The sequence below is a fragment of the Apodemus sylvaticus genome, chromosome 8 (assembly GCF_947179515.1).
Source record: "Apodemus sylvaticus chromosome 8, mApoSyl1.1, whole genome shotgun sequence".
NCBI lineage: Eukaryota > Metazoa > Chordata > Mammalia > Rodentia > Muridae > Apodemus > Apodemus sylvaticus.
The window spans coordinates 76,332,903-76,404,991 of record NC_067479.1 but is presented as its reverse complement, the minus strand read 5'-3'; the positions used below and the strand labels follow the sequence as shown (position 1 = coordinate 76,404,991).

Sequence of the window (72,089 nt, the reverse complement as noted above, 5' to 3'; positions counted from 1 at the left end):
ACCAATTAGCTCCAGAGAACAAGATGGCAAAGGGCAAACGCAGGAACGCTACTAACAGAAATCTAGGCAATATGGCAGCATCTGAACCAAACTCTCCAACATCAGCAAGTCCTGGTTATGCCAACACACCAGAGAAACAAGATTTGGATTTAAAATCACTGTTCATGATGCTGCTAGAAGAACACAAAAAGGACATGAATGAATCTCTTAAAGAAATGCAGAGGAACATGAATAAGCTAGAAACCCGTATAATGGAAACACAAAAAAACACTTAAAGAAATGCAGGAGAATAAGGCCCAAGAGATAGAAGCCAATAAAGAAGAAAGGCAAAAAAAAACTTAAAGAAATGCAGGAGAACTTGAGTCAACAGGCAGAAGTCATGAAAGAGGAAACACAAAAATCTCTTAAAGAATTACAGGAAAACACAGACAAAAAAATGATGGAAATGAGCAAAACCATCCTGGACCTAAAAACAGAAGTAGAAACAACTAAGAAATCACAAAGGGAGACAACTTTGGAGATAGAAAACCTTGAGAAGAAATCAGGGGCCATAGATGCAAATATAAACAACAGAATACAAGAGATGGAAGAAAGAATCTCAGATGCCGAAGATACCATAGAAACCATTGACTCAACTGTCAAAGAAAATACAAAATGCAAAAAGCTTGTTTCCCAGAACATCCAGGAAATCCAGGATACAATGAGAAGACCAAACCTAAGGATTATAGGTATAGATGAGAGTGAAGATTTACAACTGAAAGGGCCAGCAAATATCTTCAACAAAATTATGGAAGAAAACTTCCCCAACTTAAAGAGAGAGATGCCTATGAATATACAAGAAGCCTACAGAACTCCAAACAGACTGAACCTGAGCAGAAATACCTCCCGTCACATAATAATCAAAACCCCAAATGCACTAAACAAAGAAAGAATATTAAAGGCAGTAAGAGAGAAAGGCCAAGTAACATATAAAGGAAGACCTATCAGAATCACACCAGACTTCTCACCAGAGACCATGAAAGCTAGAAGATCCTGGGCAGATCTCATGCAGACTCTAAGAGAACACAAATGTCAGCCAAGAATACTATACCCAGCAAAACTCTCATTCACCATAGATGGAGAAACCAAGATATTCCATGACAAAACCAAATTTATACAATATCTTTCCACAAACCCAGCTCTACAAAGAATAATAGGAGGAAAACTCCAATACAAGGAGGGAAACTACACCCTGGAAAAAGCAAGATAGTTACCTTCCTTCATCAAACCCAAAAGAAGATAACCACTCAAATATAAAAAGAACATCAAAAATGACAGGAAGTAATAATCACTATTCCCTAATATCTCTTAACATCAATGGTCTCAATTCCCCAATAAAAAGACATAGACTAACAGACTGGATAAGGAAACAGGACCCTACAATTTGCTGTATACAGGAGACACACCTCAGTGTCAAAGATAAAAGCTACCTTAGAGTAAAAGGCTGGAAGACAATCTTACAAGCCAATGGTCACAGGAAACGAGCAGGAGTAGCCATTCTAATATCAGATAAAATTGACTTTCAACCTAAAGTCATCAAAAGAGACACAGAAAGACACTTCTTGCTAGTCAAAGGAAAAATCCACCAAGAAGAACCTTCAATTCTGAACATCTATGCGCCAAATGCAAAGGCACCCTCATTCGTAAAAGAAACTTTACTAAAGCTCAAAGCACACATTGCACCTAACACAATAATTGTGGGGGACTTCAACACTCCACTTTCCTCAATGGACCAATCGGGAAAACAGAAACTAAACAGAGACACAGTAAAACTAATTGAAGCTTTGGACCAATTGGATTTGACTGATATTTATAGAACATTTCACCCTAAAGCAAAAGAATATACCTTTTTCTCAGCACCTCATGGTACCTTCTCCAAAATCGACCATATAATTGGACACAAGACAGACCTCAACAAATATAAGATGATCGAACTAATCCCATGCCTCCTATCAGATCACTATGGTGTAAGAGTGATTTTCAATAGCAACAAAAACAACAGAAAGCCCACATACACATGGAGGCTGAATAATACTCTACTCAATGACACCTTGACCAAAGAAGAAATAAAGAAAGAAATCAGAGACTTTTTAGAATTTAATGAAAATCAAGGCACAACATAACCAAATCTTTGGGACACAATGAAAGCAGTGCTAAGAGGAAAACTCATAGCCCTGAGTGCCTCCAAAAAGAAAATGGAGAGAGCATACACTAGCAGCTTAATGACACACCTGAAAGTCCTGGAACAAAAAGAAGCCAATTCACCCAGGAGGAGTAGAAGGCAGGAAATCATCAAACTCAGGGCTGAAATCAATCAATTGGAAACAAAGCGAACCATACAAAGAATTAACGAATCCAGGAGCTGGTTCTTTGAGAAAATCAACAAGATAGATAAACCCTTAGCCAGACTGACCAAAGGGCACAGAGAAAGTATCCAAATTAACAAACTTAGAAATGAAAAGGGAGATATAACAACGGAAACTGAGGAAATCCAAAAAATCATCAGATCCTACTACAAGAGCCTGTACTCAACACAACTGGAGAATCTGGAGGAAATGGACAATTTCCTTGACAGATACCAAATACCAAAATTAAATCAGGACCAAATAGATCACCTAAACAGTCCCATAACGCCTAAAGAAATAGAAGGAGTCATAGAAAGTCTTCCAACCAAAAAAAGCACAGTACCAGATGGTTTCAATGCAGAATTCTATCAGACCTTCAAAGAAGAGTTAACACCAATACTCTTCAAACTATTCCACAAAATAGAAACAGAAGGAACACTACCCAATTCCTTCTATGAAGCCACAATTACGCTGATACCAAAGCCACACAAAGATCCAACAAAGAAAGAGAACTTCAGACCAATTTCCCTTATGAACATCGATGCAAAAATACTCAATAAAATTCTTGCCAACCGAATCCAAGAACACATCAAAACGATCATCCACCATGATCAAGTAGGCTTTATCCTGGGAATGCAGGGTTGGTTTAATATACGGAAATCCATCAATGCAATCCACTACATAAACAAACTCAAAGAACAAAAACACATGGTCATTTCATTGGATGCTGAAAAAGCATTTGACAAAATTCAGCATCCTTTCATGCTTAAAGTCTTGGAAAGAACAGGAATTCAAGGCCCATACCTAAACATAGTAAAAGCAATATACAGCAAACCGGTAGCCAGCATCAAACTAAATGGAGAGAAACTTGAAGCAATCCCACTAAAATCAGGGACTAGACAGGGCTGCCCCCTCTCTCCTTATCTTTTCAATATTGTACTTGAGGTACTACCTCGGGCAATTCGACAACATAAGGAGGTCAAAGGGATACAAATTGGAAAGGAAGAAGTCAAACTATCATTATTTGCAGATGACATGATCGTCTACCTAAGTGACCCAAAAAACTCCACTAGAGAACTCCTACAGCTGATAAACAACTTCAGCAAAGTGGCAGGTTATAAAATCAACACAAGCAAATCAGTGGCCTTCCTATACTCAAAGGATAAGCAGGCTGAGAAATAAATTAGGGAAATGACCCCCTTCACAACAGCCACAAACAGTATAAAGTATCTTGGGGTGACTCTTACCAAACATGTGAAAGATCTGTATGACAAGAACTTCAAGACTCTGAAGAAGGAAATGGAAGAAGACCTCAAAAAATGGGAAAACCTCCCATGCTCATGGATCGCCAGAATCAATATAGTTAAAATGGCCATTTTGCCAAAAGCAATATACAGATTCAATGCAATACCCATCAAAATCCCAACTCAATTCTTCACAGAGTTAGAAAAAGCAATTAAAAAATTCATCTGGAACAACAAAAAACCCAGGATAGCTAAAACTATTCTCAGCAACAAAAGAAATTCTGGGGGAATCAGTATCCCTGACCTCAAGCAATACTACAGAGCAATAGTGTTAAAAACTGCATGGTATTGGTACAGTGACAGGCAGGCAGATCAATGGAACAGGATTGAAGATCCAGAAATGAACCCACACACCTATGGCCACTTGATCCTCGACAAAGGGGCTGAAAACATCCAATGGAAAAAAGATAGCCTTTTCAACAAATGGTGCTGGTTCAACTGGAGGTCAGCATGCAGAAGAATGCGAATTGATCCATCTTTATCGCCTTGTTCTAAGCTCAAATCCAAATGGATCAAGGACCTCCACATAAAGCCAGACACTCTGAAGCTAATAGAAAAGAAACTGGGGAAGACCCTTGAGGACATTGGTACAGGGAGAAAATTTCTGAACAGAACACAAATAGGACATCAAAAGGACAAATCGGCAACTAACAAATTGGGAAAAGATCTTCACCAATCCTACATCAGATAGAGGGCTAATATCCAATATGTATAAAGAACTTAAGAAGTTAGACTCCAGAAAACCAAACAACCCTATTAAAAAATGGGGTACAGAGTTAAACAGGGAATTCTCACCTGAAGAACTTCGGATGGCGGAGAAGCATCTTAAAAAATGCTCAACTTCATTAGTCATTAGGGAAATGCAAATCAAAACAACCCTGAGATTTCACCTTACACCAGTCAGAATGGCTAAGAATAAAAATTCAGGAGACAGCAGGTGTTGGAGAGGGTGTGGAGAAAGAGGAACACTCCTCCACTGCTGGTGGGGTTGCAAATTGGTACAACCACTCTGGAAAGCAGTCTGGCGGTTCCTCCAAAAACTGGGCACCTCACTTCCAGAAGATCCTGCTATACCACTCCTGGGCATATACCCAGAAGACTCCCCACCAGGTAATAAGGATACATGTTCTACTATGTTCATAGCAGCCCTATTTATAATTGCCAGATGCTGGAAAGAACCCAGGTATCCCTCAACAGAAGAGTGGATGCAAAAAATGTGGTATATCTACACAATGGAGTACTATTCAGCCATTAGAAACAATGAATTCATGAAATTCTTAGGCAAATTGATGGAGCTAGAGAATATCATACTAAGTGAGGTAACCCAGACTCAAAAGGTGAATCATGGTATGCACTCACTAATAAGTGGATATTAACCTAGAAAACTGGAATACCCAAAACATAATCCACACATCAAATGAGGTACAAGAAGAAAGGAGGAGTGGCCCCTGGTTCTGGAAAGACTCAGTGAAACAGTATTCGGCAAAACCAGAACGGGGAAGTGGGAAGGGGTGGGAGGGAGGACAGGGGAAGAGAAGGGGGCTTACGGGACTTTCGGGGAGTGGTGGGGCTAGAAAAGGGAAATCATTTGAAATGTAAATAAATTATATCGAATAAAAAAAAATTCAGGAGACAGCAGGTGTTGGAGAGGATGTGGAGAAAGAGGAACACTCCTCCACTGCTGGTGGGGTTGCAAATTGGTACAACCACTCTGGAAATCAGTCTGGTGGTTCCTCCGAAAACTGGGCACCTCACTTCCAGAAGATCCTGCTATACCACTCCTGGGCATATACCCAGAGGATTCCCCACCATGTAATAAGGATACATGCTCTACTATGTTCATAGTAGCCCTATTTATAATTGCCAGATGCTGGAAAGAACCCAGGTATCCCTCAACAGAAGAGTGGATGCAAAAAATGTGGTATCTACACAATGAAGTACTATTCAGCCATTAGAAACAATGAATTCATGAAACTCTTAGGCAAATGGATGGAGCTAGAAAACATCATACTAAGTGAGGTAACCCAGACTCAAAAGGTGACTCATGGTATGCACTCACTAATAAGTGGATATTAACCTAGAAAACTGGAATACCCCAAACATAATCCATACATCAAATGAGGTACAAGAAGAAAGGAGGAGTGGCCCCTTGTTCTAGAAAGACTCAGTGAAGAAGTATAGGGCAAAACCAGAACGGGGAAGTGGGAAGGGGTGGGTGGGAGGACAGGGGAAGAGAAGGGGGCTTATGGGACTTTCGGGGATTGGGGGGCTAGAAAAGGGGAAATCATTTGAAATGTAAATAAAATATATATCGAATAAAAAAAGACAAAAAAAAGAGAATGATTTCACTTTTCTGTATTTATTAGGCCTTTTTATTAGTTACTTTTCCATTGCTAAGAAAACATGCCATGACCATGGAAACATATAAAAGTGTTTAATTTGTCTTAGGCTCCACAGGGTCCATGATGACCATGCTAACACATGGAATAGCTGTCTTACTTAGGGTTTACTTGCTGTGAAGAGATGCCATCATCCATGACTAAGGCAATCTTATAAAGGGAAACAATAATTGGGCTGGTTTACAGTTTCAAAGTTTCAGCCCAGGCCATTGTGGTGGGAAGCATGGCAGTGTGCAGGCAGACATGGTGCTGGAGAAGGAACTAGAAGTTCGACATCTTGATTTGAAGGCACACAGGAGAATGGCTTCCAGAGGCAGCCAGGAAGAGACTCTCCTCTGCAGGCATGGACTCTTCCACACTAGGAGAAGCCTGAGCACACAACCTGAATGCCCAACCTCACATTGATATACTTCCTCTAACAATACCACACCTCCTCCAATAATGCCATACCTCCTATTATTTCCACTTCCAATGGACCAACTATATTCAAACCACTACACAGCTAAGAGTTTACATCTCCACCTATAAACAGGAGACATAAAGCATACTAGAAATGGCATGAGTCTTTCAAAATCTCAAAGCCATAGATACCCTATTAACATAATTTCTCATGCTTTTTCTTTTGACTATTTTTTAGTCTTTTTTTCCTCATTTGCTTTATTAAAAAAGTGAGAAAGAAGTGATAAGAATCAGTGGGGGAGTAAGGATGATCTTGGAGGAGATGGAGGAAGGGAAACCATAATAAAATGTGTTATATAACTGTAAATGAAAATAATAAAAATAGATTAAAATCCAGATGATACTATTAGATCATCATCTGGCTCCCAGCTAACTTTTCCCATGGCCCTTGTGTGTGGCATGATAGCATGCTAAGGGCAAGTTTTCATGCCATTTGCCTCTAAATTAATGTCAAATTACTTTTTAAGGTGTTAATAAGTACACATTTTATTTTAGGAAATGTGTTTTTAAGTTATATCATCTAATTAATTATGATGGAGGAGTACATGCTACTGGACAGAGGTGGAAGAGAAAAGACAACTTGTAGCAATAGGTCTCTCCTCGCCACTGCATGCACCCTGTGGACTGAAGACAGATCATCAGGCTTATAGCAAGCCACTGGGCTACTGAGCCTCTCACCAGATGTGGAAATGGTTCTAGTAGTTCTCTGAAGATAAGTCCATATTATTTCACAAAAGCTTCACTTCTTTCTTCTTTTAGTCTAGATTCTAAATTATGTCCCTTTTTCCAGTTCTAGAAATGGAATTGAACCAAATCATTTTTATTTCTAGAAAATATAATGTCTGTGTTGGGACCAGAAGTGTATTTTTAGTTCTCATCTTGCAAATACTAATATAAATACATCTTTAAACAAAGTTGACGTCAATATCTTATTACAATGATGAATAATATGTATAATGAAAAGCCATGGATACCTGAGTATGAGACAATCTCACACAGGAATCACTTATTATTTAAGCTTTGAAAAATAGCACTGGATATGGAAAACAACTTCAAAGCCTGGCATGGTGGTACACAGCTGTAATCCTAGGACTTGGAATATGGAGGCAGAGAAATCAGATCTCTACAAGGTCATCCTTGGCTAGAGAGTGAGTTTGAGGCTAGCAATGGCTACATGAGACTCTGTCTCAAAAAAAATGAAAAAAAAAGAGTAAAGACAACTGAAAGAATTGATACATCTTGATAAATCTCCAGTTTGTTTTTTATTAGAGCATGTAAGTATGACACAACTTTGACTCATATAGTTTTGACAATTCTCATTTCTATCAGAACTTTCCTCAGAGCAAGTTTCATGTCCTTGTTACGAAGGCTATAAATCAGAGGATTCAAGAGAGGAGTCATTGCAGAGTACACAAGTGTAAGGATCTTATGCATCAAAGTTGAAATGCCATATGTAGGACTCATGTACATTATCATTACTGTCCCATAGAACAGTGACACCACAACTAAATGAGACCCACAGGTAGAGAAGGCCTTTCGCCGGCCAGCTGCAGAAGGAACCTGAAAAACAGCCCTGAGCAACAAAATATAGGACCGAAGAATGTATGCTAGAGTAAAAAACAGGAAAAAGGAATTTTGGACATAAAGTACAAATTTGGTAATAGGAGCTGGGGCACAGGACAAAGCCATCAATGGCTCCATGTCACAGAGGAAGTGATCAATGACATTAGAACCACAGAAGGGAAGTTGGGAGATGGAAAAGACAGGGATTGGGTACCCAAGGAATCCAATGAGCCAGCACGAAGAGACTAGAATGCAACAAAGTCTCCTAGTCATGATGACAGGGTAATGTAAAGGGCGGCAAATGGCCAGGTACCTATCATAAGCCATTACTGACAGGAGGAAACATTCAGTTGTGCCCAGTGAAAAGAAGAAATAGAACTGCAGGAAGCACCCTGAAAATGAGATGGCCTTGGTCTTAGACAGAATGTTGGCTAGTGTGTTAGGAGTAGTGGAGGAAACATACCAGATTTCAAGGAAGGCAAAATTTCCCAGGAGGAAGTACATGGGGGTATGTAGACGTGCGTCACATCTTACTGCACAGATGATGGCTCCATTTCCCAACAAGGTCAAGACATAAAACACCAAAAACAACATGAAGAGGAAAATTTGTATCTTCCAGGAACCAGGGAATCCCAAGAGAACAAATTCATTTACATGTGTTGCTGATCTGTTCATGGCATCTAAATATCTGAGGGTGGAAAAGTCATGAGTTTAAACCCAATTCCCTTACTTTCATCATATCTGGAGGTCTTTATGAGTATCAAACTTAAGTTCTACAAGGAAAGACAAGAATATTCTGAAAGCAGATGGGACAAATCCTATCTCAGTTTGGATTGAGTGTGTTTCTATACCAATCATATAGCCTCTTTCTTTTCTCCTTCTTGGTTCTCCTGAGACAGAAGTCAAAATGGATCTAGGTAATTAGAGATAATTATGGGAGAGAACACTGACCATCTAGACACAAAAACACACAAATAGCCCTACAGTACTACTTCCCAGCACTAACCTCTATGCTATAGCACTGATAGGGTCTATGGCCTTTCAGTAAATGCATCAATCCGTTGCCAATTCTGGAGTCAGGAAGAAGAGAGTCATCTTGTGCCTTTACTTCTTCACCCCACCATTCATCTTTGATGACATAAAAGCCCCTAGGCCCTGGTGCTTGAACAGTTTTTCCACCATCTAACCCCCTCTCATCTGCATGTATTTTTCATCCTTCACTATCTAAGAAATTTGCTGATTGACTGAGTTCGTGAAATGTGCTAACAGTTTTGGCTACTCATTTATGAATTCACAAACCACACCAAAAACTATGTCAACCAGCTCTTTCTCCTTTATCCTCATAAATTGTGGTGGCATTCCTCAAATGCCTCATGGGAACAGATGTCATTTAAAGACAACTAGTGAAGCAGTTGGCCTTAAGACTGATCTTACGGATCTTCATGGCTACCTCTGATCAATTGTGGACATCCTGCACATCATTCTCTTTCCAATTCATCTCCAGTTGGGAGTGATGATCAAGGCCTGACGGATCCTGGCTGATACTGTATCTTGGTGGATACACCAGGACCCAGATTCAAATAGGTTTTCTATAAAGAAGATGTCCTCTCAAAGCACTCTCCTCATTGAGAAAGAAACAAAACAAACTGCAGAGACTCCAAAGGCATCTACTCTCTTGGTGGATTGAATATGGTGGGATGGATGTGAGTGCCTGGAATACTTTCTGTCTGTGGTAAAATTGTGGACTAACATGATAGGGAGCAATTCTTTCCACTTCCCTTCTCCAGCAACACATAAGGAACCTGGGAACTTGATTCTCAAACTGAAAACTCAAGCTGTCCTTGTCTCCTGATAAGATAATAGGAAATGGAGTATATGACAGGCCCTATTCATAGGATCTAGACATCTCACAGTTCTCCTCTCTCCAAGCACTCTGCTCCAATAGAAACTCGACCTCCCTCTTCACACTTCCTCCCTGTGCCTGCCTGTCACTCACAACATTGCTTTACTTAATTCTTGAGCACAAAAAATAAGATAAAGACTATTATCCTCAATGGAACAATTTTTAAAAAATTAAATCTCTTTATTATAATTAACAGAAAAAAATCATAAAGATAATCTAAGGTAGCCACAAAAAGACATTATTGTTCTGTTCCAAACTTTGTATATCTCAGTGAGCTTCATATAGTTAAAATAGTCATTTTGAAGCCATCATGGTTTACATGAGGTTTCAAACTTTCACTATCAATTATATTTTATACACTTATCCACCAGAAAAAAGAATACTGTGACAAATAAAACATAGAAATATAATTAGCTTTATATCCTCTTTCTCAGCTCATGTATCTTTTCTTATTATCTACTATTACCCTATCTTGTTCTCCTTCTAAATGTTGTACTATACCCACAGTTACAGTTGTTTACAGGTATATACATATGTGTGTGTGTATGTGTGTCTTTCTGTGCATGTATGTATGTGTATGTTCTTACATTAGGCTAAGATCCACATATGAGGAAGAACCTGAGGTTATTTTTCTTTATGAGACTGAGTTGCCTTACGCAATATGATACTTTCTTATTTAATAATGTTCTTATTTAATATTATACTTTTGAGGTCTCTCCATTTACTTGAAAATTTCATGATTTCATATTTCTTTATAGCCGGATAATATTCCACTCTGTATATGTGCTACCATGTCATTATTTACATACCTGTGGAGGGCACTAAAGTTGCTTCTGTTTCCTTGATAAAAGAAATAGAGTTCCAACAAAAGAGATGGGAAAACATCTTTGTTGTAAGGTATGGAGCTATCTAGGCATACACCCAGAAGCAGAATAGCCAGTTCACATGGTGGTTGCATTTTGAATTTTTTGAGGAGCATTCAGGCTAAGTTCCATTATACACAGTATTAATTTGCCAGCAGTGAATAACTACTCCTCTTCCCCACATTTTCTCCAAAATATGTGGCGAAATATTTTGACAATAGCTTCCAACCAGGGAGAAGTACTATTTCAATGTGTTTTAATTTGCATTTCTCTGGTGACTATGGATATTGAACACTTTTTAAAATAATAAATAGTTACTGGACTTTTGTGTTTCTTCTTTTGAAAACTGACAGTTTTGTAGTTCCATTTCTTCACTAGTAATTTTATTTCATTGGTTTCTAATTTCTGCTGTTCTTTGAAATTCTGGATATTAGCCAACTATTTGGAGAATAACTGGTAAAAATTTACCTCCATGCTATGGACTATCTGTTCCCTTTGATGACAGTTTCTTTTGCTGTGCAAAAAATTTTTAACCCCATGTAGTCTTACTTGTTGGTGCATGGGGCTTGTACCTGTGCCGCTAAAGTTCTGATCAGGAAGCTCTTGCCCACACTAACCCCTCAAAGATTCTTCCCTATGCTTTCCTCTAGCAGTTTCAGTGTTTGTGGTTTTAATTTTAAAGAAATAAGAGGCAGTTTGTTCAAGAGCCTATTTGAGTGACTGTGGTCTGACACTATAGATATAGCTTATGCCAAATTGCATGTTACAATGTGGAAGCAGTTTCACACCTTTTTTCTTGTCTTCCAAAGAGAGAAATTATAAATCAAGGCAATGTTAAAATACATTGGTGTGTGCATCAGAGAGACAGGTACAGTGAGAAGGGGGAAGATTTTCTGTAAGACCAAGATGCTGTCTGATGTCATTCTGAGCTGTTGGATTGGTAGAAGATAGTTACCTGATTAATTCAATAGATTCTAGAAGGTTTTTACTTATTGCCATAGATGTTAGTTCTAATACAGGAGACAAGGAATAGCTGTTCTAGAAGACCATAGCTTAGCTCAAGATACACTAATTAGCCTCTGGATTTGCAATATTCCAACCTCTCCAGAGTACTTATTTTTTTCATTTATTTAAAATAGATTATTTTTCATATGAAATATTCTAAATATGGTTTCCCACCTCCAGATTTTCCTGGATAACCAATTCTCCACCCATCCAAATATACTCCATTTCTTTATCTTTCATTAGAAAAGAAGTGGTCATCTAAAAAATACTATAAACAAAGTAAGTTAAATCAAAAAATATGAGAATAGGACAAAACAAACAGAATAAAAATAGCCAAAGCCTAAGAAACACAGATAGAGACACACATATTCACACAGACAGAAATCCCATACAAACATAAAAAACAGAAACCATAATACATACACAAAGGAAAGACATGAAGGTTTTTAAAAAGAGAGAGAAAACAAAACAAATAAAAAATAGCCTGACTAATCACCAAAGACAAAGAATCTCTAAAAAATTCCATGCAGTTTTGGCATTTGATTAGTCATTTACTGTTGAGCATAGGACATGCATTGAGAGTAATCTGTGTACTCAATAACACTCAAGTTAATGTCTTTGATTCACTTCAGGTTGACAGTTTTTAAAACAGAAGGAATATACTTGGGACTCTGGGATCACGTACCCATAGAACCCTAACATCCAAAGGAAAATAATCTATCACAGACAAGCTGCCCCCCCCTTACAAAGGACACGTGTCTCTGTTCATTGGTCCTGCATAACTTCTTCTACCTGTAGCCATCGAATGTTGCTCCTTTAACTAGCTTCTTGTATAAAATGGTCTCAGAAGGTCCCCAAAACTATTAGAGCCCCTAATTCCTGCCAGAGAGCATTCCTACTCCTAAAAGGAAAGCCCTAATCTCTACCACTCTGGCCCTCATTTTGTTGGATTCCTCTAGACTGGCTCACCTTTACTTAGACACTAGATAGGGTTATGTCCTGAGCCTCCAATGTTATGACATAACCTGAAATGCACATATTGCCTCTATTTCTAATAGCTGGAAAGGACTGTTTCAGAATGAACTGCCTGCTTATGAAATTTTATCTTTGGTGGGAAATGTTCTTTTCCCCTCTCTCTCTCTGCCCCCTATCTCTATCTCTATATTTTAACTTTTTTTTCTAAGAATTTATTTCATTTTATGTGTGTTTTGCCTACATGCCTGTATCTAAACCATGCACGTTCTCAGAAGGTCAGGAAGAGGGTCCACTGTAACTGGAGTTCACAGATAGTCGTGAACCACTATTTGGGTGCAGGAAATTGAACCCAGGTACCCTTCAAGAGCAAAAACTATGCTTGCCTGCTGAGTCATCTCTCCTTCTTTAATTCACAAAACTATAAAACTGATAACCTAGCTTCATTATATATATATATATATATGTGTGTGTGTGTGTGTGTGTGTGTGTGTGTGTGTGTGTATGAACATTTGTGAAAACATCTTTTAGCTTACCAGACAGTCTGTGTTCTATCCCTCCAGTCTTTCTGCTATCCATGTTGCTTCCTCCCAAACCATTGACCTGCTACAGATGCCCTTTCATAACCCAGCTACTTCCAACTCTGCTTCTCTGAGATCAGAAGAAAGTCTTGATGATTTGATTACAGATGCTATGCTAACCTCTCTTTAACACACAGAAAAGCAAGCTAGTCTCCATCATAATATTTTCACAAAGATGGATCAGAAAAAACAAACTCCCAGTGGCTGGAACCTTTGACAAAAACTGAACTTTGATCAGTCACCACTATCCATATTTGCATACCGTTTATTTGCATAGCATAAATCATAAAACTGGAAACTACATGCATAGCAGCTCGGGTCAACTTCCATTGCCTTCCTTCACAAAGAACAAATTGTATACCAGGAGTCCATACAAAGAAACTCACTGGAATAATAAAAGTACTATTCAAAAACAGAGAGTCCTTCATCCCAACACATTTTCCATGCTATAAACATTACCTTTATTTTATCTGAATCTGTCACTGCCCTATCTCCTAAAGCTTTCCTATACCATACAAGCTGTCTAGCTAATTTACAACAAATTAACTTTTTATATGCTTTTATATATTAAGTATAATATGCAGTCCCACCCAGATGAAATGCAAAATTTGAGATTCTTCTATTTTTCACTTTTTGAGATTTATTTTTATTCTCAATTATATAGATAGATAGATTTACTTTCACTCATATATATGTTCCTATGTGAGTTTGTGAAGGTCCCTGGGAGGTGATCAGAAGTGGGTCAAACCTGGGACCTCTGGAACAGCAGTAAGTGTTTTTCAGCTACGCCTTGGTGAACTTTAAGGGTGATGGAAATGAAGGCAAATTTATAAAGGGATTTCAGATGAAAGAGAAGTAGATTTTATCCCATTTTATCTGGTGGAATTAATTTTGTGTGGAAAGTGAAAGGTTACTTTCAAATATTTACACAGAAAATTATGTATCAATGGAAAAATGTACTTAATAATTGAACAAACAAAATGTGCAACTATACAATTTATGCAGTAGTAGTTTTAGAATGAATTAATATTTAAATGATATGCTGAAAGTCTTAAAAATGCTTGAGAGGCACTCACTGGTGAGGAGCACATACTGCTCTTGTAAAAGACCTGAGTTCAATTCCCAGCACCCAAGTTGTACAGCTCACCGGTACCTGAAAATTTAGTTCCCGAGATATCGGGACCTTCTAGCATATGCACTCACATACCTACCTCTCTTCTTGCAGCATGCACTGACAGCACCTTGTAATTTATTTTTTCTACTGCTGTGCCCTATAAGAGATTTACAAACAACAACATTATTTTTTTCTGAAAGCCTTTGGGGAAAATGTAGATAGGTAATAGAATGTCAAAGAGAAAATGCTTAACTGAAAAAGAGTGATCAATTTTCGTATGAATGGAATAGACTGACTCAGTAAATTCTCAGAGACCCATATTCTTGAAGTTCTAAAGTTACTTTGATATTATATTATATTTTTATTTAAAACAAAGTTTAAACTTAAATATATTGTGATCACATTCTTTCTCTCTCCCAAGTCCTTTCAGATCATCCTGCACTCCATATCCACCCAACTTTTAGTTCGTTCCCAAAAATCAAACACCTAATACAAAAACGAAACCTCCAAAAACCAAGAACAAAATTAAACCACACTCAAAAAGAAAATTTCAAATTGTTTCTAAATAAAACCACACAAAAATACTGTGTAGTCCATTTTATGTTGGTCAAATATTCCTGAATATGATCTGAAGTAGTTCAAATATCCAATGTTACTCTATTAGAGGAAACTGATTTTTCTCTCTCCCAAGGGGGATAAATGACAACTCAGTGGTTAACTTCTACCCCAGTGGCTAGGTTTCCTGAAGGTACTTTCAAGTATAAGTTAGTAGAATGAAGTTGTACCACTTCATGCTGTTTCTAATGCATTTGGAATGTGTAAAGCAATTTTGCATCTTTAATAATAGGGGATCACCTTCTTTATATATTCAGTTTCAGTACAAGGAAGTAAACAATTACAAAACCTACCAGTGCATGTGTGACATCTTGATTTAAAATCCTTGTCCCAGGATGCTCACTCTGCACATTGTCTTTCCAGGTAGCCTAAGAAAAGGTATATTCCACTGGACAACTCTTTAAAAATGAGATTGTTTCTGAAATGGTACTCTAATAATCACGATAATAACATATTTTTACTGTAATTGTCTATACTCACTGTTCAATTTATAACTGTGGCTCAGGAAAGTTCAATTTTTTTTCACCCAATGAATATTTCTCCTGTATTCATGATTGAAAGTTTGGGGGCTTTGTCTGGTTGGTTGGATGGTTGGATGATTGATTGATTGATTGTTTTCTTGCTTGCTTGCTTTTGCAGCAGGATCTCTGTACACAGCCCCTTCTGACTCAGAGCTTTCTATGCATACTGGCCTTGCTTTCACAATGAGCTGCTTGCTCTTACATCTTACATGTTGGAATTAAGAGTGTATGCTTGATGCTAGCAGCCAACCATTGGACTGAGCGTGGGGTCCCCAATGGAGGAGTTAGAGGGAGAACTGAAGGAAATTAAGGGGTTTACAGCCCCATGGGAAGAACAAGGAGGACGGCCACCTAGATGCCCCAGGACTCCCAGGGACTAAACTATCAACCAAGGGGCACACATAGTTCCAGCCAAAAATGTGGCAGAGCAATGCCTTGTCAGACATCAGTAGAAGTAGAGGTCCTTGATCCTGTGAGGGCTCAATAGATGCCCCAACAAAGGGAAATTGAGGGGGGGAGTGGGAGTGGGTCGAGTGGAGGAGCATATACTTGGAGGCAGGGGATGGGAGGAGGGGTTGAGGGTTTTTAGGGAGGGGGAAACCAGGAAATGTTTTAGTATTTGAAATATAAATAAAGATTATATTTAATAAAAAAGAAAAAAAAGAGTGTGTGCTTGTTCCACAGTTGGAACTTTTACCCTAAGCGTTCTTCCCCACCTCCTTTATCTCCTTCCTGAGAAACCTTATATAATTAGATTTATTAGGTAAAGGGCACCCTATGATGTCCCTGAGCTGGTTATAATCTGGACCACTCATCTATTTCTCTTACATGCAGGATAATTTTCCTAGATGTGAGGAACAGAGTACAATGGGACTTTACTGTAGAAAGCACTGAGCACAAGTAGAACCTTATCTTACCTCAGTATCAGGTATCTCCTCAATGGCTCTGTGAGGAAAACTTAGAAAGGGAAATGGATACAGCTCTGTGCTGACCTCACTTCACTTCAGCAGACTCAAGAGACTTGTTCCCTAGGACTTTTGCTGAGATTTTTCACATGTGACCATCTCTTAATTGTATGTAGCCTTATTTTATTAAGATCAAACAGAATAAAAAGAATTATTTGATTTTTTTATTCATTGGGCTTTTTTGAAAAGCATGTTCTTTTATTGGAAAAGGAAGTAAAAACACTGTATGATAAAACTGAAGATTTACATGGAAAATATTTCTGATAAAATAGAAGAGATATATAGAAAAACTCATTAAAACTGACAATGAAAAATTAAAGAGTAAAGTGGTAGACATAAAAACATTGCTAAATATATTGAAAAGGGAAATAGAAACATTCTATGATAGAATTGAAGATTTATGTGGAAAATATTTCTGATGAAATTGTAGAAAAATGTAAAAAAAAAAACATGTCAAAATTGAAGATTATCATGGATAATCTTATAAAGATATAATAATGGTAGGCATAAAAGAATTCCTAAATTGATTGAATAAATAACTGATTGAATAAAGTGGAATTATAAACATCTTCTGCTAAAACTGAAGATTTACATGGAAAATATTTCTGATAAAATTGGAGAAGTATATGGAAAAACATGTTAAAATTGAAGATTATCATGGAAAATTACACAGATAAAATGGTAGGCATAAAAACAATTCTAAGTTGATTGAAAGTGGAATTGTAAACATTTTGAGGTAAAATTGAAGATTTACATGGAAAATATTTCTGAAAATTCAAGAAATATATAGAAAAACAGGTTAAAATTGACTATTTCATGGAAAATTATACAGATAAAATGATAGAGATTAAAAAGCTTTCTAAAAAGACAGGCTTTTCAATAAATGGAAGTCAGCATGCAGAAGAATGCAAATTGATCCATTCTTATCCCCTCGTACTAAGCTCAACTCCAAGTGGATCAAGGACCTCCACATAAAACCAGACACACGGAAACTAATAGAAAAGAAACTGGGGAAGACCCTTGAAGACATGGGCACAGGGGAAATTTTCCTGAATAGAACACCAATAGCTTATGCTCTAAGATCAAGAATTGACAAATGGGACCTTATAAAATTAAAAAGTTTCTGTAAGGCAAAGAACACCATCAAAAGGACAAAACAGCAACCAACAAATTGGGAAAAGATCTTCATGAACCCTACATCTGACAGAGGGCTAATATCCAAGATATACAAAGAACTCAAGAAGGTAGACTCCAGAGAGCCAAATAACCCTATTAAAAATGGGGTACAGAGCTAAACAAAGAATTTTCACCTGAGGAATATTGAATGGCTGAGAAGGACCTAAAGAAATGTTCAACATCCTTAGTCATGAGGGAAATGCAAATCAAAACAACCCTGAGATTTCACCTCACACCAGTCAGAATGGCCAAGATCAAAAACTCAGGAGACAGCAGGTGTTGGCAAGGATGTGGAGAAAGAGGAACACTCCTCCACTGCTGGTGGGACTGCAAGCTGGTACAACCACTCTGTAAATCAGTCTAGAGATTCCTCAGAAAACTGGGTATGATGCAACTGGAAGACCCCACTATACCACTCCTGGGCATATACCCAGAGGAGTCCCCAGCATGTAATAAAGACACATGTCCCACTATGTTCATAGCATCCTTATTCATAATAGCCAGAAACTGGAAAGAACCCAGATGTCTCTCAACAGAGGAATGGATACAGAAAATGTGGTATGTTTACACTATGGAATACTACTCAGGTATTAAAAACAATGAATTCATGAAATTCTTAGGCAAGTGGGTGGATTGGAGAATGTCATCCTGAGTGAGGTGACCCAATCACAAAAGAACACACATGGTATGCACTTACTGATAAGCGGATATTAGCCCAGAAGCTCGGAATACCCAAGAAACAATTCGCATATCAAATGATGCCCAAGAAGAATGAAGGAGTGGCCCCTGTTTCTAGAAAGGCTCAATGAAACAGGGAAGTAGGGAAATATCAGGACAGGGAAGCAGGAAGATGTTGATTGGGGAACAGGGGGGAAGGAAGAGGGCTTATGGGACTTCTGGGGAGGGGAGATCCAGGAAAGAGGAAATCATTTAAACCATAAATAAAGAATATATCAAAAATGAAGTTGATCTGGCTTCTACTTAAATGTATAAAGCTATAAAACTTCATTCCTACACACAACACAAAAAGAAAGAAAGAAAGAAAGAAAGAAAGAAAGAAAGAGAGAGAGAGAGAGAGAGAGAAAGAAAGAAAGAAAGAAAGAAAGAAAGAAAGAAAGAAAGAAAGAAAGAAAGAAAGAAAGAAAGAAAGAAAGAAAGAAGAAAGAAGAAAGAAAGAAAGAAAGAAAGAGAGAGAGAGAGAGAGAGAGAGAGAGAGAGAAAGAAAGAAAAGAAAGAAAGAAAGAAAGAAAGAAAGAAAGAAAGAAAGAAAGAAAGAAAGAAAGAAAGAAAGAAAGAAAGAAAGAAAGAAAAGAAAGAAAGAAAGAAAGAAAGAAAGAAAGAAAGAAAGAAAGAAAGAAAGAAAGAAAGAAAGAAAGAAAGAAAGAAAGAAAGAAAGAAAGAAAGAAAGAAAGAAAGAAAGAAAGAAAGAAAGAAAGAAAGGGTTCGAGTCAAAGAATGATCATTTGAGGGAGACAGCCTGAGTGCAGATTCAGAGGCTTGGACATTTTGATAAACCAGAACCTGCCTAAGATAATGCTAGTTTGAGAAGAACGACTCAGCCAGAGTAGTAGAATCAGCATATCCAGCGAAAACCAACAAAATAGAATGCCCCTGTAAGAACACAGTGACTCCATACTATCAGATTATAGGTCTGACATCACATTGTAAATTAGCCTTTTTACAGTGATAGGAATGTTCCAGAATAGGTAAATTCTAAAATATTACGAGAATTACAACTTCCAGTATTTTTTTTCCAAGAGCAGCACATACTGAGGGGGGCAAAACAGTAAAACTTTAATTGGATTGCTTTTCTAGGTAGGTAATTATCTTTCCTGTCTTTTCTAACTTGTGTTTCACATTAATTTGATTGACGTAATTTCAAGGCTCGCCCTTCCCCTACAGTTTTTTTAGCTTTCCATTATCTCTGTGGTGCATTAAATTTCTATGTTTTACTTTTCTTTACTGTCTCTTTACATGGGTGGAGTTCTTATTCCTCAAATATTCCTGATACCAATAGAGTACTCAGAGATCCTAGAGAGAGTCTTCAAATTGGACAGTCTTCCTTAGGAATGAATGACATATTTATTCAAGCTTATTCCTTGAAGTCCACGAGTAGATTCAAGAATCTAATATTGCTTTATATACAAACTTATTTTTATTAGGTCAGAAGTATTTCCTCCATGTATTCATGCTTGTCTTTTTTATGCAGTAGCACAACAAAATGAAAATGTATTAATGAAATAATTCTAAGGAGTGAAAAAAGGCTTTAGAAATTAATCGAAGGTGGAATTAAAAACATTTTGTGATAAAATCAGAGATTTACATGGAAAACATCTCTAATAAAATAGAAAAATACTAAAAATATGTTAAAATTGAAGATTATCATGAAAAAATAATGCAGATAAAATGGTAGACATAAAAACATTACTAAATTAATTGAAAGAGAATTACAAACATTTTCTAATAAAATTGAAGATTTACATGAAAAATATTTCCATTAGTCTATGTCTTTTTGTTGGGGAATTGAGTCTACTGATGTTAAGAGATATTAAGGAATAATGATTATTGCTTTCTGTTATTTTTTATGTTATTTTTATGTTTGGGTGGTTACTTTCTTTTGGGTTTGTTGGACTAAGATTACTTTCTTGTTTTTTATAGGGTGTTGTTTTCCCTCCTCGTATTTGGATTTTCCATCTATTGTCCTTTGTAGGGCTGGATTTGTGGGAAGATATTGTGTAAATTTGACTTTATCAAGGAATATCTTGGTTTCTCCAACTATGGTGATGAGAGTTTTGCTGGGTATAGTAGTCTGTGCTGACATTTGTGTTCTCTTAGGGTCTGTATGAGATCTGCCCAGAATAATCTAGATTCCATGGTCTCTGGTGAGAAGTCTAGTGTAATTCTGATAGGTCTGCCATTATAAGTTACTTGCCCTTTTCCCCTTATTGCTTTTAATATTCTTTCTTTGTTTAGTACATTTGGTGTTTTGATTATTATGTACTGGGAGGACTTTCTGGTCTGGTACAATCTGTTTGGAGTTCTGTAGGCTTCTTGTATGTTCATGGGCATCTCCTGCTTTAGGTTAGGGACATGTTCTTCTATACTTTTGTTAAAGATATTTACTGACCCTTTAAGTTGGAAATCTTCACTCTCTTCTATACCTATAATCCTTAGGTTTGGTCTCATTGTGTTCTGGAGTTCCTGGATGTTTTGGTTCAGATGCTTTATGCATTTTGCATTTTCTTTGACTGTTGAGTCAATGTTTTCTATGGTATCTTCAGTACCTGAGATTCTTTCTTCTATCTCTTGTATTCTGTTTTGGATGCTTGCATCTATGACTCCTGAAATTCTTCCCAAGGATTTCTATCTCCAGACTTGTGTCACTTTGTGATTTCTTTAGTTTCTACTTCCACTTTTAGATCCTGGATAGCTTTGGTCAGTTCCTTCACTTGATTGTTTGTGTTTTCCTGGAATTCTTTAAGGGATTTTTGTGGTTCCTCTTTAAGGGCTTTTACATGTTGACCCATGTTCTCCTGTATTTCATTTGTTATTGTTGTTGTTCTTTGTTTACATTCCAAATGCTTTCCCCTTTCCTGGTTCCTCCCCACATGTCCCATAAGCCCTCTTCCCTCCACCCATTCCCCACTCACCCCCACTCCCATTTCTCTGTCCTGGTACTCCCCTATAATGCTGGATCAAGGCTTTCCAGGACCATGGCCCTCTCCTTCCATATTCTTGGGAATAATTTGATATGCTAATTGTCTCTTGAGTATTCAGTTTCTGGGCTAATTAATATCCACTTATCAGTGATTGCATTCCATGTGAATTCTTTTGTGATTGGTTACCACACTTAGGATGATATTTCCCAGTTCTAACCATTTGCCTAAAAATTTCATGAATTCATTGTTTTTAATTTCTTTTTTTTTTTTTTTTTTTTTTTTGTCTTTTTTTTTTATTTGATATAATTTATTTACATTTCAAATGATTTCCCCTTTTCTAGCCCCCCCCCACTCCCCGAAAGTCCCGTAAGCCCCCTTCTCTTCCCCTGTCCTCCCTCCCACCCCTTCCCAGTTCCCCGTTCTGGTTTTGCCAAATACTGTTTCACTGAGTCTTTCCAGAACCAGGGACCACTCCTGCTTTCTTCTTGTATCTCATTTGATGTGTGGATTATGTTTTGGGTATTCCAGTTTTCTAGGTTAATAACCACTTATTAGTGAGTGCATACCATGATTCACCTTTTGAGTCTGGGTTACCTCACTTAGTATGATGTTCTCTAGCTCCATCCATTTGCCTAAGAATTTCATGAATTCATTGTTTCTAATGGCTGAATAGTACTCCATTGTGTAGATATACCACATTTTTTGTATCCACTCTTCTGTTGAGGGATACCTGGGTTCTTTCCAGCATCTGGCAATTATAAATAGGGCTGCTATGAACATAGTAGAGCATGTATCCTTATTACATGGTGGGGAATCCTCTGGGTATATGCCCAGGAGTGGTATAGCAGGATCTTCTGGAAGTGAGGTGCCCAGTTTTCGGAGGAACCGCCAGACTGCTTTCCAGAGTGGTTGTACCAATTTGCAACCCCACCAGCAGTGGAGGAGTGTTCCTCTTTCTCCGCACCCTCTCCAACACCTGCTGTCTCCTGAATTTTTAATCTTAGCCATTCTGACTGGTGTAAGATGAAATCTTAGGGTTGTTTTGATTTGCATTTCCCTAATGACTAATGAAGTGGAGCATTTTTTAAGATGCTTCTCCGCCATCCGAAGTTCTTCAGGTGAGAATTCTTTGTTTAACTCTGTACCCCATTTTTTAATAGGGTTGTTCGGTTTTCTGGAGTCTAACTTCTTGAGTTCTTTATATATATTGGATATTAGCCCTCTATCTGATGTAGGATTGGTGAAGATCTTTTCCCAATTTGTTGGTTGCCGATCTGTCCTCTTGACGGTGTCCTTTGCCTTACAGAAACTCTGTAACCTTATGAGGTCCCATTTGTCAATTCTTGCTCTTAGAGCATACGCCATTGGTGTTCTGTTCAGAAACTTTCTCCCTGTACCGATGTCCTCAAGGGTCTTCCCCAGTTTCTTTTCTATTAGCTTCAGAGTGTCTGGCTTTATGTGGAGGTCCTTGATCCATTTGGATTTGAGCTTAGTACAAGGAGACAAGGATGGATCAATTCGCATTCTTCTGCATGCTGACCTCCAGTTGAACCAGCACCATTTGTTGAAAAGGCTATCTTTTTTCCATTGGATGTTTTCAGCCTCTTTGTCGAGGATCAAGTGGCCATAGGTGTGTGGGTTCATTTCTGGATCTTCAATCCTGTTCCATTGATCCTCCTGCCTGTCACTGTACCAATACCATGCAGTTTTTAACACTATTGCTCTGTAGTATTGCTTGAGGTCAGGGATACTGATTCCCCCAGATTTTCTTTTGTTGCTGAGAATAGTTTTAGCTATCCTGGGTTTTTTGTTGTTCCAGATGAATTTGATAATTGCTCTTTCTAACTCTGTGAAGAATTGAGTTGGGATTTTGATGGGTATTGCATTGAATCTGTATAGTGCTTTAGGCAAAATGGCCATTTTAACTATATTGATTCTACCGATCCATGAGCATGGGAGGTTTTCCCATTTTTTGAGGTCTTCTTCCATTTCCTTCTTCAGAGTCTTGAAGTTCTTGCCATACAGATCTTTCGCATGTTTGGTAAGAGTCACCCCAAGATACTTTATACTGTTTGTGGCTATTGTGAAGGGGGTCATTTCCCTAATTTCTTTCTCAGCCTGCTTATCCTTTGAGTATAGGAAGGCCACTGATTTGCTTGAGTTGATTTTGTAACCTGCCACTTTGCTGAAGTTGTTTATCAGCTGTAGGAGCTCTCTAGTGGAGTTCTTTGGGTCACTTAGGTAGACGATCATGTCGTCTGCAAATAATGATAGTTTGACTTCCTCCTTTCCAATTTGTATCCCTTTGACCTCCTTATGTTGTCGAATTGCCCGAGCTAGTACCTCAAGTACAATATTGAAAAGATAAGGAGAAAGGGGGCAGCCTTGTCTGGTCCCTGATTTCAGTGGGATTGCTTCAAGTTTCTCTCCGTTTAGTTTGATGCTGGCTACCGGTTTGCTGTATATTGCTTTTACTATGTTTAGGTATGGGCCTTGAATTCCTGTTCTCTCCAAGACTTTAAGCATGAAAGGATGCTGAATTTTGTCAAATGCTTTTTCAGCATCCAATGAAATGACCATATGATTTTGTTCTTTGAGTTTGTTTATGTAGTGGATTGTATTGATGGATTTCCGTATATTGAACCAACCCTGCATTCCCGGGATAAAGCCTACTTGATCATGGTGGATGATCGTTTTGATGTGTTCTTGGATTCGGTTGGCAAGAATTTTGTTGAGTATTTTTGCATCGATGTTCATAAGGGAAATTGGTCTGAAGTTCTCTTTCTTTGTTGGATCTTTGTGTGGCTTTGGTATCAGCGTAATTGTGGCTTCGTAGAAGGAATTGGGTAGTGTTCCTTCTGTTTCTATTTTGTGGAATAGTTTGAAGAGTATTGGTGTTAACTCTTCTTTGAAGGTCTGGTAGAATTCTGCACTGAAGCCATCTGGTCCTGTGCTTTTTTTGGTTGGAAGACTTTCTATGACTCCTTCTATTTCTTTAGGCATTATGGGACTGTTTAGATGGTCTAGTTGGTCCTGATTTAATTTTGGTATTTGGTATCTGTCAAGGAAATTGTCCATTTCCTCCAGATTCTCCAGTTGTGTTGAGTACAGGCTCTTGTAGTAGGATCTGATGATTTTTTGGATTTCCTCAGTTTCCGTTGTTATGTCTCCCTTTTCATTTCTAAGTTTGTTAATTTGGATACTTTCTCTGTGCCCTTTGGTCAGTCTGGCTAAGGGTTTATCTATCTTGTTGATTTTCTCAAAGAACCAGCTCCTAGTTTTGTTGATTTTTTGTATGGTTCTCTTTGTTTCTACTTGATTGATTTCGGCCCTGAGTTTGATGATTTCCTGCCTTCTACTCCTCCTGGGTGAAATAGCTTCTTTTTGTTCTAGGGCTTTCAGGTGTGTCATTAAGTTGGTAATGTATGCTCTCTCCATTTTCTTTTTGGAGGCACTCAGGGCTATGAGTTTTCCTCTTAGCACTGCTTTCATTGTGTCCCATAGATTTGGGTATGTTGTGTTTTCATTTTCATTGTGTTCTAAAAAGTCTTTAATTTCTTTCTTTATTTCTTCCTTGACCAAGGTGTCATTGAGTAGAGTATTGTTCAATCTCCACGTGTTTGTGGGTTTTCTGTTGTTTCTGTTGCTATTGAAGACCACTTTTATTCCATAGTGATCAGATAGGAGGCATGGGATTAGTTCTATCTTTTTATATTTGTTGAGGTCTGTCTTGTGACCAATTATATGGTCGATTTTGGAGAAGGTACCATGAGGTGCTGAAAAAAAGGTATATTCTTTTGTTTTAGGATAGAATGTTCTATATATATCAGTTAAATCTAATTGGTCCAAAGCTTCAATTAGTTTCATTGTGTCCTTGTTTAGTTTCTGTTTTCCTGATCGGTCCATTGAGGAAAGTGCAGTGTTGAAGTCACCAACAATTATTGTGTTAGGTGCAATGTGTGCTTTGAGTTTTAATAAAGTTTCTTTTATGAAAGAGGGTGCCCTTGCATTTGGAGCATAGATGTTCAGGATTGAGAGTTCTTCTTGTTGTATTTTTCCTTTGACCAGCAAGAAGTGTCCCTCAGAGTCTCTTTTGATGACTTTGGGTTGAAAGTCAATTTTATCTGATATTAAAATGGCTACTCCAGCTTGTTTCCTGAGACCATTTGCTTGTAAAATTGTCTTCCAGCCTTTTACTCTAAGGTAGTGCTTGTCTTTGACCCTTAGGTGTGTTTCCTGTAAGCAGCAAAATGTAGGGTCCTGTTTACGTATCCAGTCAGTTAGTCTGTGTCTTTTTATTGGGGCATTGAGTCCATTGATGTTAAGAGATATTAAGGAATAGTGATTGTTACTTCCTATCATTTTTGACGTTATTTTTTAAATTTGATTGCTTAACTTATTTGGGTTTGATGAAAGGTTACTATCTTGCTTTTTTCAGGGTGGAGTTTCCCTCCTTGTATTGGTGTTGTCCTCCTATTATCCTTTTTAGGGCTGGGTTTGTGGATAGATATTGGGTGAACTTGGTTTTGTCGTGAAATATCTTAGTTTCTCCATCTATGGTGATTGAGAGTTTTGCTGGATATAGTAGTTTTGGTTGGCATTTGTGTTCTCTTAGAGTCTGCATGAGATCTGCCCAGGACCTTCTAGCCTTCATAGTCTCAGGTGAAAAGTCTGCTGTGATTCTGATAGGTCTTCCTTTATATGTTACTTGGCCTTTTTCTCTTACTGCCTTTAGTATTCTTTCTTTGTTTAGAACATTTGGTGTTTTGATTATTATGTGACGGGAAGTATTTCTGTTCTGGTCCAGTCTGTTTGGAGTTCTGTAGGCTTCTTGTATATTCATGGGCATCTCTCTCTTTAGGTTAGGGAAGTTTTCTTCCATAATTTTATTGAAGATATTTGCTGGCCCTTTAAGTTGTAAATCTTCACTCTCATCTATGCCTATAATCCTTAGGTTTGGTCTTCTCATTGTGTCCTGGATTTCCTGGATATTTTGGGTTACAAGCTTTTTGCACTTTGCATTTTCTTTAACTGTTGAGTCCATGGTTTCTATGGAATCTTCAGCATCTGAGATTCTTTCTTCTATCTCTTGTATTCTGTTGTTGATATTTGCATCTCTGTCCCCTGATTTCTTCCCAAGGCTTTCTATCTCCAAAGTTGTCTCCCTTTGAGTTTTCTTAGTTGTTTCTACTTCTGATTTTAGATCCTGGATGGTTTTGCTTAGCTCCTTCCCTTGCATGTTTGTGTTTTCCTGTAATTCTTTAAGAGATTTTTGTGTTTCCTCTTTCATGAGCTCAGCCTGTTGACCAAAGTTCTCCTGTATTTCTTTAAGAGATTTTTGTGTTTCGTCTTTCATGACCTCAGCCTGTTGAGCAAAGTTCTCCTGTATTTCTTTAAGTATTTTTTGCATTTCCTCCTTGTTGGCTTTTGTATTCTCCTGGATTTCTTTCAATGATTTTTGTGTTTCCCTTGCAAGGGCTTCTAACTTTTGATCCATTTTCTCCTCAATGACCTTCATGTGTTCCTGTACCAGCATCATGACCAGTGATTTTAAATCCAAATCTTGTTTTACTGGTGTGATGGGGTATCCAGGACTTGCTGGTAGAGGAGAATTTGGTTCAGATGTTGCCATATTGCCTTGATTTCTGTTAGTGACGTTTCTGCGTTTGCCTTTTGCCATCTAGCTCTCACTGGTGTTACTTGGTCTTGTCAGTGCTGGACTCACCAGTGCAAGCTGCCCCTTCCCCGTTGGCCTCTGGTGCACAGCTTACACTCTGCACTGCCTATAGACAGGGTGCTGTTTTCCAGGCTGTTCAGATCCCAAAGCAGGCACCTGAAGGCTCCCGCTGGGGCCCGCAGGATTTATCGGAGCACACCGACTTTTCCCAGCTGGCCGCCCGGAAGCCCCCACTAGCCTCTTGAGGGACCTGGAGATGTGGCGGCCACCCAGGCTGATCTGAAGCGGAGAGATTTGAGCTGGGGGCTTCTGCCTGAGGCCTTGCCCCAGATTGTGTCTGTGGACCAGGTGGAACCCGTGTGCACCCCCAGGGAGCTCCGAAGGTGAATGTTGCTGTGACCTCCCCTGTGCTCCGCTCACTCCGCTGGGCAGCCGATTTCCCCAACCGGGCTGGCGCACACTAGGTTAGCCTTGTCGCCTGGGCCCTGAGTCCAGGCAAACGCCTGGGAGGCCAAGGTCCGAGCAAAGTTCCCCTAGGGCTATGTCTGTTATTTGGGTCCGCCAGGTGACCCGGATGGCGGGCGTGCGCGTCCGCGCTCCGCGAAAGCACCGGGAGAGTCTGTTGTGCTAATAACCTCCTGGGCTGGTTGACGCACAGATGGCCCACCAAGCCGCCCAGTTCTTGGGGTCAGTCCTGTGCCTTTTGGGGCCTAGACCCCCGTTTTGTTAGCCTCAGGCTACGCTTGTTAGCAGTCTCTGCCCTCCCGAGCACTCTGGCTCCTGTAGGCAAAATGGCGGCGCGTGCACCGGCCGGGGCAAAAAAAAAACTCCTGGCTGGGTTGGCGCCCCGATGGCCACTCGAACAGCCCAGGGCCTGGGTGCAGGCCAACGCCCGTCTGGCTCAGACCCCTGCGGTGTTGGGCCTAGGATTATGTTTGTGTACCTCAGTCTGACTGATCTCTGGAGCCCGGGATCAAGATGGCGGTGAGTCTCTCCTGACTGGCGGGCAGCCGAGTTCTGAAGTGGCTTCCGTGCAGCGAAAGGCTCCGCAGAACCGCAGTTGCTTGCCGCCCGGCTGGTCAGCGAAGGTCGTGGGCGCAGGGCCTAACTGGACCCTGTGTCGCCTTGGTTCCACTGCTGATGGCCCTTCAGCTGGAGCAGCCACTGCTACCGCCGCCGCCGCCGCCGCCGCCGCCCGCCTGGCGTGTTTTTAATTTCTGAGTAGTATTCCATTGTGTAAATATACCACATTTTCTGTATCCATTCCCCCATTGAGAGACATCTGGGTTCTTTCCGGCTTCTGGCTATTATAAATTAGGCTACTATGAACATAGTGGAGCATGTGTCCTTGTTGCATGCTGGAGAATCCTCTGGGTATATGCCCAGGAGCAGTACAGCAGGGTCCTCCAGAAGTGTCATACACAGTTTTCTGAGGAACCACCAGGCTGATTTCCAGAGTGTTTGGACCAGCTTGCAATCCCACCAGCAGTAGAGGAGTGTTCCTCTTTCTCTACATCCTCACCAACACCTGCTGTCTCCTGAGTTTTTAACCTTAGCCATTCTGACAGGTGTGAGGTGAAATCTCAGGGTTATTTTGATTTCCATTTCCCTAATGGCTAAAGATGTTGAACATTTCTTAAGGTGCTTCTCAGCCATCCGAATTTCTTCGGTTGAAAATTCTTTGTTTAGCTCTGTACCCCATTTTTAATAGGACTGTTTGGTTCTCCGGGATCTAACTTCTTGAGTTCTATGTATATATTGGATATTAGTCCTCTGTCAGATGTAGGGTTGGTGAAGATCCTTTCCCAATTTGTTGGTTGCTGTTTTGTCCTTTTGACAGTGTCTTTTGCCTTACAGAAACTTTGTAATTTTATGAAACCCCATTTGTCAATTCTTGATCTTAGAGCATAAGCTATTGGTGTTCTGCTCAGGAAATTTTCCTCTGTGCCCATGTCCTCATGGATCTTCCCCAGTTTCTTTTTTATTAGTTTCAGTGTGTCTGGTTTTATGTGGAGGTCCTTCATCCACTTGGAGTTGAGCTTAGTACCAGGGGATGAGAATGGATCAATTCGCATTCTTCTGCATGCTAACCTCCAATTGAACCAGCACCATTTGTTGAAAAGGCTGTCTTTTTTCCACTGGATGTTTTCTGCTCCTTTGTCAAAGATCAAGTGACCCTAGGTGTGTGGGTTCATTTCTGGGCCTTCAATCATATTCCATTGATCCACTTGCCTGTCACTATACCAATACCATGCAGTTTTTAACACTATTGCTCTATAGTATTGCTTGAGGTCTGGGATACTGATTCCTCAGAAGTTCTTTTACTGTTGAGAATAGTTTAAGCGATCCTGAGTTTTTTGTTATTCCAGATGAATTTGAGAATTGCTCTTTCTAACTCTATGAAGAACTGAGTTGGGATTTTGATGGGGATTGCATTGAATCTGTATATTGCTTTTGGCAAGATGGATATTTTAACTATATTAATCCTGCCAATCCATGAGTATGGAAGATTTTTCCATTTTCTGGGGTCTTCTTCCATTTCCTTCTTCAGAGACCTGAAGTTCTTCTCATACAGATCTTACATTTGTTTGGTTTGTTTGGTTAGAGTCACACCAAGATACTTTACGTTGTTTGTTGCTATTGTGAGGGGTGTCATTTCCCTAACTTCTTTCTCAACCTGCTTATCCTTTGAGTATAGGAAGGCTACTAATTTGCTTGAGTTGATTTTATAACCAGCCACTTTGCTGAAGTTGTTTATCAGCTATAAGAGTTCTCTGGTGGAGTTTTTTTTGGGGTCACTTAAGTATACTATCATATCATCTGCAAATAGTGATAGGTTGACTTCTTCCTTTCCAATTTGTATCCCTTTGACATCCTTTTGTTGTTTAATTGCTCTGGCTAGAACTTCAAGTACTATATTGAAAAGATATGGAGAGAGAGGGCAGCTTTGTCTAGTCCCTGATTTTAGTGGGATTGCTTCAAGTTTCTCTCCATTTAGTTTGATGTTGGCTACTGGTTTGCTGTATATTGCTTTTACTATGCTTAGGTATGGGCCTTGAATTCCTATTCTTTCCAAGACTTTTAGAATGAAAGGATCATGAATTTTGTCAAATGCTTTTTCAGCATCTAATGAAACGACCATGTGGGTTTTTTTTTCTTTGAGTTTGTTTATGTAGTGGATAGCATTGATGGATTTCCTTATATTGAAACACCCTGCATCCCTGGGATGAAGCCTATTTGATCATGGTGGATGATCGTTTTGATGTATTCTTGGATTCAGTTGGCAAGAAATTTATTGAGTATTTTTGCATCGATATTCATAAGGGAAATAGACCTGAAGTTCTCTTTCTTTGTTGGATCTTTGTGTGGTTTTGGTAGCAGCGTAATTGTGGCTTCATAGAACAAGATGGGCAGTGTTCCTTCTGTTTCAATTTTGTGGAATAATTTGAAGAGTATTGGTGTTAACTCTTCTTTGAAGGTCTGATAGAATTCTGCACTAAAATCATCTGGTCCTGTGCTTTTTTTCAGAATTTTTTTTATTGATATATTTTTTATTTACATTTCAAATGATTTCCCCTTTTCTAGGTCCCCACTCCCCGCAAGTTCTTTTTTTGGTTAGGAAATTTTCTATGACCCCTTCTGTTTCTTTAGGGGTTATGGGAATGTTTAGATGATCTATTTGATCCTGATTTAGTTTTGGTATTTGGTATCTGTCTAGGAAATTGTTCATTTCCTTCAGGTTCTCCAGTTGTGTTGAGTATAGGCTTTTGTAGTAGGATCTGATAATTTTTTGAATTTCCTCAGTTTCTGTTGTTTTATCTCCCTTTTCATTTCTAATTTTGCTAATTTGGATACTGTCTTTGTGCCCTTTGGTTAGTCTGGCTAAGGGTTTATCTATCTTGTTGATTTTGTTGATCTCAAAGAACCGGCTCCTGGTTTTGCTGATTCTTTGTATGGTTCTCTTTTTTTCTACTTGATTGATTTCAGCACTGAGTTTGATGATTTCCTGTCTTCTACTCCTCCTGGGAGAATTGGCTTCTTTTTGTTCCAGGACTTTCAGGTGTGCCATTAAGCTGATAGTGTATGCTCTCTCCAGTTTCTTTTTGGAGGCACTCAGGGCTATGAGTTTTCCTCTTAGCACTGCTTTTATTGTGTCCCATAGATTTGGGTATGTTGTGCCTTCATTTTCATTCAATTCTAAAAAGTCTTTGATTTCTTTCTTCATTTCTTCCTTGGCCAAGGTATCATTGAGTAGAGTATTGTTCAGCCTCCATGTGTATGTGGGATTTCTGTTGTTTTTGTTGCTATTGAAGACCACTCTTACTCCATAGTGATCTGATAGGAGGCATGGGATTAGTTCAGTCTTCTTATACTTGCTGTGGTCTGTCTTGCGTCCAATTATATGATCGATTTTGGAGAAGGTACCATGAGGTGCTGAGAAAAGGGTATTTTTTTTTTTTTTGCTTTAGGATGAAATGTTATCTCTGGTACTAGTTGGCCTTGCTGTCTCTGGCTGGAACTTGTCCCTCCTGTGAGCCTATAAGGCTGTGTCTGTACTTCTGGGAAACCAACTATCTTCTGGCATGGTCTGTGCATAGGAGGCTGTGGAGCTATCTTGCTCTCTGGTGCAAATGGCAACCAAAGGTGCCTATCCCTGCTGCTCCACTGATTGTTATATGTGCTCCTAGTTGTTCCCCTCCAGAGAGATATTGAAGAGAAAGTAGAGCTCTCACCTCTATGCTCAGAAATGGAGGTTCTGCTGGGAGAAAACTCTCCTGGCAGGCTGTGCACAGAAGACTGTGGAGTCACCTGGCTGCCTGGTACAAATGGCAGTGGGAAGACTTCCATCCCAGCTGCTCGCCCTGTGTGCTCCTAGCTGTTCCCCTCCAGAAAAGTGAAGATCACTCTCTCCTGGAGGACCATACACAGAAGGTGTGGAACCATCCGGCTCCCTGGTGCAAATGGCCTCATTGGGCTTTTTTATTAATTACTTTTCTATTGCTGAGAAAGAAATGCCATGACCATGGCAACATATAAAAGTGTTTAATTTGTTTTATGGCTCCAGAGGGTTAGAGTCTATGTTGACAGTGCTAAGGCATGGTTGAAGGAACGGTCGTATTATTTAGGGTTCCCTTGCTATGAAGAGACACCATGTCTAATAAAGGCAAACATTTAATTGGGGTTTGCTTACAGTTTCAGAGGTTCAGTTCTTTATCATCGTGGTGGAAAGCATGGCTGTATGCAGGCAGACATGGTGCTGGAGAAGGAGCTAAGAGTTCTACATCTTCATTTGAAGGCAGGCAGAAGGAGACTGGCTTTCACAAACAGCCAGAAGAAGACTCTTCCACATTGGGAGGAGCCTCAAAGTCCAGCCCCACACTGATACATTTCCTCTAACAAGGCTACACTTCCTCCAATAATGCCACACCTCCTAATATTGCCACTTCCAATGGACCAAGTATATTCAAACCACAATAGCTAAGATCTTACATCTCAGCCTATAAACAGAAGGCATAAAGCATACTTGGAATAGCATGAGTCTTTTAACACCTCAAAGCCATACATACCCCAGTGACATGCATTCTCCAAAATGTCAACACTTCCTAATCTGTCCCAAACAGTTACACCAACTGCAGTAACAAGTCTTCAAACAGAAAATACTGTGAAGTCCTTATCAAATCCCTCCTCTTGGAACTCAGGGAACTATGCTGATAGGAGGCAAATCTTCTTGGTTAATGTTAGGTATGTTCTTCTTGGTAGATTTATGTAGTGGATTGCATTGATGGATTTCCATATATTGAAACATTCCTGAATCCCTGGGATAAAGCCTACTTGATCATGGTGGATGATCGTTTTTATGTGTTCTTGGATTCGGTTGGCAAGAATTTTATTGAATATTTTTGCATCGATGTTCATAAGGGAAATTGGTCTGAAGTTCTCTTTCTTTGTTGGATCTTTGTGTGATTTTGTTATCAGCGAAATTGTGGCTTCGTAGAAAGAGTTGGGTAGTGTTCCTTCTGTTTCTATTTTGTTAAATAGTTTGAAGAGTATTGGTGTTAGGTCTTCTTTGAAGGTCTGATAGAATTCTGCACTAAAACCATCTGGTCCTGTGCTTTTTTTTTTTTTTTTTTTTTTTTTTTTTTTTTTTTTTTTTGGTTGGGAGACTTTCTATGATCCCTTCTATTTCTTTAGGGGTTATGGGACTGTTTAGATGATCTATTTGGTCCTGATTTAATTTTGGTATTTGGTATCTGTCTAGGAAATGTCCATTTCCTCCAGATTCTCCAGTTGTGTTGAGTATAGGCTTTTGTAGTAGGATCTGATGATTTTTTTTGGATTTCCTCAGTTTCTGTTGTTATATCCCACTTTTCATTTCTAATTTATTGATTTGGATACTTTCTCTGTGCCCTTTGGTCAGTCTGGCTAAGGGTTTATCTATCTTGTTGAATTTCTCAAAGAACCAGCTCATGGATTCATTGATTCTTTGTATGGTTCTCTTTGTTTCCACTTGATTGATTTCAGCACTGAGTTTGATGATTTCCTGTCTTCTACTCCTCCTGGGTGAATTGGCTTCTTTTTGTTCCAGGGTTTTCCGGTGTGTCATTAAGCTGCTAGTGTATGCTCTCTCCAGTTTCTTTTCAGAGGCACTCAGGGCTATGAGTTTTCCTCTTAGCACTGCTTTCATTGTGTCCCAAAGATTTGGGTATGCTGTGCCTTCATTTTCATTAAATTCTAAAAAGTCTCTAATTTCTTTCTTTATTTCTTCTTTGGCCAAGGTGTCATTGAGTAGAGTATTGTTCAGCCTCCATGTGTATGTGGGCTTTGTGTTGATTTTGTTGCTATTGAAGACCACTCCTACTCCATAGTGATCTGATAGGAGGCATGGGATTAGTTCGATCTTCTTATATTTGTTCAGGTCTGTCATGTGACCAATTATATGGTCGATTTTGGAGAAGGTACCATAAGGTGCTGAGAAAAAGGTATATTCTTTTGCTTTAGGATGAAATGTTCTATAAATATCAGTTAAATCCAATTGGTCCAAAGCTTCAATTAGTTTTACTGTGTCCTTGTTTAGTTTCTATTTTCCTGATGGGGCCATTGAGGAGAGTGGAGTGTTGAAGTCACCCACAATTATTGTATTAGGTGCAATGTGTGCTTTGAGCTTTAGTAAAGTTTCTTTTATGAATGAGGGTGCCCTTGCATTTGGAGCATAGATGTTCAGAATTGAGAGTTCTTCTTGGTGGATTTTTCCTTTGACCAGCAAGAAGTGTCTCCATGTCTCTTTTGATGACTTTAGGTTGAAAGTCAATTTTATCTGATATTAGAATAGCTACTCTGGCTTGTTTCCTGAGACCATTGGCTTGTAATTGTCTTCCAGCCTTTTACAAAGGTGGTTTTTGTCTCAAAGAAAACACTGAGGTGTGTTTCCTGTATGCAGCAAAATGTAGGGTCCTATTTCCTTATCCACTCTGTTAGTCTATGTCTTTTTATTGGGGAATTGAGTCCATTGATGTTAAGAGAAATTAAGGAATAGTGATTATTACTTCCTGTCATTTTTGATGTTATTTTTACTTTTTAATATTTTTTATTCTATATATTTGTATTTACATTTCAAATGATTTCCCCTTTTCTGGCCCCCTACTCCCCAAAAGTCCCATAAGCCCTCTTCCTTCCCCCTGTTCTCCCATCCACCCCTTCCCACTTCCCTGTTCTGGTTTTGCCCTATACTGCTACACTGAGACTTTCCAGAACCAAGCCACTCCTCCGTTCTTCTTGTACATCATTTGATGTGTGAATTATGTTTTGGGTATTCCAATTTTCTAGGCTAATATCCACTTATTAGTGAGTGCATACCATGATTGATCTTTTGAGACTGGGTTACCTCACTTAGTATGATGTTCTCCAGCTCCATCCATTTGTCTAAGAATTTCATGAATTCATTGTTTCTAATGGCTGAATAGTATTCCATTGTCTATATATAGTGGTTATCTTCTTTTGGGTTTGATGAAAGAAGGTTACTATCTTGCTTTTTCCAGAGTGTAGTTTCCCTCCTTATATTGGAGTTTTCCACCTGTTATTCTTTGTAGGGCTGAGTTTGTGGAATGATATTGTGTAAATTTGGTTTTGTCATGGAATATCTTGGTTTCTCCATCTATGGTGATTGAGAGTTTTGCTGGGTATAGTAGTCTGGGCTGACATTTGTGTTCTCTTAGAGTCTGCATGAGATCCGCCCAGGATCTTCTAGCTTTCATGGTCTCTGGTGAGAAGTCTTGTGTAATTCTGATAGGTCTTCCTTTATATGTTACTTGGCCTTTTTCTCTTACTGCCTTCAATATTCTATCTTTGTTTAGTACATTTGGGGTTTTGATTATTATGTGACAGGAGGTATTTCTGCTCTGGTCCAGTCTGTTTGGAGTTCTGTAGGCTTCTTGTATATTCATAGGCATCTCTCTCTTTAAGTTGGGGAAGTTTTCTTCCATATTTTGTTGAAGATATTTGCTGGCCCTTTAAGTTGTAAATCTTTACTCTCATCTATACCTATAATCCTTAGGTTTGGTCTTCTCATTGTGTCCTGGGTTTCCTGGATGTTCTGGGTTACAGGCTTTCTGCATTTTGCATTTTCTTTGACTGTTGAGTCAATGGTTTCTATGGTATCTTCGGCATCTGAGATTCTTTCTTCCATCTCTTATATTCTGTTGTTGATATTTGCATCTATGGCCCCTGATTTCTTCCCAAGGTTTTCTATCTCCAAAGCTGTCTCCTTTTGTGATTTCTTAGTTGTTTCTACTTCTGTTTTTAGATCCAGGATGGTTTTGCTCAGTTCCTTCATTTGTTTGTTTGTGTTTTCCTTTAATTCTTTAAGAGATTTGTGTGTTTCCTCTTTCATGATTTCTGCCATTTGACTCACTTTCACCTGCATTTCTTTAAGCTTTTGTTTGTGTGTTTCTTCTTTATTGGCTTCTATCTCTTGAGCCTTATTCTCCTGAATTTCTTTAAGTGATTTTTGTGTTTCCATTATATGGATTTCTAACTTATTCATGTTCCCCTGTATTTCTTTAAGAGATTCATTTATGTCCTTTTTGTGTTCCTCTAGCAGCATCATGACCAGTGATTTTAAATCCAAATCTTGTTTTTCTGGTGTGTTGGGGTATCCAGGACTTGCTGTTGTTGGAGATTTGGGTTCAGACACTGCCATATTGCCTAGATTTCTGTTGGTAGTGTTCTTATGTTTGCCTTTTGCCATCTTGTTATCTCTGACATTAGTTGGTCTTCTTGTCACTCACTGGCTGGTGTTTGAGCCTCCTGTGAGACTGTAAGCCTTTCCACAATACTGGATGGGTTTCCCCTGGCAAAGATTGCTGATGTGCTGCCCTCCTCTTGGGTGCCCTTGGAGCCCTACTGTGCTTTGCCCCAGGTTGTCTCTGTGAACCAGGTGATGCCCGTTTGCTCCTTCAAGGAATGATGATGGTGGATGCTGCGGTGACCTTTTTCAAGTGCTGAACACTCTGACAGGCATCCAATTACCCCAACCAGGTTGGTGCACACATGGCTAGCCTAGATGCTCAGGCCCTGAGTCCAGGCAAAGGCCTGACAGGCTTAGGCCCGATCAATGTTCGCCTTGGGCTATGTCTGCTAACTGGTTCTGTCATGTAACCAAGATGGTGCCGCATGCCCCTACAAATGCTGGGCAGTCTGTCGGGCAGACAACCTCCTGGCTGGTTTGGCACACAGGTGACCCACCAAGCTGCCCAGGGCCTGGGTGCAGTCCAATGCCTGTTGGGCTTAGACCCCCACCCCCGCGATGTTAGCCTTGGGCTGTTAGAGCTCTCTGGAGTCCTGTAGCCAAGATGGCAGTGGCGCCCCCTGCCAGTGCCAGACAGTCTGCTGAGTAAACAACATCCTGGATGGGTTGGCACACCGATGGCCCACCGAGCTGCCCAGGGCCTGGGTGCAGGCCAATGTCTGTCAGGCTTAGACCCAAGCAATGTTAGCCTCGGACTATGTCTGTGTACCTGGAGCTGTCAAATCTCTCTGGTGTCTGGGAGCCAAGATGGCAGAGAACCTCTCATAACTGGCTGATGGGAGGCAGAGGTTTAATGTGGCTTCAGTGTGGTGGAAAGCTCTGTAACTCCGCCACTGCTCGCAGCTCGGCTGACCGGCGGTGGCCAGTGGTAGTTGGAGCAGGGCCTGCCTGGACTCTGTCGCCTTGGTTCCACTGGTGGTAGCCTTCTCCACTGGACAAGCTGCTGCTGCCACTCCTAGAGCATCTAAGACTATGAATATCTAGTATTTAAACCCATCAGAGACTTGAAGAGTAAAAACTACCTGATTATGTACAAAGCACAAGAATGCAGCTTCCAAAACTTGTAGATATGACATATATAACTGGCCACCTGGACCTTCACTAATATTCTCAATAATATTAGAGCATCAATATTTAGCTTTCTAGCCCAGAATATCTAACAGACCTTTTGTGAAGCAGGAATTATAAAGGATTTGCTCATTCTATCTTGGCAGAGCTTGCAGTCAACAATCCTGTGTCTATTTGTCCTTTTTGAACAGTATTTAGTCCACGGATGAAATTAGGGCATTTTCTTTGTCCAGTGGCTAGTTTTGTACAAATGAAGACATCTGCCAATAGGGGTCCTTTGATACTCATCATCACCTTTGAAGTGGAACAGGCATACAGGCATGTCTCATAATCAAAAGATCTTTTAATAGTGAAATGATACAAGCTACAAAGGAAAATAGATGGAAAATTCCAACACACGGAGGGAAAATATATCCTAGAAAAAAAAAGAAAGTAATCTTCTTTGAACAAAACCAAACGAAGGTAGCCAAACAAACATAATTGCACCTCTAACAATAAAAAAGCAACAATCACTGGTACTTTATATCTGTTAACATCAATGGACTCAATTCCCCCAATAAAAAAACATAGACTAACAGACATAGACCTAGTATATTGCTGCATACAGGAAATGCACCTCAGTAGCAAATATTACTTCAGAGTAAAGGGACAATTTTCGAAGCAAATGATCCCAAGAAACAAGCTGGAGTAAACATTCTAATATCGAATAAAATCAACTTTCAACCTAAAGTTATCAAAAAAAGATAAGGAAGGATGTGTGATACTCATCAAAGGAAATACCTACCAAGATGAATTCTCAATTATGAATATCTATGCTCCAAATGCAAGGGCACCCACATTCCTAAAAGAAACTTTATTAAATCTCAAAGCACACATTGTACCACACACAATAATAATGGGAGACTTCAACAACCCACTCTCAGCAATGGACAGATCAAAGAAAGATAAACTAAACAGAGACACAGTGGAACTAACAGAAATTGTGAACCAAATAGATTTAACAGATATCTATAGAATATTTCATCCTAAAACAAAAGAATATACCTTCTCGGCAGATCATGGTACCTTCTCCAAAGTTGACCATATTATCAGTCACAAAACAGGCCTCAACATATACAAGATGATTGAAATAACCTCATGCACCTTATCAGATCGCCATGGGCTAAGGTTGGTCTTCAATAACAACAGAAACAATGGAAAGCCAAAATACACATGGAAGCTTAACAACACCCTACTCAATGATAACTTGATCAACAAAGGAATAAAGAAAGAAATTTAAGATTTTTTATAATTTAATGAAAATGAAGGCACAACATACCCAAACCTATGGAACACAATGAAAGAAGTTTTAAGAGGAAACTCATAGCTCTGAGTGCCTACAAAAAGAAACTGGAGAGAGCATACACTAGCAGCTTGACAGTACATCTGAAAGCTCTAGAACAAAAAGAAAGCAAATACACCCAATAAGAGTAGACAGCAGAAAATAATCAAATTCAAGGCTGAAATCAACAAGGTAGAAACAAAAAAACTATACAAAGAATCAACAAAACCAGGAGCTGATTTTTTGAGAAAATCAACAAGATAGCTAAACCCTTGGCCAGACTAACCATAGGGCACAGAGACAGTATCCAAATTAACAAAATCAGAAATGAAAACGGAGACATAACAACAGAAACTAGGGAAATTCAAAAAAAATCATCAGATTCTACTACATAAGCTATAATCAACAAAACTGGAATATCTGGATGAAATGCATAATTTTCTAGACAGATACCAGGTACAAAAGTTAAATTGGGATCAGATAAACCATCTAAACAGCCCCGTAACCCCTAAGGAAATAGAAGCAGTTATTAAAAGTCTACCAAACAAGAAAAAAAACCCAGGGACACATAGTTTAGTGCAGAATTTTATCAGACCTTCAAAGAGGATCTGATATGAATACTCTTCAAACTATTCCACAAAAGAAAACCTAAGGAATACTATCTAATTCATTCTATGGGGCTACAGATACAAATCTCAGAATATGGAAAGATCTCCCATGGTCAGGAATGGCAGGATTAATATAATAAAAATGACCATCTTGCCAAAAGCTATCTACAGATTCAATGCAATCCCCATCAAAATTCCAACTCAATTCTTCATAGAGTTAGAAAGACCCATTCTCAAATTCATTTGGAATAACAAAAAACCCAGGATATTGAAAACTATTCTCAACAATAAAAGAACCCCTTGGGGGAAATAACCATCCCCGACCTCAAGCAATACTACAGAGTAACAGTGAAAAAAGCTGCATGGTGTTGGTACAGTGACAGGCAGGTGGATCAATGGAATAGAATTGAAGACCCAGAAATGAACCCACACACCTCTGGTCACTTGACCTTTGGCAAAGGAGCTAAAACCATCCAGTAGAAAAAAGACAGCATTTTCAACGAATGGTGCTGATTCAACTAGTGGTCAACGTGTAGGATGCAAATTGATCCATTCTTATCTCCCTGTACTAAACCCAAGTCCAAGTGAATCAAGGACCTCCACATAAAACAAGATGCACTGAATGTAATAGAAGAGAAAGTGAGAAAAATCTTGAACACATGGGCACAGGGGGGAAAGTTCCTGAACAGAACACCAGTGACTTATGCTCTAAGATCAAGAATCTACGAATGGGATCTCATAAAATTGCAAAGCTTCTGTATGACAAAGGATGCAATCGATAGGATAAACTGGCAACCAACAGATTGGGAAACTATCTTTACCAGTCTTGCATCCAATAGAGAGCTAATATCCAATATATACAAAGATCTCAAGAAGATAGACTCCAGAGAAACAAATAAACTGATTTTTAAAAAAAATGGAGAACAGAACTAAACAGAATTCTCAACTGAGGACACTGGAATGGCTGAGAAGCACCTAAAGAAATGTTGAACATCCTTAGTCATCAGGAAAATGCAAATCAAAACAACCCTGAGATTCCACCTCACACCAGACAGAATGGCTCATTGGTACATGGGGAAATTTCCTAAACATAACTCAATGGCTCATGCTATAAGACCAAGAATTGATAGGACCTCATGAAACTGGAAAGCTTCTGTAAGGCAAAGGATATAGTCAATAAGACAAATTGGCAACCTACAAATTGGGGAAAAAAATCTTCATTAATCCCACATCCAAAAGAGGGCTAAAATATCCAAAAATATAAAGAATTCTAGAAACTAATCACCTAAAAAACCAAACAACTCAATCAAAAAAAAACGGGATATAAAACTAAGCCAAGATTTCACAACAGAGGAATTTTGAATGGCTGAGAAGCACCTAATGAAATGTTCAAAGCCATTAGTGATTGCTGGGGACAGCAAACAATGACAGGGACTGCCTGCAATAGGCCGGGATGGAGACATCTCAGAAGCCTGCAGCAGTTCCTTGTAGAAAAGGATGGTGTTTGGGACCCTGAGAAGCAGGACACACATTCCTCCAGGGGACCCGCCATCTGAAATAAGGGATAGCCCACAGTAGACCTGGAAGGAGACATCTTCAGTAGCCCATAGCAGTTCTTTGTAACAACAGTTGTTTCCATTTCTCCTAACCTTAGCCCTCAACAACGACTGTATCGATTTCATTTGTGTGTGACTGTTTTTCAGTTGGCCTTGGTGTGCATAATTATTCTATTATTTCTGACTTTCTTACTTCTTTCTCCTTCTGCTCTGGCAGATTCTGTAGAACTAGATGTTCCCTGGATTCTTAAACAATTAAAAATTGAGGCATGGTGCACAGCACAGCACCGCACAGCACAGCACAGCACAGCACAGCACAGCACAGCACAGCACAGCACAGCACAGCACAGCACAGTCCTAATGGCCCAGGTGCATGCTGTGTGTTCTCATCTTAGAAACAATGCAATAACTGCACAATGGTAGTTCCAGATTAATGCTTGACTTGCAAAGAAAGTTTGATGAAATTATTAGAAAATTAATTAGAGCCAATATTGAGACCCCAAAGAAAGAAAAAACTATTAAAGTTATGAAATAAGTTCTGCACAACATTTGAGAGTGGTTCCTGGATAAGCAAGTATAGAATATGTTAAATCTTAGATTAGTAAAACTAATTCAAAACATTGGGACTCTTAGGAGAGTCATTGTGTGCAATGTGCAGAAGCGGAAAGCTAGGGGAACTACTGCGTTAGGGGTTAACTTGATTCTTTCTGGTGACTGCCTGGCAGCTTTGCCCATGTCATTTATCATTAGAGCTTTACAAGAAAATGCAAGTAGCTGGCCTCGGAGCCCTGAACTCTGAAGTACAATAGTTAAAGTTTAAATAATGAAAGTTTGCAATTATTATTATTTTGGCTATAGGTCTGGGAATATGGAAGCTTGAAAGTTTGGGGAACAATTGTAATTCTTGATTCTTTGTGAGACTTGATTATTCTTTTGAATTTGATTTGGCTATGATTATACAATGCCTTTTTTATCTGCTTTTGGAGTATTAATAAAAGGCTGGGGCAAGAAGAAGGCAAGAGAGACTGTAGACAGCATGCAGAGAGAATGCAGAGAGAAACTAGTGAGCATGTGAAGAGCGAGTGAGACAGTGAATGTGGAGAGCATGAGAAGAGCTTGTGAAGAGTGAGTGAAGAGAGAATGTGAGATGTGTGTGAAGTGTGTGTGTGTGTGTGTGTGTAATAGGAGAATGCATGTGGTATTTGTGAGTTGTGTGTGAAGAGTGGGTGTGTGAGTGAAAGGAGAGTACATGTGGTGTGTGTGTGTATGTGTGTGTGTGTGTGTGAGGTGTGTATGAAGAGTGGGTGTGTGAGTGAAAGGAGAGTGCATGTGGTGTGTGTGAGATGTGTGTGTGAAGAGTGGGTGTGTGAAACGGGAACACACAAAAGTGTGTATGAGCGGGAGAGTGCAAGAAAAGAAAAGCACGCAGGAAAAAAGCAGAGTGTGCAGGAGAATGCAGTGTGTGAAGCCTCAAGCTGCGAGTGAATGAGCAAGAGAGAAAGAGCAGAGAATGAGAGAGAAAAGAAACTTTAAACCTTGAAAAATTGCCTGTCAGCTTGCACCCAAAAAGTAGTCTGTGTATATTTATTATGTGCCTTCCAGATGTCCCTGCTTCCAGTTGTGAACTCCGATCCTGTGTTGAGGCTGGACCCCGGCAAGTGATCAGAGAAATGCAAAACAAAACGACCCTGAGATTCCACATTATACCAATCAAAATGGCTAAGGTCAAAACCACAGGTGACAACACATGTTAGAGAAGATGTGGAGAAAAGGAAACACCTTCCATTGCTGGTGGAATTGCAAATTGGTAAAAACAACTCTGGAAATCAATCTGGAGGTTCCTCAGAAAAGTATAAATAGATCTACCTAAAGACTCAGCTTTATAGATACTCAGAGGTACCACTCTTGGGAATATACCCAAAAGATGCCCCACCATGCCATAGGAGCACTGTTCCACTATGTTCATAGAGGCCTTATTTGTGATAGCCAGAAACTGGAAACAACCCAGATATCCCACAACAGAAGAATGGATACAGAAAATGGCTAACATCAAAAACTCAGGTGACAGCAGATGCTGGAAAGGACATGAAAAAAGAAGAACACTCTTCCATTGCTTATGGAATTGCAAGCTGGTACAACCACTCTGGAAATCACTCTGGCAGTTCCTCAGAAAATTGGACATAGTACTACCTGATGTACCCAGCTGTACCACTCCTCGGCATATACCCAGAAGATTCTCAAACAGGTAATAAGGACACATGCTCCATTTAAAAAAAGATATGTTTAGCATCTTTATTCATCAGAGAAATGAAAATCAAAATGACTCAGATTCCATCTTACACACATCAGAATGGCTAAGATCAAAAGTGAAGATACACCATAAGCTGACAAGGTTGTGGAGGAAGGAGAACACGCTTCCATTGATGGTGGGAGGGCAAACTTGTACAGCCACACTGGAAAACAATTTGAAGATTTCTCAAAAAGAAGTGAAAATAGATCTACCTCAAGACCTAGTTGCACCACTCCTGGACATATACCCAAAAGACGCACCACTATCCCATGAGGACACCTGCTTAACTATGCTCATCACAGCCTTATTCATAATGGCCAGAAACTAGAAACAACCCAGATGTCTCTCGAGTGAAGAATGGATACAGAAAATGTTGCTCAATTACACAATGGAATACTATTTAGCCATTTAAAAAAAAAAAAAGGACATCATGAATTTTGCAGGCAAATGGATGAAACTAGAAAATATCTCGAGTGAGGTAACCCAGACCCAAAATAACATGTATGGGATGTACTCAGTTAAAAGTGAATATTAGCCATAAGCAAGAATAAAAATCAGATTTTACACAATTTGTCTTAGTACTGTGTTTGAAGTGTGTGTTGTCTTCAGCAATATCGAGTTACCATCAAAGGGTACCAAAAGAAGCAGCAATACCCTGTATTGTTTTCAGAGTCATTTGAATTCCCCTGAACAACACTCAAATGGTGATTTCTCATGCTTGATACTATGGCACATACCCTTGTGTACACTTACAAACACAGAGAGAGATAGAATAGGTAGATGATAGACAGACAGACAGACAGACAGATAGATAAATGACTAAATAAATAAATGTAAACAAAAATTAAACAAGCTTTTATTAAAACTATGGTAATGGAATTCATCTATTGCAAAGTGAAATTTCCTTGATAACGAGTGAAGATTGTACTAACCTATATGTAAGGACAGATATTTAGAATGTAGTTAGATATTGCTTTAATAAAGTGATACTTGCAGGTTCATAACTTCACTAGCCCTGTGTAGTTGGTTAGGTTTCTAATATCAAGTATGATTTCCCTTGTGTTAAAGAGGTCTTAAGACAATTAGAGAGTTGTTGTTTACCAATAAGAAATGTCTGTCACTACTGCATGCTTATTGTACCACGTAAGCAGTTGTGATTTATAGTCATCAGACCTGGGTGGGACTATTGATTGTTTCCTTCCTATGGAAGTTTCCATGGTATCTTCTGGTAGCATACAAGTATAAGCAACGTAGGGATGCAGAGAGAAAACAAACAGTCGTCCACAGGGAAGAGTAGACAAATGAATTATCCAAACCCAAATGGTTATCAATAAAATCATGCTTAAAAATGAACTAATCAGACTGATCAGGATGTATTTACATACAGAGGAATGTGTGCACCTGTGTAACAACAATTAATGAAACATGAAGTCACAAATTTGAAAAAAGAGCAAGAAGGGGTGTATGGAAAGGTTTAAAATGAGGATAGGGAAGAGAAGGCTGATATAATTATAACCTTAAAAACTAAAATATAATTTCAAAAATAAAATATAATAAATGCTTAAAAAGAAATGGGATTTAATTGAACACTATATATCTCATGATACAAAATTGCATAACCTATTAGGGTAACACAAACTTGAAGAGGCCATGGGATAGTACACATTATCTTTAATAATCCCTGAAGGGCAATTTATCAAGATCATTAGTGAAACTCCATGACAAGAAGCAAACAGGTCCTCAAGGACAACATGGAAAATAATACGTTCATTTGTACAGAGAGCTGAGAAATCTTAACAGTGGGCAACAAGGACATAAATAGGGAGCAACACACAATCTTTACACAGTGAGAAACAGAACACTACAAGCATGTGGTGCAAAAGAAGCAGAATTAGTAATGTATGAAATGCTTGTGCACAGCCTCTGTGCTTGATCCAGGAAAGGAGAGAATCTTTGTGGCCTTATACCGACTCAAGGATGACTTAGGATCTGGCAGGCATTACTGTTGTTCTGCATGACAGGTGGGTCTACTTAGTAATGCATCTGCCCATTCAATAGGCCAGAAAGGCTGTCAACAAATGTCAGTTGTATTTCTGCTTAAAACAAAAATAAAAATGAAATTATTCAAATATTTAGGTCATCGTGGAATTTGCCTACTCCAAAGTCCATGTGCTAACAGTAACAAAGTCATTCACATATCTTCCCTCTCAGTGTGGGTAGGGCATCGGGGAAGATGAGCCTTTTTGTGATAGGTGTCCACAACAGTGAGGGAATAATAGCTCCTTCCACTGAAATGGAAACCAATAGGAATCAGTATTGGAGTTACTATTTCGTTTCTCAGCTCTTTCTTTGCCCACTGCACAGCTCATTAAGAAAGAACCTGGGAATGGCGTGCTAGCTTGTAATCATAGCACTGGAAGGGGAACAAAGGGTTCGAGAGTGTGAGGCTAGTATGGGCTATGGAGAGGGGCCTTAGAGATAGAGACCTTCTATTTGAAGAGAGAAGCAAAAAGAAGAAAAAGGAGGATGAAGACAAGGTAAGAAGGTGACTGTGTAGCAAGAGGAAATCAGTGTTGATGAAGATTAAAATTTCATGTAGAATGATAGCTACAACTTCATGGCTAATGATAGCCATGTAGAGAAGAGCCTTTTGCATTAACGTTGACAGTTATCTGTGAAGTTTCTTCTGCCATCCTCTCCTATGGCTGAGATTTTATCTGCACATGTTGCTCTGTTGTCTTTAATGTCAACAAACATAATCCAGAGCTGATATGCATATTTTGATTTGGCATCAAAATCAATGACCTGGGTTCAGAGTCATTGCTACTGCTGTTTCATTCCAGGTGAAAGGACTTCTCAGTACTCTGTGGAGGAGAGGTTTCTTATATGGAAAGGTGGAGAATGTGTAATGTTGCTGTAGAAAGCTACTCATCTTTCTTGATGTACTACCAAAATGAGAATCAAAATAGGTTGCTTTAATTCTTAATTATCTTAGTTTTAAAACTTAAAATCTCTTCACTCTTAGGTTTCTTCTCTTCATAGCTTCTTGTCTAAAAATATAGAAGCTATGTTGCTTAATTGGAGCCATTTACTTGGACTAAACTGTTGTTCCTGTGAAAGCTATACCATCACGAGTATATTTGTCTTATCGAATATCATTTCAGGAATAATCCTATTATATTTTATTATGTTCAATAAATACTGTAAATGATGTGCATATTTTTATTAAAATTGTATAATGTTCTTACTCATCAGAAACCTAAGATTATTTGATTTCCCAGGCATAGTGTTCATGACTATATCAACCACTCAGAACACTAAGACCAGAAGATGGATGGTTCAGAATGTTTCCTAGGAAGTTACATAGCAACTGTCAGGCCAGCTAATACCATCCATAATAAAACCTTATCACTAAAAAGGATTTTAAAGGACTCTGTTTATACACTGAGGCTGTCATCAGGCTCTTTCTCTGTGCTTTGATTCTTTTTCTCTTTTTTTTCTTTTTTTCAGTTTTTGTTCTACTTTATTTTTACAGTATAGGTAAATAAAATCCAGAGCATCACACATGCTAGGTAAATACTTTCTACCTACATCCTAAGTTGAACCTTAAAATTATTTTTCCTTGGAAACTATAACATGAGAGGGAAAAAAACAAGAGGATTTGGAGGGAGGATGAATTAAGAATGGAGAGTGAGAGCCATAGAAGTGTACTACCTGGATGAGTGTCATAGTAAAACATCTTCTTGTGTACAACTGACATGTTCTTATATAGAATACAAACATATCCGCGATTATTATGTTCTACAAAGCAGGGAGTAAATTTTGAAATGTAAGTAAATTAAATTATTAAAAAAACTTTTCATTATTGTGCCCAGTTTTTTAAATATTGGACATATTTAAATGAACCAAGATAGGTCCCAAATAATAAACTTTAAGGAAAATTCTGGAATTAATGAGAAGTGCTTCTGGGGAAAAATATCTCATAAATATTCCCAGACACTCTCATACATTATGTCCATTTTTGATATAACAATTTTAAATGAATAACAAACATAAATTATCAATGTGAAATTAAGCATAGTAAATAATAGTGGCTTTTATTACTAAAAACAAAGATTACTTATAAAATTATAAATGAAACATCTTAATACAAGTATCTGAAAATAGGAAAAAAGAAAACTACATAAAATTATTTATGATTATTGACTTTCATCTCTGTTAGTATTTAACATAGCAAAAAAATAAATTCTCTTAACAAAAACAGTTCCAAAACCAATCTAAATTAATGTCAAATTATACATTATTAAAATTGTACAAACTCTATTGAAAGTAATGGCATACATATCTTCACATTTGGAGGTGATATCACATTGATTGTGTCTCAACAACTTTCACTGCAAACCAAGCCAAAAAACAAAACAAAACAAAAAACGTATTGTGCTTATTTCATTATATTTATTTTGATTATTTGCAACTCTTTTTCTGGTGCTGAGGATTGGATCAAACTCTGGCCCTTATGTTTACAGAGTGATATATCACTAACATAACAAAAGCTAAATTTAATTGTTGTTTCTCTACTGCCACAGAAAACTCACACAACTTAGAACTCATTTTTTAGAAACAGACTAACATTGGAGGCAAAAGGACATATTCAGAAATAGGATAAGACTTATTCAAGGCTTTTTTTTTCTTTTTTTTCCTTTTTTTATTATATATTTTTATTTTCTATATTCTTTGTTTACATTCCAAATGATTTCCCCTTTCCCAGTTCCCCCCTCCCCATATGTCCCATAAACCTTCTTCTCTCCACCCATTCTCCAAACAACTCTCTCCTTTTTCTCTGTCCTGGTACTCCCCCCCTCCCCCAATGCTAGATCAAGGGCCCTTTTCAGGATCAGGACCTCTCCTTACTTCTTCATGGGAGTCATTTGTTATACTAATTGTGCCTTGGATATTCATCCACTTAACAGAGATTGCATTCCATGTGTATTCTTTTGTGATTGGGTTACCTCACTTAGGGTGATATTTTCCAGATCCAACCATTTGCCTAAAAATTTCATGAATGCATTGTTTTTGATTGCTGAGAAGTATTCCATTGTGTAAATATACCACATTTTCTGTATCCGTTCCTCCATTGAGGGACATCTGGGTTCTTTCCAGCTTCTGGCTATTATAAATAAGTCTGCTATGAACATAATGGAGCATGTGTCTTTATTGCATGCCGGGGAATCCGTTGGGTATATGCCCAGGAGAGGTATAGCAGGGTCCTCCGGAAGTGTCATATCCAGTTTTCTGAGGAACCACCAGAATGATTTCCAAAGGGGTTGTACCATCTTACAACCCCACCAGCAGTGGAGGAGTGTTCCTCTTTCTCCACATCCTCACCAACACCTGCTGTCTCCTGAGTTTTTAACCTTAGCCATTCTGACTGGTGTAAGGTGAAATCTCAGGGTTGTTTTGATTTGCATTTCCCTAATGACTAATGATGTTGAACATTTCTTAAGGTGCTTCTAGGCCATCTGAATTTCTTCAGGTGAAAATCTTTGTTTAGATCTGTACCACATTTTTAATAGGGTTATTTGGTTCCCTGGGGTCTGTCTTGTATATATTGGATATTAGCCCTCTGTCAAATGTAGGGTTGGTGAAGATTTTTTCCCAATTTGTTGGTTGCCATTTTGTCCTTTTGACAGTGTTCTTTGCCTTACAGAAATGAGGTCCCATTTGTCAATTCTTGATCTTAGAGCATAAGCTATTGGAGTTCTGTTCAGGAACTTTTCCCCTGTGCCCATGTCCTCAAGGGTTTTCCCCAGTTTCTTTTCTATTAGTTTCAGTGTGCCTGGTCCTACATGGATTAAAATATTAATTGTGTTTCCCTGCATGAGTCCAAAGAAAAGCTTCAAGATATTTCATCAACAAAGTATATCATTTTTATCCACCTTCTCCCCACAGCCTGGTGATCATGAATAAGTCAGAGGGATCCACAGTGACATATTTTGTCTTATTGGGCTTCCCGGGTTCCTGGAAGATTCAAATCACACTTTTCTCACTGATTCTGCTGGTCTACATGATAACTTTGACTGGGAATATGGCCATCATCTGTGCAGTGAGGTGGAACCAACAACTCCACACCCCTATGTATATGTTCCTGGCCAACTTCTCCTTCCTAGAAATCTGGTATGTGACCTGCACAGTCCCCAACATGCTGGCCAACTTTCTTTCCAAAACTAAGACCATGTCCTTCTCTGGGTGCTTTACTCAGTTCTACTTCTTCTTCTCCCTGGGCACAACTGAGTGTTTCTTCCTCTGTGCCATGGCTTATGATCGGTACCTAGCCATCTGCTACCCACTGCACTATCCTGCCATCATGACTAGGCAATTCAGCAGTGTTCTGGTGTCCCTCTGTTGGATCATTGGTTTCTCTGGACATTTGATCCCCATTTTCTTCATTTCCCAATTGTCTTTCTGTGGCCCCAATATCATTGATCATTTTCTCTGTGATGTGGACCCACTAATGGCTCTGTCCTGTACCCCTACACCCATCATAAGACATGTGTTCTATTCTATAAGTACTCTTTTCATTGTCCTCACCTGTTTGTACATCCTTGGATCCTATGCCCTGGTGCTCAGAGCTGTTCTTCAGGTTCCTTCTTCAGATGGACGACAAAAGGCCTTCTCAACCTGTGGATCTCACCTACTGGTAGTGTCTCTGTTCTATGGGACCATAATGGTGATGTATGTGACTCCCAAGTCTAGCAACTCTGTTGCTATGCATAAAATTATCACACTGATATACTCTGTGGTGACACCAGCTTTAAATCCTTTCATTTATAGCCTGCGTAACAAGGACATGAAATATGCCCTCCATAATGTTTTCTTTGGAAAGAGGATTATGCAAAACTAATAAATGGGGTTTTATTACCCAATTATGAGACACTAAAAATTTTCAAGAGCACCTTCAAAGATGTGACATATACTCACACAGACAAAAACACATATGCTTAAAAAGAATTTTTTTTTTGTCTAGGGTTTGTTTGGGTTTTTTTTTTTTTTCAATCTAGGGAAGGCATACTAGTGTGTGGCTTTAATCTTAGTGGTTGAGAACAAAAGTAAGTACATCTATGTAAATTCAATATCAGACAGGGATAGATAGGGAAACCCTGTCTCAAAAGAACAACAAAAATGTCTAAGATGGAAAGATATCTCACCAGGTGTGGATGAAGCCATCTTGAGTCTAGAAGTTAATCAATGTATGCTACAAATGGTAGAGTCAGAGAGGTGACTCAAATACTTTGGGAGAGCTCAAAAGATTGTGAGTGAATGCCATATATTAGATACTGAGTTATTTACACTTTCAGAGTTTGTTTTTGCTCTGTTCAGATTGTAACTATGCCATGGTTTGACTTCTTGATGTAAAAAAGTATTAACTTATATTTTTGTTTTTCAGAAGCAGACAATTGGGAAGCTATTTTTCTTAATTTTTAGGTTTTAAAAAAAACTTTGGATTTTTAAAGAGCCTGAATCTTAAAGTATTTCAATTTTGGAAAGGCTATGGAACTTTTAAAGTTTATAAAATGTTTTATAGTGTGATGTTCATGTTAATTGTGATTTTTGTGGATGAATAAGAAAGAAAAAGGTATGACTTAACAGTGATATGTTTGTTGTTCAATTGACAATGGATCATTTTAACTAGATAGTTTTTGGTCAACTAGACACAAGCTAGAATCATCTGAAAGAAGGAAACCTCAATCGAGAAATTGCTTCTATAAGATTTAACATGTTTTTCATAATTAGTGATTGATGAGAGTCCAACCCACTGCAGGTGGTGCTATCCCTGGGCTGGTAGTTCTGCGTTCTATAAGAAAACAGTTTATACTTGCTCAAACCATTTGAGCAAGCTGTGATGAACATGCCAATAAGCAGCACTCCTCCATGGCCTCTGTATCAGCTCCTGCCTCCAGGTTCCTGCCCAGCTTGAGTTACTGCCCTGACTTCCTTCAGTGATGAAATATGATGTGCAAGTGTAAGTCAAATAATCTCTTTCTTCCCCAAATTGCTTCTGGTCATGGTATTTCATCAGCAACAGTAACCTTAACTCAGACAAGCATCATTCACAGACTCATTAATAGGCTGTGAGTATAACTTCGCATGTATTATTAGTTCATCATCGTAGCCAGCAGTAGATAAAAGGAACTCAGAATAAGAAGGAAACCGTAAATAAGAATACCTTTAGTGAAAGATGTTGAGTGTGTGATTTCCCTAATGAAAGAAGAGTCCATACAAAGATACAATATGGTGATATGAATGAGACTGTCCCCTAGGCTCAGATGTTTCAACACTGCTCTCCATAGTTTGAGGAATGGATGTATGTTCCGTGATTCATAAACTGTGAATGAGGAGAGGGTTATTGGCTCTTAGAGCAAAGCAAGAAGTAATCAGCCACGTTTTCACAACATATAAAGCACCCATATTTACACTCCATGAAAAGTAACCCATTTGACCAACTTGAAAGGGATTCTACCCAGAAGTATTACTTGGAGAAATAAAGCAATCAATTGCAAAAATAGTCTATGCAGACTCATCAGAGAAGAACAATAAAAGAAGCAAGTAGTGGCCAACCAAGAAAGCACTGTCCCTGTCTAAAGAGCCCACCTAAGTATGTGGAGATTAGGAGGGGTCTGTATGTATTTGTGCATGTGTGTATGTGTTTCTGTGCATGGGTGTGTATGTATACATGTTTTTGAGTGTGCATACCATTGTGTGTTAAGAAAAAATTAACATGCAGAAATTACTAATCTTATAAGGCAACAGCACCTTATGACATCGCTATTCTAGCCTAGGAAATATCTTTCTGCCTTCCTTACCACCTTCATCCTAGAATAACCAGGGACAGCATAATAAAGTAGGGTCAGACAGGAAGTAGGAAGATCTTAAGACAGATTCAAGCATCAGAACAAGTTACAATTTAAATCTAAACAGGAAATTTCTAGCTCTAGATTGTACTAAGCTTTCTAATTTTTAGGTAAGAAAAGTGTGTATTAACAGTAAACAAAGTGATTAAAAGTTTACATAATAGCCATGATATTAACCATGGGTAGAGATTTGGATAGAGCAAGGTGGGGGAAAAGATATATAAGTTAGCCATTTATATATCTTCTTGTTTTAAGTATATTTGAAGGCTTTGTATTCTTCTTGATCACATTATCTCCTAACTACTGAGTTGTGATTGTTACTTACATTGTTTATATACTGCTAGGAACATAGTTGAACAAGTATGTCTGTGCCATGGTGGGACATATTTTGGGTATATGCCCAGGAGTGATATACTTGGGTCTTGAGGTAGAGCTATTCCCAGTTTTCTGAAAACCTGATAAATTGATTCCCAAAGTGTTTAAACAAGTTCAAAATCCCAACAGCATTTGCACCAGAGTGCCAGGTGCACATCCTTCTATGCACAGCCTGCCAGGAGATAATGATCTCCCAGCATCACTTTTACTTCTGAGCACAGAGGTGAAATTTCCACCTTCTCTCTAGAGGGGAACAGCTAAGAGTTCACAGGGCGTATGATCAGTAAAGCAGCTGGGACAGAAATCTTCTGGACCCCATTTCCACCATGGAGCCAGGAGGCTTCATAGCTTTCTGTGCAAGGCCTGTCAGGAGAGGGTGATCTCCCAGCAGTGCCTCCACTTCTGAGTGTGGAGGTGAGATCTCCATCTTCTCTCTGGAGGGGAACAACTAAGAGCACACAAGGTGGACAATCAATGGAGCAACTGGGACAGGAGACTTCCGGTCACTATTTGCACCAGGGAGCTAGGTGGCTCCACAGCCTTCTGTGCACAGTCCACCAGGAAAGAGTGATCTCCCAGTAGTGCCTCCACTTCAGAGCCTGGAGGTGAGATCTCTACCTTCTCTCCAATATCTCTCTCTGGAGAAGAACAGCTAGGGGCACGCAGGGCATGCAATCAGTGGAGAAACTGGCACAGGAGCCAATTACCCCAGGGAGCCAGGCAGAGCTACAGCCTTCTGTGCACAGACCCTGGCAGAAGTATGGACACAGGCTTACAAGCCCACAGGAAGGACAAGCTTCAGCCAGAGACAGCAAGACCAACTAACAAGAGAAATAACCAGATGGTGAAAGGCAAGCACAAGAACCCTACAAACAGAAGCCAAGGCTATAGGGCAACATGGGAACCCAGTTCTCCCACCACAGCAAGATACTCAAACACAACAGAAAAGCAAGAGTTGGATTTAAAATCACATCTCATGATGCTGATACAGGACTTCAAGGAGGACATAAATAACTTCCTTAAGGAAATATAGGAGAACATGGGTCAACAGGTAAAAGCTCTTAAAGTATAAATACAAAAATCCCTTAAAGAAATACAGGAGAATATGGGTCAACAGGTAGAAGCCCTTAAAGAGGAAACACAAAAACCCTTTAAAAAATTACAGGAATGGGCAGTGGTAGCGCATGCCTTTAATCCCAGCACTCGGGAGGCAGAAGCAGGCAGATTTCTGAGTTCAAGACCAGCCTGGTCTACAGAGTGAGTTTCATGACAATCAGAACTATACAGAGAAACCCTGCCTCAAAAAACCAAAAAAAAAAAAAAAAGAAAGAAAGAAAGAAAGAAAGAAAGAAAGAAAGAAAGAAAGAAAGAAAGAAAGAAAGAAAGAAAGAAAGAAAGAAAGAAAGAGAAAAAAGAAAGAAAGAAAAAAAAGAAAAAGAAAAAGAAAAAAGAATTACAGGAAAACAAAAACAAGCAAGTGAAGGAACTGAACAAAACCATCCAGGAAATAAAAATGGAAATAGAAACAATAAAGAAATCACAAAGGGAGACAACTTTAGAGATAGAAAGCCTTGAAAAGAAATTGGGAGACATAGATGCAAGCAACGAAAACAAAATACAGGAGAGAGAAGAAAGAATCCCAGGTGCTAAAGACAGCATTAGGGCTGGGCAGATATCAAGCCTGTAAGTTATTTTGTCTACTTCCCTGTCACTAATCCTGAGATACGACTTGCCATGTTCTGCCTGGGCTGCTCTTACACTGATTGGCCAGCCCTCAAAGGCCAATTCTCACAGTACCTTACTCCATGGTATCTCCCTCTCTTTTCACTCTCCTTTTTTCCCTCTTGTGGTCTCTGCTTCAGACCCCAAGCCCAGGAACCAAAGCCCCACCTACGTCTCTTCTGCCTGCCTATAGGCTGTAGGTACCTTTATTGATCAATCAAGGATATATTAGGGGCAAGGTTCCATAGTATCACTTGAAGTACATGAGGATCTCTTCATCCCTGGGGACAACCAGAACTTGGGGGCCAAGAGTAGGCATTACAATACATAACAACAGACCAAACTTCAACTTGACTATATTAGAGTTAGAGTTAAATGATTGGCTAGCCTAGCCTAAGAAGTCTAAGTGATGAGAGAGATCTATGCTACCATGGAACTAGCAGAAATATTTTCTTGGTGAAATTTAAAAAAAAAAAAAAAAAAAAAAAAAGAATCTCAGGTGCTGAAAATAACATAGAAAACACTGACACAACAGTCAAAGAAAATGAAAAATGCAAAAAGCTTGTAACCCAAAACATCCAGAAGATCCAGGACACAATGAGAACACCAAACCTAAGTATTATAGGTATAGAAGAGAACAAAGGGCCAGTAACTATATTCAACAAAACTATAGAAGAAAACTTCCCTAACCTAAAGAAAGATACCCACGAACATACAAGAAGCCTACAGAACTCCAAACAGATTGGACCAGAGCAGAAATTCCTCCCAGCACATAATAATCAAAACACCAAATGCACTAAACAAAGAAAGAATATTAAAAGCAGTAAGAGAAAAAGGTTAAGTAACATATAAAGGCAGACCTATGAGAATTACACCAGACTTCTCACCAGAGACTATGAAAGCTAGATGATCCTGGGCAGATGTCACACAGACCCTAAGAGAACACAAATGCCAGCCCAGACTACTATACCCAGCAAAACTTCCAATCATCATAGATGGAGAAACCCAGATATTCCATGATAAAACCAAATTTATACAATATCTTCCCACAAATCCAGCCCTACAAAGGATAATAGATGAAAACACCAACACAAGGAGGGAAACTACACCCTAGAAAAAGCAAGAAAGCAATCTTCTTCCAACAAACCTAAAAGTAACCACACAAACATAAAAATAACATCAAAAATAGCAGGAAGCAACAATAACTATTCCTTAATATCTCTTAACATCAATGGACTCAATTCCCCAATAAAAAAAAGACATAGACTAACAAAATATTTCTCATGTAAATCTTCAATTTTATCAGAAAATGTTTATAATTCCTCTTTCAATTAATTTAGTAATGTTTTTATGTCTACCATTTTATCTGTATTATTTTCCATGATAATCTTCAAATTTTTTATTGAATATCATCTTCATTTACATTGCCCATGGTAAAACATTTCCCAATTTCCCCCCTTCCCAGAAATCCCCAATACCTCCCTCCTCCCATCCCCTGTTCCACATATATGGCCCGCCACCCGACCCATTCCCACCACCCCCACCTCGATTTCCCTTTGTTGGGGCATTTATTGAGCCTTTACCTGATCAAGGACCACTCCTTCCACTGATGCGAAACAAGGCATTCCTCTGTCACATTTTTGGCTGGAACCTTGTGTATCCCTTGGTTGATGATTTAGTCCCTGCAAGTCCTGGGGCATCTGGGTGGCCAAAATCATTGTTCTTCCCATAGGATTATAATCTCCTTCAGCTCCTCCACTGGGGAACCCACGCCCAGTCCAATGGTTGGCTGCTAGCATCTGCCTCTATATTTGTAAGGCTCTGGCAGGGCCCCTCCAGAGACAGCCATGGCATGCTCCTTTTGGTATACACTTCATGTTGACCATAGTAGTGTCCGGGTTTGGTGACTGTTTATAGCGTGAATCCCCGGGTAGGGCAGTTTCTGGGTGGCCTTTACTTCAGTCTTTGCTCCACACATTGTCTCCCTTATTGCTCCTGTGAGTATTTTGTTCCCTTTCTCAGAAGCACCAAAGCACCCTCACTTAAGTCCTCCTTCTTGAGCTTCCTGTGCTAGGTGAATTGTAACTTGTTTATTTTGAGCTTTTGAGCTAACATCCGCTTATTAGTGAGTGCATACCATGTGCATTCCTTTGTGATTGGGTTACCTCACTCAGGATGACACTTTCTAGTTCCATCCATTTGCCTAAAAATCTCACGAATTCACTGTTTTTAATAGCTGACTAGTACTCCATTGTGTATATATACCACAGTTTCTGTATCCATTCCTCTGTTGAGGGACATTTGGGTTCTTTCCAGCTTCTGGCTATTATAAATAAGGCAGCTATGAACATAGTGGAGCATGTGTCCTTATTACATGTAGGAGATATTCTGGGTTTATGCCAAGGAGTTGTATAGCAGGGTCCACTGGTAGTACTATGTCTAATTTTCGGAGGAATCACCAAACTGATTTCCAGAGTGGTTTTACCAGCTTGCAATCCCACCAACAGTGGAGAAGTGTTCTTTTTTCCCCACATCCTCTCCAACATCTGCTGTCCCCTGAGTTTATCATCTTAGCCATTCTCACTGGTGTGAGGTGGAATCTCAGCATTGTTTTGATTTTCATTTCCCTGATAACTAAGAATGCTGAACATTTCTTTAGGTGCTTTAGAGCCATTCGAGTTCCCTCAGTTGAGAATTCCCTGTTTAGCTCTGTACCCCATTTTTAATAGAGTTATTTGACCCTCTGAATACAAACTTCTTGAGTTCTTTGTATACATTGGAAATTAGCCCTCTATCAGATGTAGGGTTAGTAAAGATCTTTTCCCAATTTGTTGGTTGTCATTTTGTCCTATTGACTGTGTCCTTTGCCTTACAGAAGCTTTGCAGTTTTGTGAGGTCCCATTTGTCGATTAGGGCATAAGCCATTGGTGTTCTGTTCAGAAACTTTTCCCCTGTGCCCATGTGTTCAAGATTCTTCCCCACTTTCTTCTCTATAAGCTTCAGTGTGTCTGGTTTTATGTGTAGATCCTTGATCCACTTGGACTTGAGCTTTGTACAAAGAGATAAGAATGGGTCGATTTGCATTTTTCTGCAGGCAGACCTCCAGGTGGTCCAGCAGAATTTGTAAAAATGCTGTCTTTTTTCCACTGGATATTTTTAGCTACATTGACAAATATCAAGTGACCATAGGTGTGTGGGTTCTTTTCTGGGTCTTCAGTTCTATTCCACTGATTTTCTTGCCTGTCTGCATACCAGTACCAAACAGTTTTTATCACTATTACTCTGTAGTAGAGCTTGAGGACAGGGATGGCAATTCCCCCAGAATATATTTTGTTGTGGAGAATAGTTTTTGCTATCCTGGGTTTTTTGTTATTCCAGATGAATTTGAGAATTGCTCTTTCTATATCTATGAAGAATTGAGTTGTGATTTTGATGGGGATTGCATTCAATCTGTAGATTGCTTTTGGCAAGATGGCCATTTTTACTATATTGATCCTGCCAATCCATGAACATGGGAGATCTTTCCATTTTCTGAGACCTTCTTCGATTTCTTTCTTCAGAGGCTTGAAGTTCTTGTCATACAGACCTTTACTTGCTTCGTTAGGGTCATACCAAGTTATGAAATATTATTTGGGACTACTGTGAAGGGTGTCATTTCCCTAATTTCTTTCTCATCTTGTTTCTCTTCCTTTAGGTAGAGGAAGGCTGCTGATTTGTTTGAGTTAATTTTATATCCAGCCACTTTGCTGGAGTTGTTTATCAGCTTTAGGAGTTCTCTGGTGGAAGTTTTGAGGTTGCTTAAATATAGTACCATATAGTGATATTTTGAATTCTTCCTTTCCAATTTGTATACCTTTGAACACCTTTTGTTGTCTGATTGCTCTGGCTAGGACTTCAGGTCCTATATTGAATAGATAGGGAGAGAATCGGCAGCCTTGGTGGTTCCCGATTTTAGTGGGATTGCTTCAAGTTTCTCTCTATTTAACTTGATGTTGGCTACCAGTTTGCCAACTATGTTTAGGTATGGGCCTTGGATTCCTGATGTCTCCAAGACTTTTATCATGAAAGGATGCTGGATTATGTCAAAAGCCTTTTCAGCATCTAATAAAATAACCATATGGTTTTTTTCCTTTAGGAAACTGAAGTAAATCATCCCTGCAGCCCTAGGATGAAGCCTACCTGATCGTGGTGAATTATAGTTTTGATGCAGTCTTGGATTCAGTCAGCCAGGATTTTGTTCAGTATTTTTGCATCAATGTTCATGAGGGAGATTGGTCTGAAGTTCTCCTTCCTTGTTTGGTCTTTGTTTGGTTTAGGTAGAAGCATTATTGTGGCTTCATAAAACAAGTTGGGTAGCGTTCCTTGAGTTTTTATTTCATGGAATAGTTTGAAAAGTATCGGTATTAGCTCTTCTTTGAAGATATGATTGAATTCCCTGCTAAACCCGTGTGGTCCTGGGCTTGTTTTTGATGGGAGACTATTAACGACTGCTTCTATTTCCTCAGGACCATTGGGACTATTTATATGGTTTATTTGATCCTGTTTTAATGTTGGCACGTGGTATGTATCTAGAAAGTTGTCCATTTTATCCAGGTTTTCAAACTTTGTTGAGTATAAACTCTTGTAGTAGAATCTGATGATTTTTTGAATTTCCACAGTTTCTGTTGTTATGTCTCCCTTTTCATTTCTGATTTTATTAATTTGGATACTGTCTCTGAGTCCTCTGCTTAGTCTGGCTAATGGTCTATCTTGCTGATTTTTTTCAAAGAACCAGTTCCTTTTGTTGATTCTTTGTATAGTTCTTTTTGTTTCTGTTTGGTTGATTTCAGCCCTGAGTTTGATTATTTCCTGCTGTCTACTCCTCTGGGGTGTATTTGCTTCTTTTTGTTCTAGAGCTTTCAAGTGTGCTGTCGAGCTGTTAGTGTAAGCTCCCTCCATTCTCTTTTTGGAGGCATTCAGAGCTATGAGTTTTCCTCTTAGCACTGCTTTCATTGTGTCCCATAAATTGTGGTATTATGTGTCTTCATTTTCACTAAATTCTAAAAAGTCTTTAATTTCTTTCTTTATTTCTTCCTTGACCAAGCTGTCATTGAGAAGAGCATTGTTCAAAGTTCATGTGTATGTGTGTTTTCCATTGCTTTTGTTTGAGCTTAAGACCAGCCTTATGCCATGGTAATCTGATAAGGTACATGGAATAATTTCAATATTTCTATATCTATTGAGGCCTGTTTTGTGACCAATTATATGGTGAATTTTGGAGAAGGTGCTATGAGCTGTTGAGAAGGTATATTCTTTTGCTTTAGGGTGGAATGTTCTATATCTGATAGATCCATTTGGTCCATAACTTCAGTTAGTTTCACTGTATCTCTGTTTAGATTCTGATTCCATGATTTGTCCATTTTTGACAGTGGGGTGTTGAAGTCTCCCACTATTATTGTGTGGTGTGCAATGTGTAATTTGAGCTTTGTTAAAGTTTCTTTTATGAATGTGGGTGCCCTTGCGTTCGGAGCATAAATGTTCAGAATTGAGAGTTCATCTCAGTAGACTTTTCCTTTGACCAGTATGAAGTGTCCCTCCTTATCTTTTTTGACAACTTTTGGTTGAAAGTCAATTTTATCCTATATAAGAATAGCCACTCCAACTTGTTTATTGGGACCATTTGCTTGGAAAATCGTTTTCCAACCTTTGACTCTTAAATAGTGACTGTCTTTGTCACTGAGGTGGGTTTCTTGTGTGCAGAAAAATATTGGGTCCTGTTTATGTATCCAGTGTGTTAGTTTATGTTTTTTTATAGGGGAAATCATACCATTGATATTAAGAGATATTAAAGAAAAGCGATTGTTGCTTACTGTTATCTTCTTAGTTAAAAGTGAAATTCTGGTTATGTAGTTATCTTCTATTTAGTTTGTTGAAAAATTACCTTATTGATTTTTCTGCAGTGTGGTTTCCTGCCTTGTGTTGGTATTTTCCACCCATTATCCTTTGCAGAGCTGGATTTGTGGAAAGATATTGTGTAAATTTGCTTTTGTCATGGAATGTATTGTTTTCTCCGTCTATGGTAATTGAAAGTTTTGCGGGGAGTATTCGTGCACCATTGGCACCAGGGAGCTGGGAGACTCCACAGCCTTCTGTGCACAACCCATCAGAAGAGAGTGATCTCCCAGCAGTGCTTTCACTTCTGAACTCAGAGGTAAGATCTTCACCTTCTCTCTGGAGGGGATCAGCTAGGAACACACAGGGCTTAAGATCAGTGGAGCAGCTAGTACAGAAGTCTTCCTGCCTCCATTTGCACCAGGGAGCCAGGAAACTCCACAGCCTTCTGTGCATAGCCCACCAGGAGAAAGAGATCTCCCAGCAGTGCTTTCACTTTTGAGTTCAAAGGAGTAAGGGCACAGGCTTACAGGCCCTCAGGAGGAATAAACTCCAGCCAGAGATAAGAATACCAACTACCACCAGATGGAGAAAGGCAAACACAAGAACCCTACAAACAGAAACCAAGGCCACATGGTAACATCAGAACCCAGTTCTCCCAACACAGCAAGTCCCAGATACCCCCAACACACCAGAAAGGCAAGAGTTCAATTTAAAACCGTATCTCATGATGTTGATAGAGGGCTTCAAGAAAGACTTAAATAACTCCCTTAAAGAAATACAGGAAAACATTGCACAACAGGTAAAAGCCCTTAAAGAAGAAACACAAAAATCCCTTTAAAAAATTACAGGAAAAAAAGAATCCCCGCGGCCATATTCGCTCCCGGCTAGGACAGAAGAGCTTCACTAGGTACTGTATCACCCTGAGCTTTAGATCTCTGGGGGTGCAAACTACTAGTGGTCTGCCTGGGCTCAGGAACTGAGCACATAGGAGCTTCATCTGCCAGATCTCCCTCTGCTGGTCTCCAGGTGTGGGGCCTCTGTCTTGCCTGGAGACCAGCACAGGGAGAGAAGCCCCGAGGCCATATTCACTGCCTGCCAGAGCAGAAGAGCTTCATTAGGTACTGTATTACCCTGAGCTTTAGATCCTGGGGGTGCAAGCCACCAGGGGTCTGCCTGCACTCAGGAACTGAGCAAATAGGTGGATCATCGCCAAGCATGGGGCCTGTGTCCTGCCTGGAGACCAGCAGAAAGAGAGAATCCCTGCGGCCATATTCTCTTCCTGCTGGAGCAGAAGAGCGTCACTAGGTACTGTATCACCCCGAGCTTTAAATCTCTGGGGGTGCAAACAGTCAGAGGTCTGCCTGCGCCCAGGACCTGAGCACACAGGTGGTTCATCTCCCAGCTGGTAGGTCGCGGGCCTGTGTCCTTTGCAGAGAACAGCAGAGGGAGCAACTCCCATGGCCATCTTTGTGGCCTGCCAGGGCAGAAAAACATCACTAGGTACTGTATTATCCTGAGCTTAAGATCTCTGGGGGTGCAAATCTCCAGGGGTCTGCCTGCACTCAGGACCTGAGAACATAGGCAGTTTATCTGCAAGCCAGTCGGTCGTGGGGCCTGTATCCTACGGGAGAATCAACAGAGGGAGTGACCCCCCACTCACCATCTTTGCTCCATAACAGAGCAGTCTGAGAACACCTGGTTCACCTTGACAACCCAAGCATAACATTTCCTGAGGCAAGACCGAGCAGGGCTCCAAAGGCACAAAAGAGGAAGGCAGCATATCAGTAATCTGTGCCAGAGGAAACCCAGTAATCCAGTGTCTCCGAAATAGCCCTAAAGGTCCACAATAGGTTGTGGCACCAGCCAGTGACAATAAGACCATCTAACACCAGTGAGAACTAGATGACTAAAGGCAAGCATAGGAACGTTGCTAACAGAAACCAAGGCATTATGGCAGCATCTGAACCCAATTCTCCAACAATAGCAAGTCCTGGATACCCCAACACACCTGAAAAACAAGAGTTGGATTTAAAAGCACTGGTAAGGATGCTGTTAGAGGAACACATGAAGGACATAAATAAAACTCTTAAAGAAATTCAGGAGAAAAGTGATCAAAAGCTAGAAGCCCTTACAAGAGAAACACAAAAATCACTTAAAGAAATTCAGAACAATATGGGTCAAAAGTTTGTAGCCAATAAGGAGGAAATGCAAAATTCACTTAAAAAAAAATACAGGAGAACTTTGATCAACAGGCAGAAGTCATGAACGAGGAAACACAAAAATCTCTCAAAGTATTACAGGAAAACACAAAAAAGCAAATGACTGAACTGAGCAAAAACTTCCAGGATCTGAAAACAGAAGTAGAAACAACTAAGAAAGCACAAAGGGAGACATCTTTGGAGATAGAAAACCTTGGGAAGAAATCAGGGACCATAGATGCAAATATCAACAACAGAATACAAGAGATAGAAGAAAGAATCTCAGATGCCGAAGATACCATAGAAACCATGGACTCAACAGTCAAAGAAAATGCAAAATGCAAAAAAGCTTGTAACCCAAAACATCCAGGAAATCCAGGACACAATGAGAAAGCCAAATGTAAGGATTATAGGCATTGATGAAAGTGAAGATTTACAACTTAAAGGGCCAGCAAATATCTTCAACAAAATTATGGAAGAAAGCTTCCCTAACCTAAAGAGAGAGATGCCCATGAATATACAAGAAGCCTACAGAACTCCAAACAGACTGGACCAGAACAGAACTACCTCCCGTCACATAATAATCAAAACCCCAAATGTACTGAACAAAGAGAGAATACTTAAGGCAGTAAGAGAAAAAGGGCAAGTAACATATAAAGGAAGACCTATCAGAATCACACCAGATTTCTCACCAGAGACCATGAAAGCTAGAAGATCCTGGGAAGAGCTCATGCAGACTCTAAGAGAAAACAAATGCCAGCCAAGACTACTATACCCAGTGAAACTCTCAATCACTATAGATGGAGAAACCAAGATATTCCATGACAAAACCAAATTTACACAATATCTTTCCACAAACCCAGCCCTACAAAGGATAATAGGGGGAAAACACCATTACAACGAGGGAGACTATACCCTGGAAAAAGCAGGATATTACGCTTCTTTCATCAAACCCAAAAGAAGATAGCTACACTAGTATAAAATTAACATCAAAAATGATGGAAAGCAATAACCACTACTCCTTAATATCTCTTAACATCAATGGACTCAATTCCCCAATAAAAAGACATAGACTAACAGACTGGTTACGTAAACAGGACCATACATTTTGCTGCATACAGGAAACACACCTCAGTGTCAAAGACAAAAACTACCTTAGTGTAAAAGGCTGGAAGACAATTCTACAAGCAAATGATCTCAGGAAACAAGCCAGAGTTGCCATTCTAATATCAGATAAAATTGGCTTTCAACCTAATGTCAAAAAGAGACAGGGAAGGTCACTTCTTGCTGGTCAAAGGAAAAAATCCAACAAGAAGAACTCTCAATCCTGAACATCTATGCTCCAAATACAAGGGTGCCCTCATTCATAAAAGAAACTTTACTAAAGCTCAAAGTACACATTGCAGCTAACACAATAATTGTGGGTGACTTCAACACTCCACTCTCATCAATGGACCGATCAGGAAAACAGAAACTAAACAGGAAGACAGTGAACCTAATTGAAGCTTTGGACCAATTGGATTTAGCAGATATATAGAGAACTTTTTATCCCAAAGCAAAAGATTATACCTTTTTCTCAGCACCTCATGGTACCTTCTCCAAAATCGACCATATAGTTGGTCACAAGACAGACCTCAACAAATATAAGAAGATTGAAATAATCCCATGCCTCCTATCAGATCACTATGGAGTAAAAGTGGTATTTAATAACAATAAAAACAACAGAAAGCCCACAAATACATGGAAACTGAACAATACTCTACTCAATGATACCTTGGTAAAGGAAGAAATAAAGAAAGAAATCAAAGATTTTTTAGAATTTAACGAAATTGAAGGAACATCATACACAAATCTATGGGACACAATGAAAGCAGTGCTAAGAGGAAAATTCATAGCTTTGAGTGCCTCCAAAAAGAAATTCGAGAGAGCATACACTAGAAGATTAATGGAACAACTGAAAGCCCTAGAATAAAAAGAAGCTAATTTACCCAGGAAGAGGAGAAGACAGGAAATCATCAAACTCAGAGCTGAAATCAATCAAGTAGAAACAAAGAGAACCATACAAAGAATCAACAAAACCAGGAGCTGGTTTGAAAAAATCAACAAGTTAGATAAACCCTTAGCCAGACTAACCAAAGGGCACAGAGAAAGTATCCAAATTAACAAAATTAGAAATGAAAAGGCAGATATTACAACAGAAACTGAGGAAATTCAAAAAATCATCAGATCCTACTACAAAAGCCTGTACTCAACACAACTGGAGAATCTGGAGGAAATGGACAATTTCTTAGACAGATACCAAATACCAAAATTAAACCAGGATCAAATAAACAGACCCATAACCCCTGAAGAAATAGAAGGGGTCATAGATAGCCTTCCGAGAAAAAAAAAAAAAAAAAAAAAAAAAAAAAAAAAAAAAAAAAAAAAAAAAAAACCACAGGACCAGATGGTTTCAGTGCAGAATTCTATCAGACCTTCAAAGAAGACTTAACACCAATACTCTTCAAACTATTCTACCAAATAGAAACTGAAGGAACACTACCCAACTTCTTCTATAAAGCCACAATTATGCTGATATCAAAACTACACAACGATCCAACTAAGAAAGAGAATTTCAGGCCAATTTCCCTTATGAATATCAATGCAAAATTACTCAATAAAATTCTTGCCCACCAAATCCAAGAACACATCAAAGCGATCATGACCATGATCAAGTAGGCTTCATCCCAGGGATGCAGGGATGGTTCAATATATGGACATCCATCAATGCAATTCACTACATAAACAAACTCAATGAAAAAAGCCACATGATCATTTCATTAGATGCTGAAAAGGCATTTGACAAAATTCAGCATCCTTTCATGCTAAAAGTCTTGGAAAGGACAGGAATTCAAGGCCCATATCTAAACATAGTAAGAGCAATATACAGCAAACCGGTAGCCAACATCAAACTAAATGGAGAGAAACATGAAGCAATACCACTAAAATCAGGGACTAGACAAGGCTGCCCCCTCTCTCCATATCTTTTTAATATAGTTCTTGAAGTCCTAGCTAGAGCAATTAGACAACATAAGGAGGTCAAAGGGATACAAATTGGAAAGGAAGAAGTCAAACTATCACTATTTGCAGATGATATGATAGTATACTTAAGTGACCCAAAAAACTCTACTAGAGAACTCTTACAGCTGATAAACAACGTCAGCAAAGTGGCTGGATACAAAATCAATGCAAGCAAATCAGTAGCCTTTATATACTCAAAGGATAATCAGACTGAGAAATTGACAAATGGGACCTCATAAAATTACAAAGTTTCTGTAAGGCAAAGGACACCATCAAGAGGACAAATCAGCAACCAACAAATTGGGAAAAGATCTTCACCAATCCTACATCAGATAGAGGGCTAATATCCAATATATATAAAGAACTCAAGAAGTTAGACTCCAGAAAACCAAACAACCCTATTAAAAAATGGGGTACAGAGTTAAACAAAGAATTCTCACCTGAAGAACTTCGGATGGTGGAGAAGCATCTTAAAAAATGCTCAACTTCATTAGTCATTAGGGAAATGCAAATCAAAACAACCCTGAGATTTCATCTTACACCAGTCAGAATGGCTAAGATTAAAAATTCAGGAGACAGCAGGTGTTGGAGAGGGTGTGGAGAAAAAGGAACACTCCTCCACTGCTGGTGGGATTGCAAATTGGTACAACCACTCTGGAAATCAGTCTGGCGGTTCCTCCGAAAACTGAGCACCTCACTTCCAGAAGATCCTGCTATACCACTCCTGGGCATATACCCAGAGGATTCCCCACCATGTAATAAGGATACATGCTCTACTATGTTCATAGCAGCCCTATTTATAATTGCCAGATGCTGGAAAGAACCCAGGTATCCCTCAACAGAAGAGTGGATGCAAAAAATGTGGTATATCTACACAATGGAGTACTATTCAGCCATTAGAAACAATGAATTCATGAAATTCTTAGGCAAATGGATGGAGCTAGAAAACATCATACTAAGTGAGGTAACCCAGACTCAAAAGGTGACTCATGGTATGCACTCACTAATAAGTGGTTATTAACCTAGAAAACTGGAATACCCCAAACATAATCCATACATCAAATGAGGTACAAGAAGAAAGGAGGAGTGGCCCCTTGTTCTGGAAAGACTCAGTGAAGCAGTATAGGGCAAAACCAGAATGGGGAAGTGGGAAGGGGTGGGTGGGAGGACAGGGGGAGAGAAGGGGACTTATGGGACTTTCGGGGAGTGGGGGGCTAGAAAGGGGGAAATCATTTGAAATGTAAATAAAAAATATATCGAATAAAAAAAATAAAAAAGAAAAAAAAAGAAAGAAATTAGGGAAATGACACCCTTCACAATAGCCACAAACAGCATAAAGTATCTTTGGGTGACTCTAACCAAACAAGTGAAAGACCTATATGACAAGAACTTCAGATCTCTGAAGAAGGAAATCGAAGAAGATCTCAGAAATGGAAAAATCTTCCATGCTCATGGATTGGCAGGATTAATATAGTTAAAATGGCCATATTGCCAAAGGCAATCTACAGATTCAATGCAATTCCCATCAAAATCCCAACCCAGTTCTTCATAGAGCTAGACAGAGCAATGCTCAAATTCATCTGGAATAACAAAAAACCCAGGATAGCTAAAAACTATTCTCAACAGTAAAAGAACTTCATGGGGATTCAGTATCCCAGACCTCAAACTTTACTACCGAGCAATAGTGATAAAAAAAACTGCATGGTATTGGTACAATGTCAGGCAAGCCAATCAATGGAATAGGATTGAAGACCCAGAACTGAGCCAACACACCTATGGTCACTTGATCTTCGACAAAAGAGCTGAAAGCATCCAGTGGAAAAAAGATAGTCTTTTCAACAAATGGTGCTGGTTCAATTGGAGGTCAGCATGCAGAAGAATGCGAATCGATCCATTCTTATCTCCTTGTACTAAGCTCAACTCCAAATGGATCAAGGACCTCCACATAAAACCTGACACACTTAAACTAATAGAAAAGAAACTGGGGAAGACCCTTGAGGACATGGGGACAGGGGGAAAGTTCCAATAGCTTATGCTCTAAGATCAAGAATTGACAAATGGGACCTCATAAAACTACAAAGTTTCTGTAAGGCAAAGGACACTGTCAAAAGGACAAAATGTCAACCAACAGATTGGGAAAGGATCTTCACCAACCCTAAATCTGACAGAGGGCTAATATCTAATATATACAGAGAACTCAAGAAGGTAGAACCTAACGAACCAAATAACCCCATTAAAAAGTGGGGTACCGAACTAAACAAAGATTTTTCACATGAAGAACTTCTGAGGGCTGAGAAACACCTTAAGAAATGTTCAACATCATTAATCATTAGGGAAATGCAAATCAAAACAACCTTGAGATTTCACCTCACACCAGTCAGAATGGCTAAGGTCAAAAACTCAGGAGACAGCAGGTGCTGGTGAGAATGTGAAGAAAGAGGAACACTCCTCCACTGCTGGTGGGAGTGTAAGATGGTGCAACCACTTTGGAAATCAGTCTGGCGGTTCCTCAGAAAACTGGGCATGGCACTTCCGGAGGACCCTGCTATACCACTCCTGGGCATATACCCAGAGGATTCTTCAGCATGAAATAAGGACACATTCTCCACTATGTTCATAGCAGCCCTATTTGTAGTAGCTAGAATCTGGAAACAACCCAGGTGTCCCTCAACAGAGGAATGGATACAAAAAATGTGGTATATTTACACAATGGAGTACTAGTCAGCCATTAGAAACAATGAATTCATGAAATTTGTAGACAAATGGATGGAGATGGAGAACATCATACTAAGTGAGGTAACACAGTCTCAAAAGATCAGTCATGGTATGCACTCACTGATAAGTGGATAATAACCTAGAAACTTGGAATACCCAAGAAATAATCCACATATTAAATGATGTCCAAAAAGAACAGAGGAGTGGCCCCTGGTTCTAGAAAGACTCAGAGCAACAGTATAGGGGAACACCAGAACAGGGAAGTGGGAAGGAGTTGGTGGAGGAACAGGGGAAGGGAAGAGGGCTTATGGGACTTGCGGGGAGTGGGGACCCAGAAAATGGGAAATAATTTGAAATGTAAATAAAGAATACATCGAATAAAAAAAATTACAGGAAAAAACAAACAATCAAGTGAAGGAACTGAACAAAACTAACCAGGATCTAAAAATGGAAATAGAAACAATAAGGAAATCACAAAGGGAGACTTCTCTGGAGATAGAAAACCTTGGAAAGAATTTAGGAGTCATAGATGCAAGCATCAACAACAGAATACAAGAGATAGAAGAAAGAACCTCAGGTGCTGAAGATACCATAGAAAACATTGACTCAACAGTCAAAGAAAATGTAAAATGCATAAAGCTGGTAACCCAAAATATCCAGGAACTCCAGGACACAATGAGAATACCCACCTAAAGATTATAGGTATAAAAGAGAAAAGATTTCCAACTTAAAGGGCCAGTAAATATCTTCAACAAAATTATAGAAGAAAACTTTCCTAACCCAAGGAAAGAGATGCCCATGAACATACAAGAAGCCTTCAGAACTCCAAACAGACTAGACAAGACCAGAAATTCCTCCCAGCACATAATAATCAAAACACCAAATTCACTAAACAAAGAAAGAATATTAAAAGCCGTAAGGGGAAAAGAGCAAGTAACTTATAAAGGCACTGATAAGAACCACACCAGAGCCAGGCGGTGGTGGCGCACACCTGTAATCCCAGCACTCTGGGAGGCAGAGGCAGGCAGATTTCTGAGTTCAAGGCCAGCCTGGTCTACAGAGGGAGTTCCAGGACAGCCACGGCTACACAGAGAAACCCTGTCTCGGAAAAACCAAATCAAAAAAACAAAAAACAAACAAACAAAAAAAAAAACAAAAACAAAAAAAAAAGAACCACACCAGACTTCTCACCAGAAACCATGAAAGCTAGAAGCTTCTGGGCAGACCTCATACAGTCCCTAAGAGAACACAAATGCCAGCCCAGGCTACTATACCCAGCAAAACTCTCAATCATCATAGATGGAGAAACCAAGATATTCCATGATAAAACCAAATTTACACAATATCTGTCCACAAATCCAGCCCTACAAAGGATAATTGATGGAAAATGCCAACACAAGGAGGGAAACTACCCTAGAAAAAGCAAGAAAGTAATATTCTTCCAACAAACCCAAATGAAGATACCCACACAAACATAAAAATAACATCAAAAATAACAGGAAGCAACAATCGCTATTCCTTAATATCTCTTAACAACAATGGACTCAACTCCCCAATAAAAAGACATAGACTAACAAAAGTAAATCTTCAATTTTATCAGAAAATGTTTGTAATTCCCCTTTCAATTAATTTGGTAATGTTTTTATGTCTACTATTTTATCCACATTATTTTTCATGATAATTTTCAATTTTAATATGTCTTTCTATATACTTCCTCTATTTTATCAGAAATGTTTTCAATGTAAATCTTTGATTTTATCAAAAATGTTTCTGATTCCACCTTCAATTAATTTAGAAAGAGTTTTTATATCTACCATTTTATATGTAAAATTTTTCATGAAATACTCAATTTTAATGTGTTTGTCTCTTTGTTTCTTGAATTTTACCAGTAATAATTTCCATGTAAATCTTCCATGTTATCTGAAAATGTTTATAATTCAACCTTCAATCAACTTAGAATTTCTTTATGCCTATCATTTTATCCATATAATTTCCATGATAATCTTTAATTTTAACATGTTTTTCCATATATTTCTTCAATTTTATAAGAAATATTTTCCATGTAAATCTTCAAGTTTATCAGAAAATGTTTATAATTCCACCTTCAATCAACTTAGGAATGCTTTTATACCTACCATTATTATAGCTATATAAATTTTTCCAAGATAATCTTTAATTCTAACATTTTTTACATTTTTCTACAATTTTCTCAGAAATATTTTCCATGTAAATCTTCAATTCTATCACAAAATATTTCTATCCCATATTTCAATTAATTTAGCAATGTTTTACATGTCTACAACTTTACTCTTTAATTTTTCCATGGAAATTGTCCATTTTAACGTGTTTATCTGAAATACTTTCCATGTAAATCTTTAATTTTATCATAGAGTGTTTTTACTTCCCTTTACTTCCCTTTTCAATAAATAAAAAAATATTTTAAAAAGAAAGTTTTGCTGGGTATAGCAGTCTGGGCTGACATTTATGTTCTCTTAGGGTGTGTATGACATCTGCCCAGGATCTTCTAGCTTTCATAGTCTCTGGTGAGAAGTTTGGTGTAATTCTGATAGGTCTGTCTTTATATGTTGCTTGACCTTTTTCTCTTACTGCTTTTAATATTCTCTCTTTGTTTAGTGCATTTGATGTTTTGATCATTATGTGCTGGGAGGAATTTGGTGTTTTGATTATTATGTGACGGGAGGAATTTCCGCTCTGGTCCAATCTGTTTGGAGTTCTGTAGGCTTCCTGTATGTTCATGGGTATCTCTTTCTTTAGGTTAGGGAAGTTTTCATCTATACAGAAACCATACAGAGACCATACAGAGACTACCCCCCTAGGAATCTGTCCCATATACAGTTACAAAACCCAGACACTAGTGTGGATGCCAACAAGCACATGCTGATAAGAGCCTGATATAGCTTCACCTGGGAGGCTCTGTCAGTGCATGACAAATACTGATGGGGACACTCTCAGCCAACCATTCAACTGAGCACAGGGTCCCCAGTGGAGGAGCTAGAGAAAGGACCCAAGGAGCTGAAGAAGTTTGCAGCGCCATAGAAAGAACAATATGAATCACCCAGTACCACTAGAGCTAACAGGGACTAAACCATGAACCGAAGTGTACACATAGAAGGACCCATGGCTCCAGATACATATGCAGCAGAGGATGTCCTTGTTGGACATCAAAGGAAGAAGAGTCCCTTGAACCTGAGAAGGCTAAATGCCTCAGTATAGGGGAATGCCAGGACAGGGAAGCGGGAGTGGGTGAATTGGTGAGCAGGGGGAGCGGATGGGTTAGGGGATTTTCAGGTGGGGGAAACCAGGAAATGGGACATTTGAATTATAAATAAAGAATTTATCGAGTAATAAATGAATAAATATAATCCTCAATATAGATATAAGAATCTTTAAAAAACTTGACTATTTTTTAGGTTTTTTTCATTTTTTTTTTTACTGTGTAAAGCTAGATTTTTTTGTTTTTGTTTTTGTTTGTTTCCCCTTTTCTAGCCCCCCACTCCCCGAAAGTCCCATAAGGCCCCTTCCCTCCCCCTGTTCTCCCACCCACCCCTTCCCACTTCCCTGTTCTGGTTTTGACCTATACTGCTTCACTGAATCTTTCCAGAACAAGGGGCCACTCCTTCATTCTTCTTGTACCTCATTTGATGTATGGATTATGTTTTGGGTATTCCAGTTTTCCAAGCTAATATCCACTTGTTAGTGAGTGCCTACCATGATTAATCTTTTGAGACTGGGTTACCTCACTTAGTATGATGTTCTCCAGCTCTATCCATTTACCTAAGAATTTCATGAATTCATTGTTTCTAATTGCTGAATAGTACTCCATTGTGTATATATACCACATTTTTTTGCATCCACAAAAAGGAAAAGAGCTGGAGAGATGGCTCAGAGGTTAAAAGCACTAACTGCTC

At 39.0% G+C, this 72,089-nt stretch overlaps 2 protein-coding genes across 2 annotated transcripts; one reads left to right on the top strand and one right to left on the bottom strand.

Annotated features, from left to right (window-relative positions):
* Positions 1–7,842: 7,842 nt before the first annotated feature.
* LOC127690967 (olfactory receptor 11H4-like) lies at positions 7,843–8,805 on the bottom strand. The gene has a single exon (XM_052190536.1). It carries the CDS (start codon positions 8,782–8,784, stop codon positions 7,843–7,845), a length of 942 nt encoding a protein of 313 aa, XP_052046496.1. The 5' UTR covers positions 8,785–8,805.
* Positions 8,806–49,266: 40,461 nt separating this feature from the next.
* LOC127690965 (olfactory receptor 11H7-like) lies at positions 49,267–50,208 on the top strand. Its single transcript, XM_052190535.1, has one exon. The coding sequence runs from the start codon at positions 49,267–49,269 to the stop codon at positions 50,206–50,208; it is 942 nt and encodes a 313-aa protein (XP_052046495.1).
* The last annotated feature ends 21,881 nt before the right edge of the window (positions 50,209–72,089 follow it).

Excerpts from the sequence above, each read along its gene's own strand:
- LOC127690967 (XM_052190536.1), bottom strand. The coding sequence starts at position 8,784 with ATGAACAGATCAGCAACACATGTAAATGAATTTGTTCTCTTGGGATTC.
- LOC127690965 (XM_052190535.1), top strand. The coding sequence starts at position 49,267 with ATGAATAAGTCAGAGGGATCCACAGTGACATATTTTGTCTTATTGGGC.